At 43.6% G+C, this 72089-nt stretch overlaps 1 protein-coding gene and 5 pseudogenes across 1 annotated transcript; 5 read left to right on the top strand and 1 right to left on the bottom strand.

Moving 5' to 3' along the window:
* The window catches only part of LOC150042533 (vomeronasal type-2 receptor 116-like), a 15321-nt pseudogene extending 15155 nt beyond the window's left edge, over window positions 1-166 (bottom strand).
* A 49718-nt stretch (window positions 167-49884) lies between these two features.
* On the top strand, window positions 49885-51363 carry LOC150042532 (PRAME family member 12 pseudogene; annotated as a pseudogene).
* Window positions 51364-56824: 5461 nt separating this feature from the next.
* On the top strand, window positions 56825-58300 carry LOC150042531 (PRAME family member 7 pseudogene; annotated as a pseudogene).
* Window positions 58301-61334: 3034 nt separating this feature from the next.
* LOC150042530 (PRAME family member 12-like) lies at window positions 61335-62810 on the top strand. Its single transcript, XM_090324464.1, has one exon. The coding sequence runs from the start codon at window positions 61335-61337 to the stop codon at window positions 62808-62810; it is 1476 nt and encodes a 491-aa protein (XP_090180590.1).
* Window positions 62811-65864: 3054 nt separating this feature from the next.
* On the top strand, window positions 65865-67340 carry LOC150042529 (PRAME family member 12 pseudogene; annotated as a pseudogene).
* Window positions 67341-70406: 3066 nt separating this feature from the next.
* On the top strand, window positions 70407-71882 carry LOC150042528 (PRAME family member 12 pseudogene; annotated as a pseudogene).
* Window positions 71883-72089: the final 207 nt, after the last annotated feature.

The following is a 72089-nucleotide window of genomic DNA, read 5'->3' as shown; positions in this document are numbered from 1 at the left end:
CTATCCTGAAAGCAAAATTGTAAATGGAAATAAACCGATGAGTTACTTACTGCTTTTTCCCTTCATACCCGGAAGTATCGCTATTACTGTTATCTGTTCCCAAAGTGTACAGAGGGAAAAAACCAGCAATCACCACATCTCCATCCATGTGTGCTCGCTGTTTCATTGTTGAAAGGCAACTAGTGTATGCTAACGACCTGGCAAAGAAGAGAAACTCTAGAAGAAGGAATGTGAAATTCAAAGGGCACATCCCTGAAGCACCTGCCAAACTGCAATCCTGGCTGTGAGTGAGGCACACACTTTTATGTATATATAATCAGATATCTTTATGCAAGTGCATGTGTGTTTTTTCATTGCCAGAGATGTATACTGTTGCCTACCTTTCATGGAAAATTCTTGTGAATCCCCAGAAAGATTGTGTTAAACTCTCCCCTAGAACACTGCCTCTGAGGCTTTGCATCCAGGAGAAAAACATAGGTTGGAAAACATGTTTGCAGATGCTCCTTCTTAATCCCAGGTGATATGATTTCCTCCAGGACTGCTGATAGTGAGGCCTGAGGGATGAACTTCACTTTCATACATTTATTCCAAAATCTATGTCAAGAAACGATTTCCAGGAATCTATTTGCGGTGATGCAAATGTATTGCATCAGAGGGTGCCAAGTGAGGTATATGGTGAAATGGTCAGAAAAAAATATATGCTAGTGAGATATCAATCAAAGCTATTAGGGCACCATATCCAGTGGGTCAGGTCACAAACTCAATGGCCTTAAAAGCCCCAGAATCTTGCCAGTTGATCTAGGCAGTTTTCCTTAAAAAATCCATTGTACAGGTTTCCATAAATGCACTTACTCCCTATTCTCTGGGAAGTAATGATGCTTCTGAAACCATCAATATCTTATTAGGTTCTATGTAGGTAATTTGTGTCTAATGTCTTTTCAAAAATTCACTCATCAATGCATCATGAAAATATCCTTAATTGGATAGCCTCAATAAGTCATAATCAACACCAAAACTGAGTTTCACATTTTCATTCTGAACTTTCACCTTCACATAGGTAAGTTAGAGTAAACATGCTAACACATATCAAGAATTTTTTCTCATGATGTACTAGTATGAAAATATGTGAGAGAGGAAAGTCTTGCCTATTACAAGCCTTGGTCAATATAAAAACACACTCTGGTTTTTACTTGTGAAGGTATATTAAACTGAAATTCCATGTAGAAACCTCAAAAGCCCTGGAGAAACAAGCTACTTCAGGACAATAAACATATTCTGGACAAGGCTGCAGTCAGTGCTTGTTGCACTTTATGTTTCACATGCCCATAATCATTCACTGGGTATCTGAAAATGTACATCACAATATAAAGGAATTAGCATATGAACTTTAAGATATATGCATTACATTGTAAAGATTTATCAAATAAATTATTAGTAGTATATATTAGCTCTCTTTTTGTTCTCCTTGCATACATATGGATGAATGCATGCAATGGACCTAAACCTCACAAGTTAGTGACATTTGTCCATATCCTAATTTTATTTATAGTTTCTTGGGGAAACTTCATGCATTTCCACAGTGACTACATGAAATGAATTCCGAAGAATTGGAAGTTTCCCTTTCCCTTCATTCTAATTAGCACTTTCTGTTTGTGTTCTTAATGATAGACATTGCCACTGGAATGTAATAAAATTCAATAAAATTTGGCTTTGCATTTCCTTTATGGCAAGGATGTTGAGGATCTCTTTGTGTATTTTTATTGTCCGTTTATACTTCTGGATTTGAGAAGTATCCTTAACTTTATTTGCCAATGTGTTAATGAGATGTTGATTTCATAAGATCTTAGATTACTGAGCTTTCCATATATTCAAGTCATTAATCACTTTAGCTGGATGTATTTGTAGGACATATATTCACTGTAATGGTTGTTTAATGTGTAGTGCCAAAGGTTTTAATTACTGTATATGTTGCCCTTTTTGTACACATGTGGGGCCTGTGGAACCAGAGATCCTTACTGGCTCATATAAGTCCTCCTAAAGCCAGCACACCCAATTCTAAGAAAGTAAGTTTGCAAGGTGAATCATTTATCCATTTGGTGTTTTTGTTTGATTGTTTGTTTTTGTTTTTTATTTTTTTATTTTTTTATTTATTTGGGGGGGGGGTGGGTGATGGGGCTTGAACTCAGCCTGGGCGCTGTCCCTGAGCTCTTCAGCCCAAGGCTACCACCCTTCCCTTGAGCCATGCCTGACTTCCTGTTTTCTAGAGGTTAATTGGAGATAAGAGTCTCAGGTCTTTTTGTGTCCAGGCTGGCTTTGAACCTTGATCCTCAAATTTCAGCCTCCTGAGTACAGGAGTTATTACAGGTGTGAGCCACCATGCCCAGCTCCCATTTAGTGTTTATAAGAATTGACACTGTATTAAATGGAATCATAGTGTACAAATTATACATATACACTAATAGGAAGCCTATTGCATTTCTGATAACAAAGAGTAATGCAGGAAAGATTTACCTGTTATTTGAGTAACAAATGCAGCATCTCTATCTCCCTAGGATCATTGTATATATGCTTTCTCCTGCCTGATAACATTTTACTCATAGAGTAAATATTGCAATTGTAACTTAGGTACAGACGACTGTTTTACTGTGTTCTATCCTATGATTTCACTTGTTGGAGCTGGTGAAGTGGATTCTTCAAAATATTTAACCCATCATTCCTTTTTATCAGTACTCACCAGGCATTTAAATGACCCCAACTCCATGATAGCTGACTCTGTATAGACTATTTTCCCAAGAAATATTATTAATATTATAAAGGTGATGGACAGAGGAGTTAAAGATCCATAATTGAGGGTAAGGTTCTTAATGGTACAGACTAAAGTAGAGAAATAATTACCTCTCAGTAGCCATGAGCAATCATGCCTTAGGACAGAGTTGTAGCCAAACAACCACTCACCCTCATCTGGCAGGGGACTTCTCCACTCTCACAATTCATTGTGCTCCTGATATGTACTGGATCCCAGGGCAGAAAAAAGACTAGATGCTAGTGGTAGGAAATGAGTACATGGACAAGGAGAGAGACAAGTGGTCAATGGGGAAGGGCACAGATTTGACCCTACCCAAAAAAAGTCTACCAATCTCCCTATGTTAGAAAGGAGAATGCTAAATGAAAATCCTGCTGACCCTATCCTCTTTCCATTTTCATGTGTTTTACTCATGTGCTGGGTGTACTTTGTTGTCAGCCAGCCAGACCCTGAAAGGCACATAGGTTCCATTGCCCTCCTTACCTTCCTAAGCCTCATCCTCTATGCAGGGATCCAAACCTATGCCTGAAGACTATGCAGTAAAACAGGTTTAAGTGATGTCATACTTAGGGTCTTCTCTAAGAGCTATTCAAGAAAGACATACCCTGACACTTTTTGTTTTCCATCTGGTTCTATAGGCAAAAGGAGTACCTGGCACCCATTATCCACATCATCCTTACAGTTTTTTTTAATTTTATTGTCGGGATAATGGGTAGAGGGGTTACAGTTGCATCCACATCCATCAGGTAGTAGGTGCATTACTTCTCACAAATTGATACCCCTTCTCATGTTTTTGTCCCTGTTTCCCTGCCCCCTCACCCTCTCCGAATTATCAGTTTATCAGTGTGTTGCCCTATGTCATAATCACCTACTCTGTGGCACACAGCTCAAAAGACCTAGACAACAAAACACTGGATCAAGGTGGCCCTGATATGATACCAGTGACACTCAAAGTCTGTTCCTTCAGTCATCTCTACATTGAATAGAGAGATCTTGCATGTGGCTAGATATCTGAGTAGATCCCAGACCTTCCTGCTAAGGTCCATTTTTCCTGGCCATTTACAGGTTGGATGCTTGTTCTTTCCTTTCAATCAGACCTTGAATCAACGAAAATGTGCCTTGTTAGGCCTTTTTTCCATTCAACATGCTAGCTTTCTAGCATTCCTCTCATCAGAAGCACCTTCGACTGGTTAATTTTAGGAGGTGACAATTTCAACCAAGTTTTTAAATTTCTTTCCCCAGGATTGCAGATTCCTAAGGAATTTCTCCTCCTTTTTTACGCTGCTGGCTGGTTCCCATCTAACAACTGGTGAGGACATGGGAAGAGGTCTCCAGATTGATAGCTCTCTCCACATGAGTTGTGGGTGCAAAATATCTGACATTACTTTTATTAATCACTGATGCAAATTCCTTGGCAAAAGTTGATTTGTGGACACTCAGTGATGGCCCCTGCTTGAGATATCTTTGGCAGAACTAAGTTTCCGTTCTTCTTGAAACTGGGCTAATACAAATGTTTTCCACATTTTCTGTTGTAGCCTTAGAACTCTATTGAGTAAAAGTACAGTGAATAATGCAGTCGGTTTGTGTTATTCTAAGGTAAGAAATTGCTCCAGGTCCATGGGTCTTTAAGGACTCAATAAAATGACCAACAATGTTAGTAATAGGGATACAATGGAAATGAATACAAATCTTTTTTTTAAGACTTTTAGCATTTTTTTATTTTTTATTTTTTTGCTTTTTTATTGTAATTAGTAAAAGGGTTACATGATATTTGCCAGATAGAAGGTGCATTAATTCACATACACTGATACCCTTTCACATGTCTTGGTACCCATTACCCTCCCCCCCACACTCCACATCCGTCTTGGTTTTCCCCCCTTCCCTATCAAATTTCAAATAACCAAATACAAATAAATTCAATATATCAGATAACAAAGTGAGATACTATAACAATATGAGATAACCAAGGGACAGCAAAGGAGATGAGAGACAACATAGTACATTAAGGAAAACAATCATTCGTTATATGGCTTTTGTTTCAGTATCCTGGAGGTCCTTTCAATTAGCTTCATACTATATGGCCTTATATATCAATATTTTGCTCTATTGCAGATCTCTGCTAGTAGAGCCCAAGCTTTCTGCTGATTATGACGAATGAGGGAAACCATTGAGCCTAAGTTCCTTGGAGTCTGGCTTACTTCACTTAATACGATTTTTTCTGTCTTTCCATTTCCTAACAAATGGGGCGATGTCATTCTTTCTGACAGCAGCATAGAATTCCATTGTGTACAAATACCACAACTTGTTGATCCACTCATCAACTGAGGGACATCTAGGTTGGTTCCATGTCTTTGCTATGGTGAATAGTGCTGCAATGAACATTGTTGTGCTAGTGGATTTAGTATGCCCTTGTTTCTGGATGGTTGGGTAAATGCCAAGTAGTGGAATTGCTGGGTCATAGGGGAGTTCTATGTTTAGCCTTTTGAGGCACTGCCACACTGCTTTCCATAGTGGTTGAACGAGTTTGCACTCCCACCAATAATGCAATAGTGATCCCTCCTGGCCACATCCCCTCCAGCATCTGTTATTATTCGTTTTCCTGATCGTGGCCATTCTAATTGGAGTGAGGTGGAATCTTAGCGTTGTTTTGACTTGCATTTCTTTTATGACCAGAGATGTTGAGCATTTCTTCATGTGTCTATAGGCCATTTTTATTTCTTCTTCAGAGAAGACTCTCTTTAAGTTTTTGGCCCATCTTTTAATGTGATGGTTGTTACTTTGGAGATTAGTTTTGGAGTGATTCAATTTTTTGAGCTGTTGATATATTTTAGATAGGAGGCCTTTGTCTGTTGTTTGGTTGGTGAAGATCTTCTCCCACTCTGTAGGCTTCCTAATTTACTAGCTATGTCCTTTGCCATACAAAAGCTCCGCAGTTTAAAGCAGTCCCACTTACCCAGTCGTTCTCTGATTTGTTGTGATTCTTAGTCCTTATTAAGAAAGTTTCTACGTGTGCCAAGGAGGTGTAGTGTATCTCCTATTCCTTCCTGTAAAGTTTTCAGTGTGTCAGCTTTTACCTCCAGGTCTTTGATCCATTTGGAGTTAATTCTACTGCAAGGTGACAAAGAAGGATCCAACTTTAGTTTTCTGCAGGTGCTTAACCAGTTCTCCCAGCACAACGTGTTGAAGAGGCTCTCTTTCTTTCATTCTACTTTTTTGGCTCCCTTGTCAAAGATTAGGTGGCCATAGGTCTGTGGTTTAATATCTGGGTCCTCAGTTCTATTCCATTGGTCTTCAGTCCTGTTCCTGTGCCAGTACCAAGCTGTTTTGAGAATTATAGCTCTGTAATATAGTCTGAAGTTTGGAATTGAAATTCCTCCAGCGCTGTTCTTTCTGCTAAGAAGTGTTTTTGCTATATGGGGTCTTTTATTATTCCATATGAAATTTTGGATTGCCTCTTCTATTTCTTTAAACAATGCCATTGGGATATTGATGGGTATTGCGTTGAATTTGTAGATAGCCCTTGGCAAGACTGTCATTTTCACAATGTTGATTCTTCCAATCCAGGAGCATGGGAGGTTTTTCCATTTCCTTAGTTCTGCTTTAATTTCCTTTTTTTTAGGGTTTTAAAGTTTTGATCAAAAAGGTCCTTTACATTCTTAGTTAAGCTAATTCCTAGGTACTTTATTTTCTTTGAGGCTATTGTGAAAGGAGTTTCTTTCCTGATTATTGCCTCGTTCCTCTCACTGTTGGCGTAAAGGAAGGCAGTTGATTTTTGAGGGTTGATTTTATAGCCTGCTACTCTTCCAAAGTTTTGAATCAGCTCAAGGAGCTTGGAAGTAGAGTCTATAGGATTCTTTAAATACAGAATCATGTCATCTGCAAAGAGGGATAGTTTTATTTCCTCTTTCCCTACTTGGATCCCCTTTATGCTTGCTTCTTGCCTTATTGCACTGGCTAGGAATTGTAGTACTATGTTAAAAAGTAGTGGAGAGAGTGGGCATCCTTGTCTCGTTCCTGATTTTAGAGGGAATGGCTTTAGATTTTCACCATTAAGTGTAATACTAGCAGTGGGTTTCTCATACACAGCCTTTATTACACTGAAGAATGTTCCACGCATTCCTAGTTTCTCCAGAGCTTTTAACATAAAGGGTTGTTGGATCTTGTCAAATGCCTTTTCCACGTCTATTGAGACAATCATGTGATTTTTGTCCTTGCTCCTGTTGATGTGTTGAATTATATTAGTTGATTTGCATATGTTGAACCAGCTTTGCCTCCCTGTAATGAATCCAGTTTGATCAGAGTGTATAATTTTTTTGATGAGTTGGTGGACAGTATTTTGTTGAGAAGTTTTGCATCGATGTTCATCAAAGAAATACGTCTATAGTTCTCTTTCTTTGATGAATCTCTGTCTGGTTTGGGGATGAGGGTTATACTGGCTTCAGAGAAAGGGTTTGGTAAGGAACCTTCATTTTCAATTTCGTTGAAGAGCTTGAGGAGTATTGTTGTGAGCTCTGCTTTGAAGACCTTATAGAATTCAGCTGTGAATCCATCTGGCCCTGGGCTTTTCTTAGGTGGAAGTTCTCTAATTGCCATTTCTATTTCAGAGCTTGAGATAGGCCTGTTGAGTTGGGTTAGTTCTTCTTGGTTCAGTGTGTGTATGTTAATATTGGCTATGAATTCATCCATTTCATCTAGATTCTCAAATTTGTTGGTGTAAAGGTTTGAGAAGTATTCCCACATGATATTCTGAATCTTGGTAATTTCTGTCGTGATATTACCATTTTCATCTGCGATTTTGTTTATTTCGATATGCTCTCTTCTTTTTTTGGTAAGATTTGCTAAGGGCTTGTCAATTTTGTTAATTCTTTCAAAGAACCAACTCCTTCTTTTGTTGATTCTTTCTATAGTTTTTTTGGATTCCAAATCATTTAATTCTGCTTTGATTTTAATAATTTGCTTTCTTCTACTGGGATTAGGGTTGGGGTTTGTTGCTCTTTTTCCAGGAGCTTAAGGTGAGACATTAACTTGTTGGTTTGCAATTTTTCCAACTTGTTGTTGTAGGCACTCAACACTATAAATTTTCCTCTGAGTGTTGCCTTTGCTGTATCCCAAAGGAGTTGGTATTTTGTGTGCTCCTTACTGTTAAATTTCATAAACTGTTGGATTTCTGTTCTGATCTCTTCGATGACCCATTGGTGATTCAACAATGTGTTGTTCAGTCTCCATGAGTTACAGGGTTTTCGTTGGTGGAGATGTGTGCTCAGTTCCAATTTGATTCCTTCGTGGGCTGAGAGTGTGCATGGAATAATTTCAGTGTTTCTGAATCTGACCAGGTTTGTTTTATGGACTAAGATGTGATCTAGTTTGGAAAATGTTCCATGTGCTGCTGAGAAAAATGTATATTGTGTTGTTGCTGGGTGGAATATTCTGCAGATGTCTGTTAGATCTAGTTGGTCTATATAATTGTTCAGTTCTAAGGTTTCTCTGTTGAGTTTTTGTCTTGTTGATCTGTCCATAGGTGAGAGTGGTTTGTCAAAGTCACCGTCAATCACTGTATTTCGATCTATGTATGGTTTCAGTGTAAGTAAAGTTTGCTTGATGAAGTTCGGAGCTCCGGGATTGGGTGTGTAAATATTTAGGATCGTTATGTCTTCCTGGAGGAAAGATTCCTTTAGTAGTATGTAGTAACCTTCTTTGTCTTTTCTTACTAATTTTAGTTTGAAGTCTATTTTATCTGATATGAGGATGGCAACTCCAGCCTGTTTATGGGGGCCGTTAGCTTGTTAGAGTTTATTCCAACCTCTCACTTTCAAAAGATGATTGTTTTTTGGGGTGAGATGTGTCTCTTGAAGACAGCAGAACGATGGCTCTTGCTTTTTGATCCAACTAGACAGCCTATGCTGTTTAATTGGAGAGTTAAGTCCATTGATATTGAGAGTTAGGATTGAGAGATATTTATTAGGTCCTACCATTTTTAAAAAGCTTTTATTAGGGCCTGTGTCTTGACAGTTCTTGTAGTCCTTAGATGGTATGCTGTTTAGGTGCCATTTCTTTCCCTATATTGCATTTATTTTGGTATTATGTATAGAACATCTTTCAGAATTCTCTGTAGTGTTGGTTTTGTTGTGACATATTGTTGCAGCTTTTCCCTGGAATGGAATGTTTTTATTGTTCCCTCAGTTATGAATGAGAGCTTAGCTGGGTACAGTATTCTTGGTTGGTAGTTATTTGACTTAAGGGCATGACATACATGCTTCCAGACACTTCTTGCTTGCATGGTCTCTGATGAGAAATCTGGGGTGATTCTTATTGGTTTTCCTTTAAAGGTTACTGATCCCTTTTCCCTGGCTGCCTTTAGATCCTTTCTTTGGTTTCTATTGATCCAGTTCGGATTACGATGTGGCGGTGGGATGTTCTTTTCTGGTCAGGTCTGTTTGGAGTTCTAAAAGCTTCTTGTATCTGGATGGGCCTGCCCTTCTGGATATTTGGGAAATTCTCTGAGATGATTCCCTGAAGTATATTTCCAATACCATTGACCTCTTTCTCCACGCCCTCCTCCATACCAATTAGCCTTAAATTAGGCTTCCTAATTGTATGTTGGACCTCCTGAACGCTCTCTCATTTTTCCTAGATTTGGATTGACTCATTTTCTGTTCTTTCTCTATAATAACTAAATTATCTTCAGCCCCGGAAATTCTCTCCTCTGCATTGTCTAACCTGCTATCAAAGCTATCTACTTTATTCTTCATCTCCCTTGCTTCTAATTGCTCATTTTTGATGCCTTGCATCTCTTCTTTTAGATCATGTATGGATTTCTTTAGCTCCTTGATTTCCATTTGAGTGGTTAGCTCAGTAGCTTTATTTTCTTTGAACATTTGCTGGAGTTCGGTCACCTTTTTATTTGTGGATTCTATGAATTCATCCACTTTCTTTGAAAAACCTTTATTATGGCCTCCTTTATGGCTTCTTCTTTTTCATCTATCACCTTGTTTATGGTTTCCTTTTGTTCAGCTATGGCTTCCTCCCTTAACTCTTTCTTTATATTTTCACATTTTTCATTAATGATGTTTATCAATTGCATTTGTATAGGACTTGGAAGACTCTCCTCTAGTTTGCCAGTGACTGTTCCATTGTCTGTTTCCATTGGGTGGGGGATGTTGTTTCTTGATTTGACATTTTTCTTGAGTTTCTTGTTCTGCCCATTTGAAAATGGGAGCAAGATTAATACTAAACACGATTATAGTTTTTCAGATAAAACCAACCTAGACCTCTGTGGCTGGCAGACACTAGATGTTCACAAATTTTGATTGTGTTATCACTCTTTCTTTTTGTGTAGTTACAGACTAGTCTAATACATTCACTGATAAGCAATTTATACCCAAAACAATAAGCCTCTCAGTCCAATCTCTATTGTCTTTAAGTCCCTCTGAGCCTAGAGAATAATTAAACACCTAGATATACAGTATTGCTCAACAGCCATCAAGTGTAGATCCACGCAGTATAAGGGTTGAAAGATGAACAGAGGTCCAGAGATAGAAAAATAGAATGAGAGAGTTCAGCTAAGGTACAAGAGGATTAACGTAGGAGTGTAGGAATATTGTAGTAATGAAGAAAAGGTATAGCGTAAGGATAACTGACCTAAGTTGGTAAGTAGGTAGCATATTTGAGTAAAAAGTTTGGAAAGTATTAGACTAAAACTTATGTGTTGCTGCACGACTAGCTCTTAGCCCAACCAGTGGCCTCACAGTGGACCATGGGATGGATCTGCGAGCCTCTGTCTGAGCAGGGTTGGCAGACGTTTTCCTGTTCTGCTTCCAGGGGCGGCCCCAAGCCAAGGGTCTGGGGATTGAGAGTTTCAGGGGCTCTCAGCAGGACCAGCAGGAGACCCCTCTGTTCCCAGGGGCGGGGCCCAGCTGAGGACGTGGGCTCCAAGGGCGGAGCCACGACTTTCTGGTTCTCAGAAGGGGAGCTTGGCTGCTGGTGGGCCCTTCAGATCCCTGCTGTGTTTCCACTGCTTTGTCAGAGTCTGTGACTGTGGGGGCGGCCCTCGGTGGTGTCTTGCTCAGGGTTTCCAGCTGGAGGATGCCCCGCTCGAGAATTGAGGGGGGGCAGATGCTGGCTCCTATTTACCCGCACCCCCTACCCACTTTTGTAAGGCAGGGTCTCAAAGCCCTCCACTCTCCAGATCCAGTGGCCTGGGTGAGGAGCCTGGTGGGCGGGTGGGAGTTGGGACAGCTCAGCTTCCCCTGGTGGGGTGCTGAGTCTTAGGGTTCACCCACTTGTCAGTCTCCAGTCAGAGGGCTGGTGGTTGAGCCCATTGGGCAGGTGGAAGTTGGGACAGCCCCGCCTCCCTTGGTGGGGTGCTGGGTCTTAGGTAGCCCGCCTGTCAATCTCCAGTCAATGGCCTGAGGGAGGGGGCTGTTGAGGGAAGGGACAGGATTCTAAATTCCTTGCCCCCCTGCTCCCGCCAGCCTTTCTCGGGGGGGGGGGTGTTTGGGTGTGAGTTAAGTTCTATTGCTTGGCACCCGCTCTGCTTTCCCGATGTGTTTGGGATGCGCTGTATTACTCACGCCTCTGCGTCCGTCTGCGGGTGCTCCATGGTGGTCGGGAGTCTTTCACTCCCCTCGGGTCTCCGCCACCGCCTGTGTTCTGCGTCTGGGTTCCACTGCTTGCTGTTCTGGTTCCGCGTCTGGGTTCCGCTGCTTCCGCTGTTCACTGGCCTGGCCCGGTTCTGTGCTGGTTTCTGCAGCAGTTGGGCTCCTGCCCTGGTGCCCTCCACTGCCGCCGCTTTTCGTGGCTTGGGGCCGGTGCCTGCTGCCGCTTTTCCGGCGTGGAGCCAGCACTCGCAGCCGCTTTTCACGGCTTGGAGCCGGCGCCAGCTGCCGCTTTTTGTGGCTTTCTGCGGCTTTCGTGGCTTGGGGCGGAGAGAGGTGGGGGAGGTATCCTAGCGTTCCGAATTCTTTGAGAAAGTTGGATGTAAGCTTTATCTGGATTTCTTTTCCAGTTTGAGTCCTTCTCCGTTGCTTTTTGAGTTTGTTGTTGTGGATTTCTTAAGGTAGTTGGCTCTTGGGACTCCCTTGTTCTCTCTTTTTGTGAGAGAGAGCTAGGCCATGAATACAATTCTTGATGGACAAATCACCACTTCCTTTGCTTTCTCCATTTAACACTCCTCACCGTTTCTTTAAGCTGCAGTTGATTTTTTTCATAATGTATATTGATTAACATGACTGCATTTCTTCATCCTTCTTCCCTCCATTTCTGTCATCCTTCTTGCCCACCCAAGAAGACAATAAGAAAAAAATAAACAACATCCACAATAAAAGCAAAAATGATTCAATTTTCTGGAATTCATTTTGATTAATAATATTTTAGAATTTGAGAAGCATTAAGCGTTTGGGTTTCTTCCATAAGTGCATAATCCTTAATCAATTTCTTAGTATCTAAATGCACAGAACCCAGCATAATTTATCATCATATTTAGTTTTATTTTAGATATACCTTCCAAATGTTAGAGAAAATATGTGCCATTTGTTTCTATGAGCTTGATTTACTTGAATTAACATGATATTTTAGGTGCTTTTCTCTGAAACTGACATAATATTTTGTTTGTTTGTTTTCCATATATTTCATTGTAATTAATAGAAGGGTTACATTATATTCACCAGATAGAGTGTGCATTACTTCACATACCCTTTCTCATGTCAGGGTCCCCTTTCCTTCCCCCACCCCCGCTCATCTTGATTTCCCCCATTCCCTATCCAATTTCAAATAACTTATTAGGTATATATAAAATATATCAGATAAGAAACTGAAATATTGTAGCAATATACGCTAACCAAGGGACAGCAAAAGAGATGACATAACATAGCACATTAAGCCCAACAATCACTCATTATATGGATTTTGTTTCTATATCCTGGAAGTCCTTACATTTAGCATCATACTATATGGCCTTTTGTATCTAGATTTTGTTCTATTGTAAATCTCTACTAGGAGAGCCCAAGGTTTCTACTGATTATGATAAATGAGGGAAATCATTGAGCCTATGTTCCTTTGAGTTTGGCTTACTTCACTTAATATGATTTTTTCTAAGTCTTTCCATTTCCTTACAAATGGGGCAATGTCATTTTTTCTGACAGCAGCATAGAATTCCATTGTGTATAAATACCACATCTTGTTGATCCACTCAACTGAGGGGCATCTGGGTTGGTTCCATATCATTGCTATGGTAAATAGTGCTGCAATGAACATTGTTGTTCTAGTGGATTTAGTATGTCTTTGTTTCTGGACCTTGGGTAAATGCCAGTAGTGGAATTGCTGGGTCATAGGGGAGTTCTGTTTCGTCTTTTGAGGAACTGCCATACTACTTTCCATAGTGGTTGAATGAGTTTGCACTCCCAACAACAGTGCAGTAGTGGTCCCTCCTGGCCACATCTCCTTCAGCATCTGTTGTTAGATTTCTTGATCCTGGCCATTGTAACTGGAGTGAGGTGGAATCTTAAAGTTGTTTTGATTTGCATTTCTTTTATGACCAGAGATGTTGAGCATTTCTTCATATGTCTGTAGGCCATTCTTATTTCTTCTTCTTTAGAGAAGACTCTCTTTGGCCCATCTTTAAATAGGATGATTGTTTCTTTGGAGATTAGTTTTGGAGTGATTCAATTTTTTGAGCTGTTGATATATTTTAGATATTAGGCCTTTGTCCATTATATGGTTAGTGAAGATCTTCTCCCACTCTGTTGACTTTCTAGTTAATTTGCTACCTATGTCCTGTGCCATTATGTTTAGTCATTTGAGGAATGGCCATATGCTTTTCATAGAGGCTGAATGAGTTTACACTCCCACCAACAATGTAGTAGCGATACTACCTGGCCACATCCCCAGCAGCATCCTGTTTTATTAGATTTCTTGATCATGGCCATTCTAACTGGAGAGGAGGAATCTCAAAGATGTTTTGATTTGCATTACTTTTATGGCCAGAGATGTCGAGCATTTCTTCATGTGTCTATAAGCCATTCTTATTTCTTCAGAGAAGTCTCTCTTTTAGTCTTTAGCCCACCTTTTCATGGGATGGTTGATTCTTTGAGCATTTGTTTTGAGAGATTCAATTTTTTGAGCTATAGGTATTTTTTAGATATGAGGGCTCTTGTATGTTATATGGTTATTGAAGAACTTCTCCCACTCTGTGGGCTATTTAACTTGCTAGCTATGTCCTTTGCCACACAGATGCTCAGCAGTTTAATGACATCTCATTTGTCCAAACTTTCTTTAAATTTTTCTGTTTCTGGCTATTTATTTAGAAAATTTCGACCTTGGCCAAGGGGTCCTAGTGTATCTCCTATTCCTGCTAGTAAAGTTTTCAAGTTATCTGCTTTTATCTCAAGGCCTTTGATCCTTTTGGAATTAATCCTGACATAGAAGGTTCCAACTTTAGTTTTCTACAAATGTTTATCCAATTCTGCCAGCTCCATTTGTTGAAGAGGCTGTCTTTCTTCCATCATATTTTTCCTTCCCTTATCAAGGATTAAGTGGCCATTGGTCTGGGGGTTGATTTCTGTGTCTTTGATTTTTTTAATTGGTCCTCAGGCCTGTTCTTGTGCCAGTATCAAGCTGTTTTTGGTTACTATAGCTCTGTAATAGAGTCTAAAGGTTGGTATTGATGTTCCTCCAGTGCTGTTCTTTCTGCTAAGGATGGTTTTTACTACACAGGGTCTTTTATTATTCCATATGACTTTCTAAATTGCTTCCTCTTTTTCATTAAAGAATGACATTGGGATATTGATGGGCAATAGATTTTTAAATATAGAAACATGTCAACTGAAAAGATGAAAAGAGTGAAGATAACTGTGACCTCAGGTAATAGAAAGTTATGAATAAAAAAATTTAAAAAATAAAAAGAATACATAAAAGTATATAAAAGACATCAATGATAAAAAAAACACCACACAATTATGAGTACTTAAACAACAAATGCTAAGATTAAAAATCAAAAGATTAAAAAACAGGGTACTGAGTCAATTAAAATATAATCTGAAACAAGTATGAACATAATGAAGGAGGACTACTACTAATTGCTGTTATTGTGCCCAGAAACTTGAAGCCCCCCTGATAGCCAGAGACCAAAGAGCAATGCAAATTGCAATGAGTCGTTTATTGACGAGCTCGAGCACAGGTCTCTGCGCACTGATAGTTGAGTGCAGACCAGAGGCCCTGAGCACAAGATTAAAATACTTTTTATACATTTTTGGTAGGGGGAAGATTCCAGCAACAAATCAATACACCACGCGGGAGATTTCATACTATAACTCCATTAAATGATGGGTGCAACACAAAGCAGGAAAGGGGTCGTGACTAATCATTGGTCAGTCTAACTGGCTGTCATTTTAGCAGGATGGTTTTAGGCCAGATATGAGTCTAGGGGAATCTCCATGGTAACGGGCTTGTGATTGGTTGACATCTGCCCTAGTTTGCTGGCCCTCACAAGTCCAACCTTGCAGGTACCAGATAGCTACTATCTCTAGCTCCCGGCTTGGAATGTGTATACTCCTTACTTCAGCGTAGCTCAGTCTGGAAACCAAGGACAAATGGATGGTTGTAGATTAGCCACAAGGACAGCAGTTGCATTTCTCAGGGTATTAGCAAGCAGATATACAGAAGCAGAAAGGCAAGTTAAAATCATATGGAAAAATATAAGAATATAAATGATGGTTAACATAGGTTTATAAAAATATATGTGTAAATATTTTCTACGCTCCTCACTGTCACTATGTTTCTAGGAATGAACAGATCCACAATGAAAATAAAAACAAAAGGGGAAAAATGATGGAGAAAAAATGGCAAAAAAGCAACAAGTAAAAATGAAAATTAGAAAAGTAAAATTTTAAAAATTATGACTACAAAGAAAATTCTTCAGTTTCTTGGGGGGAAACTTGTGTCTCACTGAATTTGGGATACAATCTCTTTATGAAGTCTCTTACCTCCTGTGATGTTGGATTTTCCTTTGGCTTGGTTGGTTTTTCTATTCAGTTTGCTTGAGTGTGCAGAAAAATTCTGCCTTACAGATTTGGGCCCTTTGTGACTGCCCCCCCCAGGTTAGTTTACTGGCAAGGAGATGAGCTTTATGTGTCCTGCAGGAGAAAGTTGGCTGTTTTCTGTATGTTGAATGTGAATGGAGTTTCACTGTATCTGGAGTCAGTAGACACCTTCAGGACTCACTCTGTTCCAGCCTGGAGCCACTATTGTTTTTGTCAATGCAGTTGACAATGGCCTAGGGATGGGGCCACTTCTGGCTTTGTTTACTGGGAGAAGTAAGCCACTCCACCCAGGGATGAATTGCTCCCTTCTGGGCAGAGAAATGATTGCCTGACCAAGCTGACACTGGTCAGATCCTTTTGCCCTTTTGAAAAATGGAGCTGCAGATACCACTTCTCAGGGTCCAGTTATCAGCTACTTGGTCTGGCAGAGTCTTTGCCAGTAGAAAAGAAGTTGCTGCTCTCAGCTGGTAGGGGAGGTGTTATCTACCTAGTTTTGTTCTCTGAGGAGTGAGAATATTTTTAGTGAGAAACTCATACTTCCCCTTGTTTGTCTACATCTGTCTCAGGCTCCAGTGCCTTTGTTTTGACACAGCTGCTCTGGGGAGCAATAGCTGCTACCTGCATGGCCACCACCTCCACTGCTGCTTGTGTGGGCTCAAAACTGTCTTCTTAAGCAGGCTGCCTAACTTTTTCTTTTCTGACTGGGATCTCTGTGCTACTACAACAACTTACTCAGCGTAATTCTTTTTGTGTTTGTATGGATCATGGGGCTTGATCTTGGCCTGGGTGCTGTCGCCGAGCCCTTCAGCTCAAAGCTACCACCCTATCCTTGAGCCAAGCCCACTTCCCAATTTCTAGAGGTTAATTGGAGACAAGAGTTTAAGGACCTTTTGTTCCCAGGCTGGCTTTGAATTTTGACCTTCAGATCTCAGCCTCCTGAGTAGCCAGGAATACAGGTGTGAGCCACTGTGCCTGGCTTTCTTGATGTCTTTCTTACTCACAGAATTTCAGTTGCTTTCTCCATGGACCCTAAGGCCAGTTCTCCATGGTGAAAGTTTCACTAGAAGGATTCAAGTTTCTTAAGCTAGCCATTCGTATGGAAGGTGATTGGAAATATTGGCTTATAGCTGGCAAACCGTTGTTTCCAGCAAAGTGAAGTATTCCCAGATAATTGTGTTTGTCCTTCTGAGCTAGGACAGACATACCAAATTTCCATGCCTTCATGCCTTTTAAGGAAGATCATGGTTTTTCATACCAAGTGGGTTTTGGCACCAGTGGAAATATCTGCTTCTAAACACTGAATGGTGCTGATACAAGCTTGAACTCTCACATCAACTTAAAGTTGCGGGAGCTGACTACTTTCCACCCAAAAGCGTATAAGGGGCTTCAAGCCTGGAGAAGAATATTTAGGAAATTTTTACCCAGGAGGCCTCAGAACACTGACAGGACATATCACCCTCTGCATGCTCAAAGGTTTCAAGTAGTCCTTTGATCTCTTTCTTACTCACAGGATTTCAGTTGCTTTATCTGTGGAACATAAGCCATTCTCCATGTTAAAGATTTCACTAGGATTCAAGTTTCTTAGGTTAGACATGCACATGGAAGGTGATTGGAAATATCTACAAACTTTCCACTACAATGCTAAAATTGATATGTTGGCGTGAGCTCAGAAAGACTCACCATGAACCTTCACCATCCTCTCAGAATACTCTCTATTTGTTTTTCTTTACAGCCAGGAAAAAATATAAATTAAAAAATATTTAATGAGGTCATTATGAGTATTTATGAGTAGCCAGTACTTCCCAGCTTCGAAATGACACAAGAAAACATATAACACAAAAACAAAAATGAAGGAGCAAAAACAGATGAGCTTCGTATTCGTTGATCAAGATTGTTATCCTAGTTCCTCAGGAGACTGATATCTGTGGATCTTAATGAAAGACAGAACCACAAGGGAGTCAAGGATATATCTGTGAATCTTATCATTGTAATTTTCTTCTTTGTGTTTTTTTAATAATTTCTGTATTTATTTATTTATTGTTGTGGGATTAGAACTCTGGGCCTGGCCTCTATCCCTGAGCTATTCAGCTCAAGGCCAGCACTCTACCACTTTGATATACGGCACCACTTCCAGTTCTCTGGTGCTTAATTGGAGATAAGAGTTTTACGGACTTCCATGCTCAGGTTGGCTTCGAACTTTGATCTTCAGGTCTCAGTCCGAGTAGCTAGGATTATATGCATGATCAACTGGCACCTGCCTCTTTGAGATCTTCATACTTCAATATTATCCTGGGAAAAAGAGTATGATAAAAACATCATAAAGGCCTTGTTATTTGATGAAAACAATTTTGTTACGTACAAAATAAGGCAACTAGAATTAAACAACTTAATAAAGATTTAGTTTCAAGGTAATGTAGAATATTGTTTTCTTATAGACTATCAGTAGTCAAATACATACGTAGATATAGATATGAAAAAGAACATTATAGGATTACACCTATACTCCTAGTAACTGAGTTCAAAGGCACCCTGGGGAGAAAAGTTCATGAGATTTCTCAATCATCAACAAGCTGGAAGTGGACCTACTAAAGTAATAGAATGTTGCCCTTGAGCATAAAAGTTCAAGGACAGTTCCTAACACCATAATTCAAGTCTCAGCATTGGCATACATGTGCATAACACACACACACACACGCACACACACACACACACACACACACACACACACACCACAAGCAACCTAACAAAAGAAGTATAAAATTGTTTTGAGTAAATGCTGCTCTAAACCAACAATCAAAATTCTGACTTGCCTGATATCTTAGGAGAGGATCACAAGAGCACAATAATGTGCATAGCATCATCTAACATGATGCTTATGCAAATAAATTCCAAGAAATGGAAACAATAAATTTTTATTTCACTGTTTGTAATTCTATTCTTCCCCATTGATTTATTCCCTTTTGTCACTTTTTTTAAATTTTGGTTTCTTTGATTTTATTTGATAGCTTATCTGATAAGGGAGAGTAATAAGGAAGCACAAAAAAAAGAGATGGGAACCCGCTGCACCCCGCGGCCGCGCCCTACCCCGAGTCCTGACCCGAGGTCATCTTGGTGGATGACAACAGCAACGAAGAGGAGCTCAAAGGCCCCTAGAGGAATACGTCCACAAACGCTACCCCGGGCTGGTGAAGGTGTTGCGGAACCAGAAGCGAGATGGCCTGATCCAGACCCGCATCGATGGCTAGAAGGCAGCCACAGGCCAGGTCACAGGCTTCTATGATGCAGGTGGAGTTCACGGCTGGCTAGGCGCAGCCTGTCCTCTCCCTCATCCAGGAAAACCAGAAGCGCATGATCCTGCCGTCCATCCACAACATCGAACAGGACACATTCGAAGTCCATCGCTACGAGAACTTGGCCCACAGCTACAGCTGGGAGCTGTGGCGCATGGACATCAGCCCCTCCGAAAGACTGGTGGGACGCTGGGGACCACTCCCTGCCCATCAGGACGCCCGCCATTATCGGCTGCTCCTTTGTGGTCAACAGGAGATTCTTCGGTGACATCGGGCTCCTGGACCCCGGCATCCCGTGTACAGAGGAGAGAACATCGAGCTGGGAATCGAGGTCAGAGCTCCCACTGACCTGCGTTCAAAGCAGGTATTCGATGTCCGCATTGTAAATATCTTCCACTCTGGTCCTTTTGGGCATTCGGCCACGGCCGTGGCACGCCAGTGGACACAGAGGCTGGCGCCCCGACATCCCACCCTGTGCTCTGGTCAGAGCCACGGCCGTACCCACGCACCACCCATCTCTCGTCGGGATGGACGCCGGTGCCAGAGTGGCTCGTGTCCAGGGCGCTGTGGGCTCCAGGTCACGGCTGGGCTTCTAACAATGGCAGCTCTCACGTGACGCCGTGTGGGGTGCACAGCGTGTGTACATCGATGTTATAGACGACACTGCTCCTCACTGGGTCTGGTGCCAGTGCCCACCCTCCTGGCCACAGGAGGCAGTGATCAGTAGGGTGCGGGTTCCATACCCGCCTAGGCATGCAGTTCCTGAGAGACCCCGCCCCAGAACGTGATGTCTGGGCTGGGTAGTGAGGGGCATATGTAAAAAGCTTGGCAGTTCAAGGCCAGAGGCCCTATCCAAAAGGGTAACTGAAGCTAGAAGGGCTGGAGGCGTGGCTCAAGTGGTAGAGCGCCAGCCTGGAAGGCTCAGGGCTCTGTGTTCCGTCCCCAGTACCACTCCAGAAAGACTGCATTGGATTTCGTGCTGTTTGGTATTTTTTCCAGCACCAGCTACACAGATGGCAAATTCAGTGTTCAGACTCTGTCTTTCACTGTCCCCACACGCATCATCTCTGTGCTGTGGATGCCGACGTGCTGGCTTTCGTGGAGCACAAGTGGCTTGCCAGGAGGCGCCCGGCTCACGCCGTGGGGGTGGTGACGTGCGGCTCCACAGATGCCCTGGCTGTTTGCTTGCCGATCTATTTTGCCGAGAGATAGACAGCTATTTGTTATATTTCTAGCTGCTCCATGACGTGTTTTACTTCTGGCTTCCGTCCTTGCTCAGTTAAGATGTGTCTTGCGTAGGAAGACTTTCTGTGTTTCAAGGGAAAAAGACCCTGCCAGATGGCTCCAGGGTGCCCTGGCACGGCAAGCAGCTGCGCTGGCCAGAGCGATGGATAGAATGGAGGCGTGGAAAAGCCCGGGGGACCCAAGAAGCAGATGGAGAGAAATGGAAAGTTGCTCTTGCCCCGCGGAAGGCTGGTCAGAAGAGCTGATCAAGGCCAAGGCGAGGGAGAGAAACCGCTCAATGTCAGCGGAAAAGCAGTTCTCCAAGGGAGAGGAGAGAGATGCTTGCTGGTGACTCGGAACGTTCCGTGGGCTCAGGAGAAGGGGTCGCCTCATCTCGGTGCTCTTGGGCCCCACTACTTGTGAAGGAGGTGTGGAGAGTGAGGTATGGAGAGGCACATTGTGAGCCTGTGTGAACCTAAGTGGAACTCCTCTACAAATAATAGACAAAACAACAAAAGAGAAAAAAAGAACGGCCCAGCCAGGCCCGGCGGCTCTTGCCTGTCATCTGAGCCACTCAGGAGGCTGGGATCTAAGGATCACGGTTCAAAGCCAACTCGGGCACTAAAGACCGTGAGACCTTTATCTCCAGTTAACCACCAGAAAACCGTAAGTAGCGCTGTGGCTCCAGGGGTAGGGTGGTAGCCTTAAGGACAGCACCCAGGCCCAGAGTTCAAGCCCTTCGACCGAGCAAAAAAAAAAAGACCATCCCACCCACATTACATAGCCCAAACCGCAGATGCTAGCACACACCAGCTGCTCTTCCTCTCGCAGCCTTTCCAGCAGCCAGCCCGGGCAGGATGGCAGCATGGCAGATCCGCCGAGGTGTGTGTAAACTTCAGGACCATGGGCTCCTCTGGGCTGGGACTCTCCCTGTGGTGAGGGCTTGGAGAGGATTTGTTTCTTTGTGTCCCCTCTAAACATATTAGGAAAGGAAGAACTCCGTCAGCCCGTTCTCCCTCAATTCCTTGAAACTCTTCATGTTGTTATGGAAGATTTTACACACGCACGAAAATAGACTCTTATAACGAACCCAATGTAGTAATCACTGAAGCTCAACGAATGTCAACATTTTGCCTTGTTTCTTCTTTTTTCTTTTTCTTTTTGACTGCTTCTTGGATTTTAAAAGGCAAATCCCACCCTTCATGTCATTTGGGTTCATTGCTAACACATGCAGACTTTTTAAACCATCCTGACAGATCTATACGTTCAGCAGAATTTAATATTCAAGTTGTGGGTTCTCAGAAATGTCCCCAGATTCTGTCATGTTTTCTTGAAGAAATCTGTATGCTTTTCGCAGTCAAAACGAAAAAGAAAAAAGAAGAAACAAGGCAAAATGTTGACATTTCTTGCGTGGATGCAGTAGGAAGTGTGCTTGCGGTCCTCATGAGGACGCATGGACAGACAGGGCCCAGGCCTGTCTGCAGAACTCACACCATGTGCCAGCTCGCAGAGGAGCTGTTGTTATACAATAAACAGAAAAACGTTTTTGCAGCACCATGAAATTGGATTTCCTCATCCATGAATTGTGTTATATTTATGCCTAAGTTATAGTTCAAGGAAGCACAGAGCAATGCTGATATTTTTATAAATGGTGTCTAATGTATTTCTATTAAGGGATGATATATTTGCTGTATCAAAATGTGTTATCGTAATAGCCAAACCATTTACTCTCACACTGGAAAACAAATGGTGGGAAAATGGAAAACAAACTCAGGATATGTAGAATCTATAATGATATATTATATTATAATTATTTAGAATATATATGGAATATATGTCTATATTAGAAAGAATTGCATTTTTCAGTATATACAATGTAATATATGAGATTACATATGTAATTGAAAGAACTACAACTTCTAATTTTAGATCTATATTAAAATCAACAAAAGTATGGGCCGGGAGTTGGGCCTAGTGGTAGAGTGCTTGCCTAGCATGCACGAAGACCCGGGTTCGATTCCTTGGTACCACATTCTTAGAAAAAGCCAGAAGTGGTGCTGAGGCTCAAGTGGTAAGTTCTAGCCTTGAGAAAAATCCAAGGACAGTCCTCAGGCCCTGAGCTCAAGCCCAGGACTGGCAAAAAAAAATCCAAAAACCAAAACAACAACAAAAACAAAAGTAGAAATTGGTAGAATACTCAAATCAAGAAAACACATTATTATTCTTTTCTCAAGTCAACTTTTACATGAATTCATGGTGAAATTTTTACCATCAGTGCAAGTATATTTCAAATGATGCTCATTTTTTGACACTTAAAAAGGATATCACATACAGACAGTGTAACATGTGGTTCTGGGATTTATTTTTTTGAAACTGGTTATTGCACATTGTCTGGTGGCAAGCATTCAATGTGAATATTTCATGCTTGCTGTCCTCTCATCATGATGAAGAAAAGATGCATGTGTTGCCTTTTATTCCAACTGTCACTTAGAACAAGATCATTCACATTTGTCTACAGGTGGGACATTTTTAGGCTCCTGACTTAAGTCCTTAGAAATGGGAAATCTGAGCTGCTGCTGTGGAGGTATATTTACACAGAGTTTCTCAATACTGCTTTTACAAATGGGATTGCTCAATGTTACTGAATCTATATTCCTCACCATTTTTTAAATTCTGCAACTGTCTTTACTTATTTATAAATGTGTTAAAAATTCAATTGAATTAATCTTTATTATAGATTCTGCTATGCAAGTGATTTTCAAAATATTTTCCTAATTTAAAATAATATCATTTTTCTAATGTAGTTTTTGTAAACATCTCAGAAGAGAAAAGATAAGTGGGAATACACCTTCACTGCCTTCATCAGATGAGGAGACTTATGATACTTAATAGAACAGAATTGAAGTACTGCAGAAGGAATACAATGACTAGTTTATCATAAAGGCCAAAAGGGGCACAATGATTTTTATGGTGACTACCAGCACAAACAAAAGGAAAAGTAAACATTGTAATTGAAACAGAAATTATGCATTATCATCTTCTTGATATAGATGTCCAAATAGTGAATGATATACAGGGAAATCCAGAAATTTTAGGTGGGTTTTAGGGTACAGTGACGGAGAACTGATAACTTAATCCTTATTAGAGGGAGCAGAGTAAGTGATCACAGGTAGTGTCCAGTGGACACGGGATGATAGAAGGAAAACAGCTTAGGGAGCCCTCAGTGAGCGGTTTGTATGAGTTAGCTATCTAGGCAGTAACCATTTATCTGTAAGGGAGATCAACTTCGGCCCATAGTCCAGAAGCACCTAATAGGCGTAAAATGTACTGAGCCCCTGCTCAGTGAGGAGGACAGAAGAAATATACTTGTTCTCAGCTGACCTTGTCACCTGGCTTAGTCTTTGATCAGTAATCTGCAAATAGTTGTTCACCTTGTTCTAAGGATCAGTTCCATAGGATACAAGGTCTCTATTAATTAGTTTTGACTACTCAACAGAGCAGTTAAAAAGAAAAGTATATTCTTGGGACAAATATCAAGTGGCTATTGGTGCAGTATGTTCTAACTCTGTGCCATCTTGAGTCCCAAGTAGAAAACTGGTCACAAGTGAGGTCACCCCTCATCACGATGGCTCCCTGTAGGCCTTTGATAATGACAAAGTGTGGAGAGAGGATTATTCTAATTGTGCTCTTTCTCATGTTCTTTAAAGAAAGTTTCTACAAGAACCTGTCCTAGTTTTGTTTGGGAATTGAAATGTTGAATCAGTAAAAATAGATTCATGGGGATGAGAGTTTGGCCTACCGGTAGAGTACTTGCCTGGCATGCACAAAAACCCAGGTTCAATTCCTTGGTACCACGTACATACAAAAAATCCGGAAGTGGTGCTGAGGCTCAAGTGGTAGAGCTCTAGCCTTGAGAAAGTCCAAGGACAGTGCTCAGGCCCTGAGCTCAAGTCCAGGACTTGTAAAAAAACAAAATAGATTCATGATTTGAATCTTTCCTGCCTTAGATTATCTCCAAGAGCATCAGGCTTCCTAGGAACATTTTGTTGCAGAAAGATGTAAGAAAGGAATTAAGACTTCCTCTGGCTCTGGATTCCATGATACCAGAACTGAGGGGGCTCTTTCTACATCTACAGCACACAACTCCATTCTTTCCTTTCCTTTTTCTTTTTCTTTCTTTTTTTTTAATTTTTGTTGTTGGTGGTTACAGGACTTGAAATCTGGGCCTCGATTTGTCCCTGAGTTTTTCAGCTCAAGGCTACTGCCCTACCCCTTGAGCAACAGTGCCACTTCAGGTTTTCTGGTAGTTTGTTGTAGATAAGAGTCCCAGGGACTTTAGTGCCTGGGCTGTCTTTGAACTATGATCCTCAGACCTCAGTCTCCTCCCTAGCTAGGATTACAGATGTAAGCCACCATGTGCAGAAAATTCCATTCTTTTCTAATTACCATTAGTCAGGAGTGCTGGGAATTTCAGGAAGTGTAAAAAAAATCTCTGTCAATTTTTCCTCTGCCTTTCCCTCAGGGCTGGATTGAGTTTACAGAACAAATTCTTTACTCACATAAAGGAAGTAGATTCACTTTTCTTTACACATGCAGAGCCAATTGGAATAACATAGGCAGGGGTAATATTTCCACAACTCCAAACATGGAACTTTAATCTACACATTGTTTAGATTCCATATCTGATTTGATTCCAAGACATCAGGCAGCCACCCTGTGATTTCTACCACTCATCTTGTTTTCCCCCTTTCGTTATCCTATTTCAAATAACCAAATAAGCATATAAAAATACATCAGATAAGCAGGTGAAATACTGTAACAATATAAGATAACCAAGGGACAGCAAAAGAGATAAGAGATAACATAGCACATTAAGGACAACAAGCACTCATTATATGTCTTTTGTTTCTATATTCTGGAGGTCCTTTCATTTAGCATCATTCTATATGACCTCATATATCTAGGTTTTGTTCTATTGTAAATCTCTGCTAGGAGAGCCCAAGGTTTCTACTGATTATAACAAATGAGGGAAACCATTGAGCCTATGTTCCTTTGAGTCTGGCTTAATATGATTTTCTCTAAGTCTTTCCATTTCCTTACAAATGGGGCGATGTCATTTTTTCTGACAGCAGCATAGAATTCCACATCTCGTTGATTGCCCCGGCCTGCAGAGTAGTCAACTAGAGCTCAAGGAGGAGTAGACCTGAATGAGAGACAAACCAGACATGAAAAAGGAGACCAAGACAGTATTCTGATCAAGGTCGCAATCTTTATTTTTGCACAGCAGAATGTATATGTTTAGCAGAAAGGTGATTGATGGAAGCAGGTTGCCTAGTAATATTGCTTAGTAACCATCTCTATACAACATGTACCTGAAACAAACCTGGGGGGGGGGGTGGTCAGGAGGTGGTCAAACTGTTTTTGCCAAACAGGATACATAAATCAAGTTCTTTTTGCTTACAGAATATTGCAGTTGGGTCATTATGGAAGGGGTAGTAGAAACAATAAGCAATTCTTTCAAGTTACAGACAGAGTCTTATACTTACTAAGCTCTTTTAATTTTTTACTAAGTTCTTTCAGCTTACAGAAACTTATAGTTTCTGGATGTCATAGCAACAGCTGTTTGGTTCCCAGCAGTTGATCAACTGAGGGGCATCTGGGTTGGTTCCATATCTTTGCTATGGTAAATAGTGCTGCAATGAACATTGTTGTGCTAGTGGATTTAGTATGTCTTTGTTTCTGGACGATTGGGTAAATGCCAACTAGTGGAATTGCTGGGTAATAGGGGAGCTCTATGTTTAGTCTTTTGAGGAACTGCCATACTGCTTTCCATAGTGGTTGAATGAGTTTGCACTCTCACCAACAGTGTAGTAGTGATCCCTCCTGGGCACATCCCCTCCAGCATCTATTGTTATTAGATTTCTTGATCCTGGCCATTGTAACTGGAGTGAGGTGGAATCTTAGAGTTGTTTTGATTTGCATTTCTTTTATGGCTAGAGATGTAGAGCATTTCTTCATGTGTCTATAGGCCATTCTTATTTCTTCTTCAGAGAAGACTCTCTTTGGCACAGTCTTTTGATGGGATGGTTGTTTCTTTGGAGATTAGTTTTGGAGTGATTCAATTTTTGAGCTGTTGATGTATTTTAGATATGAGGCCTTTGTACATTGTATGGTTATGGAAGAACATCTCCCACTCTGTAGGCTTTCTAGTTAATTTGCTAGCTATGTCCTTTGTCATACAGAATCTCTGGAGTCTATTGCAGTCCCACTTACCCTGACTTTCTCTGATTTGTTGTGCTTCTTGGTCCTTATTAAGGAAGTTTCGACCTGTGCCAAGGAGACCTCGTGTATCTCCTGTTCCTTTTTGTAAATTTGTCCGGTTATCTACTTTTACCTCGATGTCTTTGATTCATTTGGAGTTAATCCTGGTACAGGGTGACAAAGCATGATCCAACTTTAGTTTTTTGCTGGTGCTTAACCAGTTCTGCCAGTACCACTTGTTGAAGAAGCTGTCTTTCTTTCATTCCATTTTTTTTGCTCCCATATCAAAGACTAGGTGGCCATAGATCTGTGGGTTAATATGAGGTCCTCAGTTCTATTCTATTGGTCTTCAGGCCTCTTCTTGCATCATTACAAAGCTGTTTTGGTCACTGTAGCTCTGTAAAAGAGTCTAAAGTTTGGGATTGATATTCCTCCTGTGCTATTCTTTCTGCTTAGAGTTGTTTTTGCTATATGGGGTCTTTCATTATTCCATATGAAATTTTGGATTACCTCTTCTGTTTCTTTAAAAATGACATTGGGATATTGATGGATGTTGTGTTGAATTTGTAGATAGCCATTAGCAAGCTTTCCTTTTTCACGGTGTTAATTCTCCCCCCCAAGAGCCTGGGAGGTTTTTCCATTTCCTCAGTTCTGCTTTAATTTCCTTTTTCAGATTTATAAAATATCATCAATAAAGTCCTTTACATTCTTAGTTAAAGTAATTCCTAGGTACTTTATTTTGTTTGAGGCTATTGCAAAAGGAGTTGCTTTCCTTATTGTTGTCTCATTCCTCTCATTGTTGGCATAGAGGAAGGCAGTTGATTTTTGAGGGTTAATTTTATACCCTTCTCTCTTGCCAAAGTTTTGAATCAGGTTAAACACCTTGGGAGTGGAGTTTATAGGGTTCTTTAAATACAGAATCATGTCATCTTCAAAGAGGGAAAGTTTCACTTCCTCTTTCCCTATTTAGATCCATTTTATGCTTGCTTCATTGCCTATTGCTCTGGCTAGGAATTCTAATACTATGTTAAAGAGGAGTGGAGACAGTGGGCATCCTTTTCTCATTCATGGTTTTAAGGAAATGACCTTATTGTTCACTTCCATCTTTGTGTGAAACTGCTCAATATCTTTCTCTTCCTGTTATTTCACCTAATGCAATATTTTCCATGACTCTTTGATATTGCAAATGACAGCCTTATTCTCATTACAAACAAATATATGTATTCTGACTGTTGGACATGCAATTCATTCATGATGAATACCTGGAACAAAATATTGTTCTTGAAATTACTATATGTACCTTACTAGGCAATAGAAAGGAATGAGGATTACCTCTTTTAATAAGAAAATTTGGCAGAGTGGCAGCTTGATCAGAACGCTTGTCTTGCTGCCTTCTTCGTGTCTCCTGTCCCTTTCATTCCGCCCTCTAGGTTCTTGGCCCTAGTTGACATCCCGCCGGATGGGACAAATGGTGCCCAACGTGCGGCTTGAGTGCCCACGAGGCTGAGGAACGCTGTCTTCCAGGAAAACTTGGATCCAAGTGATTGTGTGACCAGCTCGGAGTGGCCCGCCCGAGACATCTCGGTCAATGCTGAGTGGAGACGGCGAAAGGTAAGTGACTGGCCATGGGACAGGCATCATCGTCACAGGAGTTGCTCATCTCAGATTTAAGAGAGGCTCTGAAGACACGAAGAACTTGGGTTAAAAAGAAAGATTCAAAGGCATTTTTCGATTACCTAGGAGAATTATGTCCTTAGCTCCCCAAGGAGGGAACGATTAACGAGTTTAAATGGCAAAGATTTGGGAACTGTTTAAATTTTCATGTAATTATTGCAATTGTGGTCAAATAAGGAAGATTTTCTGCTTGAAACTGTAAATAGTGCATGCTTGGCCATGTATGCTGTAAATAGCCTTTACCAAATGTGTTTGACAAGGAATTGTTTTTATGTAGATAAAAAATGATCATTGATCTTAAAGATTGGATTTTTACAATTTCCCTACACTCTGATATTTTGTTGGCAGCTCAGGACAGGTCAGATCTACAAAATCAACTGGTGCTCATAGCGTCCAGATTTAAAAGCAGAGGTATGGAGATTTCAGATCTCTGGGAGGCCTTAACGTGTGCCGTGTTAATGGTGGCCATTCTTTTCAATTGGGCCGCATGGGACCTCATGGAGCTCCTGGTGAGGAGGAAGGTTAACTTGGGAGAGGATCCTCCCCTCAGGGTCTATCTGACCTTGTCTGCCCTTAAGGCATCTAGGGCCAAGGAAACTTTAAGTAAAGAGTGCTCAGAGTTGTGGAGAGTTAGCCTTCCTGCTGCTCAGGTTTTAGAGCCTCGCCCTGAGGAGGGATTTTTGGGCCCCTTTGACTCTGGGATTGGGCCCCAGAGCCCTACAACAAATGCTTCTTCCCTGGAATTTGCAGCAGACAATTGGGGGGCAGAGCAGCCTCTGCCATTTTGCTCCCTTGCTTACCTCGTGTTAAACCGGAAGAGGACGTTAACCCGCCATATTGCAGCAACTCCTCCCCTGAGCGGAAAGGGCAGGTCAAGCCGCCATTTTACTCCTCCCCACCATGCTTGGTAAATGCTAACCCTGGGGAAAATAGACCCACCCTAAAAGAGCTTAAGAAAGCAGTCTTCAAAAATGCCCCTAATTTGCCCTGGGCCAAAACTGTCCTCCAAAGCCTGGCTCAGCAATTCTCTTAGGCCTTAAGCTCCCAGCAACTAGAAACTGCCACAGGCCCCAGCTCCTGAGTGTAGCAGCAATTGGCAAGCCCCTTGTCCTGGCCAGAGCCATCCAGCTGCTGCTCTTAAAGAGGACCTGCCCTATAATCTCTATGGAAAGACAAGATACGGATGTTGTAGCATTCTATGATGACTGCATTAGTTATGAAAAAATTAGCATAGAACTGCTCCCCCAATTCTAGAGGCCGCAGTCTAATCGCATAGGGAGCAGTGGCTTATTGGTGGGAAAAACAATTGGAGCTACTAAAATTAATAAGGATCAGGCAAACACAAGTTTCAAATACAGGTTTCTCCCTGCAGTAAATATGCTCATGGGAACCACCCAACCAGGGCTCCCAAGTCTTTCATCAATTCCTAATAATTTGTATATTTATGCTATTGAGGTAAAAGATTGCTTTTTTCTAGAAACGGTGGTTTTCCTTTAGCAACCTTTTTTGTAAAAGATGTCCAGGTGAAAAGCAAAGGCCTCTGGAGGTAAGTATCGGCCAACCCCCTCTCCGTTTTGTTTTGTTTTATTTTAAAAATAAATAAATAAATAAAAAGTGCACTGTGGGCCTGAAACAGAGGCCTGGGTGGTCAAGGGACACCTTGACCCCCCCTTCTGAGTTTCTTGTCGATAACAGGGCATACCTGAGAGTCCCACCAGCAAGACACGTCTAAATCTAAAAATAGCTGCTTGGTGAAAACATTCATCTGAGCTCATGTTTTTTGTGTTAAGTGTATCTGACTGAGTCCAATTTTCTTGTTATATGTCAACGTCTGATTTTGTTTCAGACTTAAATGTCTCTGTTCCTCTGTCTTGTTCGTGTTATTTTTCCTTGTCCAGTTTTGTCTTTAAAATTGGTACCAGTTCTAAATATGGATCCTTATGGTTTTTCTGCGTGTACTCAAGCACACATCCTTGTTATCTATTTGAATATTTCTGGGAAGTAACAAGTTTTGGCTCCACTCGGGCCTGGTATGGCCCCTCCCAATCCGCTGCAGCTGAGGTGAGCAGAGGCCAGACAAAGCAGCTGCAGGCTTCGTCCAGTTTCCTTTTTCCTACAACCTGCTGAAGTGACAGTCTAGAGACACTTGGTGCCAGGACACAGACTTGTCTTAGTTCTCCTAGGTTTAAGACTCCCACCCAACTTTCATCTGCAAAAAGTAATATGTCTGATATCAGAAACAAGCTCTGGAAGAATAAATTTCAGCTAAGTTGCCTTGTTAGAAAGCTTTGTTTAAAAACAAAAACAACAACAACAAAAAACCTGGTTGTCACCTCCAAGAATAAGCTTTGCAAAAACAACAACAACAACAAAAACAACAAACAACAACAACAAAAAACACCTGATGATACTAAAATTTCCAGAAAATGAACGGCCGATATTAATTTTGCGCGCTTTAAGATCTTTGGGTATGAATGTTTGTGCGAATGGGTGTGAGTGAACATGTTCAAGATTAAATTGTCAGCATGCTGTATAAAACAATGGTTGAGCTCATTTGAAACACAAAGGCAATTGGGTAAATCTAAGTTTAAACTTCATGGAAATTATTAGGTTTGAATGTTTTCTATGTCTCAAAGGATTATTGCATTGTTTTAAAGAAAAACTGGTAAAAAGTATTTTTCTAGATCCTGAAATCTGCATTTTAAAAATCTGGTATTGCAAGGCATACAGCTGTTTACATTGCAAATATTGTATCCTGTTTAGCACAGAGGTATTAGGGAATTTGGAATTTATTACTTTAAGTTAAAGTTTGGAGACATGTATTAGAGATTTAAATGTAAATTTGCTTATTAACGTCAAAAAAAGAAAATTTGGCAGAGCTTTATTAAGAAACAGACATTCATACACACAGAAAAACAACAAACACACTGGAGGGCAGGTGCACATTCCAATAGAATGTAGGGTGCTCTCATAGGGAGATGGAGAAGGACACAGAGAAACATACACACACCAAGGAAATCAGATTTGAGGTGTAGGCTTTTTAACCCCAAATCTTACCAGAGACATTGTTGATCAAACCTGCACATCATCCCAATTTTCCCACAAAAGGGATTCCAAACTAAGACTCCACCTTTATTCTCAGACCCCTTTCATCACTTTTATAATATAGGATGCATCCAGAATGGACCAGGGACTTCTGGGATTTTATCCTCCTCCCCGACAAAAGATTGCTTTCAGGGGAAAAACAAGAGCTAACTATGGACTGAAGATGAACCAGAATGGTAGTTTTAGATTAATCCCTCTTATTAAAGTAGTCGTGGGCATTAAATGAAATAATGGCCCTAGTGGATCACACCTGTTATTCCTAAGGATGCTGAAGCCTGAGGACTGGGGCTTAAATTTGGAGCCTGGGCCTTAACCTTGAGGTCATGGCTAGCGTTCTACCACTTGAGTCACAGCACCAACTTAAAACCATTATCTGAGTAATTTTTAGGGATGGCTTTGAACCCCATCTGATCTCAGCCTCCTGAGTAGCTAGGATTACAGGTGTTAGCCACCAATGCATTTTTGGCTTCTACCTTTCTGAAGTCACCTCCCCTCATTCTCTTTCTCACTCAAGACCAGCCACATACCACTTCTTCCTGGTCCTGAGTTCATTACAGCCCTCAGACTTTCATACTAGCTGTTGCCTCTGCCAGATATTTTCCCACATTGCCCCCAAAATGACTCCCTCACATTGCAGGTGTTAGCTTCAATGCCACCTCTTAACAGAGACACTTTTGGATGTGTGAATTCTGGGGTTTGAATAGATTGAATTCAGGATCTGGACACTGTTGGTTAGCCTTTTTTCTTTTTAACCTCAAGGCTAACATCCTATCACTTGAGCCACAGGACCACTTCTGGCTTATTGCTAGTAACTCAAAGATAAGAATTTCACACCTTTTTCCCAGGATGACTTCAAGCCATGATACTCAGATCTTCTGAATAGTTAGGATTATAAATTTGAACCACAAACACATAACTCAAAAAGATCCCTTTATCAAACACTCTCACTTGTAATTTTTTTTGATATGCTGTGCCTGGTTATTATCCGTGAGCTCTTCAGCTCAAGAATAGTACTTTACCACTTGAGCCACAGTGCTACTTACAGTTTTCTGGTGGTTAATTGGAGATAAGACTCTCTCAGTCTTTTGGGCCCAGGGGCTGGATTTGAACCATGATCCTCAAATCCCAGCCACCCGAGTAGCTAAGATTACAGGCTTGACCCACTGCCTCACTTAAAATGTTTATCTTACTATACTTGCTTCCTCTATTTGTTTATTTACTTGATTGTCACTGGGCTTCCCCAGAGAGATGAACAGCTGTGTCTTGGGAAGTCGCCTTAACTGTGTGTAGCCTACATTGTGGATCATTCATGCTTCATATGGACCTGATTAATGGTGAATCTCTCCTCCTTGTCCCCTGCTGCTTCCCTTTCTGTTACTTTTTTATGTGGTCCTGGGCCTTGAAATCAGGGTCTGAGAACTGCCCCTCATTTTTTTTTCACAAGTCTAGCACTCTAGCACTTGAGCCTCAGCTTAAGTCTTAGTGGTTAACTGAAGATAAGATTCTCACAGACCTCTGGTGTTGAAGACTCAAATGTAATCCTAGCTACACAGATATTGAGATAAGAGATTTCTGATTCAAAGCCAGCCAAGGCAAAAAAGTTCAAGAGACTCTTACCTCTAATTAATCACAGAAAAATCCTGAAGTAGAACTGTGGCTCAAGGACTAGAGCACTAGCCTTCATTTCCTTTCTTTCATTATTTTTAATCAATTTATTGTTGTTTGACAGATTATATAAAGCTGGATTACCTTTCCATGTGTCAGCCTTTTACATGGTATCTGCTCCCTCATTCTTTCCCACTCCATTCCCCCACCTCTGTCCACAGGTTGCGTAGTTAACTTTCTTCAATATCCAATGGGGCCAACTGGCTCTGCTGCTGCACTTTTTCACACATTTTCCTCTGATTTTGTGCCAACATCTCACCTTCCCTCAGGTGTGCAGGTATATACAATATGTATGGAGTAAAGAGTAGGGAGTAATCAGAAAATAACATTATTGTATCCTTTCTAATGGCTGTTTAAATTCTGTTTTATGTACATAGCCCATTTTTTGATTCATTCATCTATTGTGGGGCACCTGGGTTGTGTCCAAATCTTGGTTATTGTGAAGAGTGTGGCAATGAACAAGTTGTATTGGTGTTCTTGTCGTATCTTGGTTCATGATGCTCAGGGTAGATGCCAAGGATTAATATGGCTTGTTCATCAGGAAGGGTCTATGTTTGGTTTTCCTAAGGAACCTCCCTAATGCTTTCCAGAGTGGTTGAATTAGTTTACATTCCCAACAGCACTACAGTAGTGTTCCTATTTTCCACATCCCTGCCATCATTTTTTGTCAAATGAATTCAGAATATTGGCCAGTCTAACTGGACTAAAATGGTATCTCAGGGTTATTTTTATGTGCATTTCCTTTACTTCCAAGGATGATGAACTTTTCCTAATGCATTCTCTCTCAAATGTGAATGCTAGTTTTGCTGGATATATCAGTCTAGATTGGCAGTTGTTGGTCTTTAGGGCATGAATGATATTTTCCCAAACTTTTCTTGCATTTAGGTTTTGTGTGGAGAGGTCCTCAGGGATTGTAAATTTTTTTCTGATTGTAGTATAGCTCTTTCTTTGTTTTTGCAGAATTTAAGGTCATCTCTTTAGTATTCAAGTCAAATGGTTTTACTATGATGTGTCTGGAGGAGTTCTTTCTGGGATCCTGCTTGTTTGTGATTCTGAAGGCTTCTGTGATGGAAACAAAGACAAAAACAATTAAGTAGAAAAACATTGAAACTGAAAAAGAAAGAATTCTGTTTATTGAGGGAGGGGTCTTGGTCTCCGCAAGCCTAATGCTCAGTCTTGGAATGAAGAGTCTGATTTCCTTCTGATGATTCTGTGGCATGCTCTTGCGGGTGGAAATCTCCTTGGCTAAGGGAGAGCCTGTGGGCAGGAAAAGCTCACCGATGCTTTGGAGCTTCCCTGCTCTCAGGCCTGATGGCAGATTTGAAGGAGTTGGGATTTATGGTTTACTCTCAGAGCTTCAACATTTGATTTTCTGGTAGGGAGAGAATCTGAACCTGTGATCCCTTTGGTACAGGTTCCCTCCACTTTGGTGGGAGCTTTGTTCTAGTGAATTTGGGTTGCTAGAAATCTGGCTACCCCTGAGAAGGGTCCTGAATGGGTTACTCATGAAGTCTGCAGCTAGTGATTTGCTGGCTCTCTGAGACCAATTATCTGGTGTCTTGTTGTCTGTTGTGTTCTAGCAAGTGGCCAGCTCTCAGTGAAGGGTTCCGTTTGCTTGGTAGAGTCTGCCACACAATGGCAGTGGTCATTCTGCTGGGTCAGCAGCGCCTCAATGCCCTCGGGGTGGCTAGTAAGGTGGTGAAGATGTAGTTCACACAATGGGGCAGTACAGGTGGCAGAAACCTGCCTGGATACAGAATTCTCTGACACACTAGGTCACTTTGGGACCCAATATGTCTGAAGCTGCCTGCAGTCTGTCCAAGCTGCAATGGCAGGTGAGGGAAGAATTTGAGAAGCAGTGGGGATGGTGGCTACTGTAAGGTTCCTACACTCTAGGTGGGAGCAGCCAAGGGCCAATGGAGACCCTGTGTGGGACCCTGGTTTGGATGGAGTTCTTAGATTTTCTTGGCCAGACATAGGGCTCTACAACAGGGGTCCACATGCTGTTTTTCATCTTTTTTTTCTTTCATTAGCCATCCAAGGAGATAGATCTTAGTTGGCATAAGTCTTTATCAGCATAGAGGTCTGATGAAGTGAGATTCTTGGTAGAAGGTGTGCCCTTAGAACCTATATCAATACTTGGCCTGGGAGAGATAAGCGATTTACCTGTGATCGTGTTGCCATCTACCTTAGTAGTTTTGATTCTAGCCTATCACATAGAGAATATGTTCATGACTGAGGGAAAGGTGTGAGTCTGTACAAGGGTTTTTCCTCTGACTAGTCCTTTAACTGGGAGTTAATTCCTTGAATATTTAAAGTTAGATGTGAGACGTGTTTGGTAATTCCTGACATATCATCACTTTCTTAAGGGTTTTGACATGTCATTTCTTACTGCATGTATTTTGTTCTCTGGTAAAAAGCATTTCTCTGCCAGTATCAAGACAAATTTCCAATAAACTCCTCAGAAAACATCAGAAGTGGTGTTGTTTCTCAAGTGGTAGAACCCCAGCTTTGACAATATGAAGCTAAGATACAGAGTACAGGCTCGGAGTGAAAATTCTTAAGAGCCACACCCAAAAACTCAAAGATGGAAGTAAGAAGGAAGGAAAGAAGAAAGGAAGGAGTTAAGGAAGGGAGGGAGGGAGGGAGAGCGGGGAAGGAAACAAGGGTGAAAGGAAAGAAATTCAGACACAGACTTTCCAGAACTATTGTGGAAGTTTTAAAATTGGCCTGAATGCTCTTTTTGGGTTCTTTGCATGCTCAGGGAAGTGAAACTACTGTGCTATATCTGAAGAGATGAAGAAATAAGAGCGGTAATTCTTTTGGGTCCATTGTTTGACATTTCAAAGAAGCTGCTTGTTTGAAACACACCTTCAATCATTTCACTATTTGTTTAGAACCACAGTTTGTATAAATTTAAAGTGCAAGAGCTCCTGAAGGTACATTGGGTGTGACTTAGAAATCTGATCGTAAGGTACACGCTGATTTGTAGATATTCAAGGTTAAGGATGGGGTTGGGATATAAAGATGTCAACACTCCAGAGAATAGCAACACATTCCTCAAGCCTGCAGTCCTGTCTGTGCCCTGTTGGGATCCAGAGAGCACTGTAAACCTGGGCTACATCTGATTATCCAAGATGAGCATCAGGACCCAACCCTCACTCTAGTATTTCTCCATGCAGAGTCTGCTGAGCAACCAGTCCCTGGTCATCTCTGTTCTGAAAGATCTGCCCATGCTCTTTTTCCCTTCACTCTTTTTGGAGGCCTGGGCTGGGGGCCACACAGAAGTGCTGAAGGCTGTGGCACAGGCCTGACCATTCCCATTCCTTCCCTCACAAAATCTCCTGATCTGGAAACCTTCAAGGCTGTCCTGGATGGAATTGATCTACTACTTGCCAAGGAGGAACACCCTAGTCGGTGGAAACTGCAAGTTCTTGATCTTCAGAATGAGCACTCAGAAATCTGGACCCAGGGGTACCACTACATGGCCCAATTGTCTTATACAGAAATCCTGACTGACAGACCAACCAAGAGTCACTGTTCAAGGATGTCTGCCAAACAGCCCTTGGTGATCAGCATTAACATCAAATATGGCCCTAAGGATGATCTTCAAGCCTACCTTCTCCAGTAGGCCTGGGAAAGGAAAGAACAAATCCAAATTTTCTCAAGGAAGGTTCAGATTCTCTCTGATGCCATCTTTGAAATGGAGAAGGCTTTGCTTGTGGTGAGGCTGGACTCCATCCATGAACTGGTGGTGAGTAACTTCTGCCAACTAGAAACCTTGAATACATTGGCCCCTTACCTGGGCCAGATGAAGAACCTTCATTTCTTCAGCTTCTTGGACATATGTGCTCACTTAATTTATTCCAGCCCCAATAATTTCTGGAATTCCTGCAAATTCAGGGAATATCTGGGGCAGCTTCAACATCTCCAGGAACTTCATGTCCGTGACTGCTTCTTCTGTCATGGAGAGCTTTCCATCATTCTCAACAACCTGGTACCTTTGAGGACCTTGTCTCTGAATTGCACTTTGATAGAGGAATCTGACCAATGGTTTCTTTCCCAATGTATCTGCAGCAGTCAGCTCAACTACCTACGTTTGAGGACCTTGAACAATAACAGAATCCATGTTAAACCCCTGAAAGCCTTTTTTGGAGAAAGTGTCCAGCAATCTGGAGGCTCTGGCCCTGGAGGAATGTTTTATCACAAATGCCCAGATCTCAGCCATCCTGCCTGCCCTGAGCCAGTGCACCCAGCTCAGATTCTTCATTCTCTATGGAAACTGCATCTCCATGGCCACCCTGCAGAACCTACTGAGACACATGGCTAAACTGGGTCATTTGTGACAAGGAATCTGTCCTGCCCCTGTGGAGAGCTATGAACATGAAGACTTGTTCTTTGAAGTCATTGACCCTGAGAGGTTTCATGAGGTTTGCACAGGCTTGGCACAGGCAGTGAGAGACACGGGGGCAACCCAAAAGATCCAGATCTGTACCAATATTGCTAATAATCAGAACAAGTGCCAGTTCTATATTCTGGCCAATGACGTATCCTGGGTGGTCTCAGAAGAGTGTCTTTCTGCTGTACTTTCTGCTGTATCTGTGTATTCAAGACAATCTTTCCTCAATTCTCTTCTCAGCATCAGAAATGAAACACAGGACAGGAGTGGATCCTCTAATGTCCACAGACCACAACACTCCACGTGAATGGAAGGGACAATGTGTCTAGTCCTGAGCTTTTCAATCAATCATTCATATCTTTGGAGCTCCAGGACGTTCTGAGGGCTTTGGCGGCTATATGAATCCTGTCTATATGGCATCAAGGATCTGGAGTGAATTCCACCACAAGAAACTAGAACATAACCTTGTTTATTTTTCATTTGAATTTTCTCCCAGTCCTGGGCTTGGGCTCAGGGCATGATCATTGCCCTTGGGTTTCTCAAGGATAGAGCTCTACCACTTTAGCCACAGCACCACTTCTTACATTTTCCTACATATGTGGTACTGAGGAATCAAACCTGGGTCTTCATGTATGCTAGGCAAGCACTGTACCACTAGGCCAAAATCCCATCGCAATCTTGTTTATTTTTCAATGGTTGTAAACAAAACTGTAATCTGTGGGACAATCTCATACCATGTATAATTTTGTTCAATCCAAAATAAAAGGAAATAAAAGCATAAGTAGAAAGTTATCACTTCAATCTGGTGAATATAATGTAACTTCTATTAATTACAATAAAAATATATGAAAAAAAAGAAATTTATCATTTCAGCATTGTTTGTGACCAGGCACAGGGAGTAGATCGAAGAGATCAGAACAGAAATCCAACAGTTTATGAAATTTAACAATAAGGAGCACACAACATACCAACTCCTTTGGGACACAGCAAAGGAAGTACTCAGAGGAAAATTTATAGCGCTGAGTGCCTACAAGAACAAGTTAGAAAAATCGCAAACCAAAAAGTTAATGTCTCACCTTAAGCTCCTGGAAAAAGAGCAACAAACCAACCCTAAGCCCTAAGTAGAAGAAAGCAAACTATTAAAATCAAAGCAGAATTAAATGATATGGAATCCAAAAAAACTATAGAAAGAATCAACAAAACAAGGACTTGGTTCTTTGAAAGAATTAACAAAATTGACAAACGCTTAGCAAATCTTACCAAAAAAAGAAGAGAGTGTATCGAAATAAAATCGCAAATGAAAATGGTAATATCACAACAGAAATTACCAAGATCCAGAATATCATGAGGGAATACTTCTCAAACCTTTACGCCAACAAATTTGAGAATCTAGATGAAATGGATGAATTCCTAGCCAATATTAACATACCCACACTGAACCAAGAAGAACTAAGCCAACTCAACAGGCCTATTTCAAGCTCTGAAATAGAAATGGCAATTAGAGAACTTCCACCTAAGAAAAGCCCAGGACCAGATGGATTCAAAGCTGAATTCTATAAGGTCTTCAATGCAGAGCTCACACCAATACTCCTCAAGCTCTTCAACGAAACTGAAAATGAAGGTTCTTTACCAAACTCATTCTATGAAGCCAGTATAACCCTCATCCCCAAACCAGACAGAGATTCATCAAAGAAAGAGAACTATAGACCTGTTTCTTTGATCAACATCGATGCAAAACTTCTCAACGAAATACTGGCCAACCGTCTACAACAACTCATCAAAAAAATTATACACTATGATCAAACTGGATTCATCACAGGGAGGCAAAGCTGGTTCAACATACACAAATCAATTAATATAATTCAACACATCAACAGGAGCAAGGACTAAAATCACATGATTGTCTCAATAGATGCAGAAAAGGCATTTGACAAGATCCAACACCTCTTTATGTTAAAAACTCTGGAGAAACTAGAAATCAATGGAACATTCCTCAATATATTAAAGGCTGTGTATGAGAAACCCATTACATTTAATGGTGAAAATCTAAAGCCATTCCCTCTAAAATCAGGAACGAGACAAGGATGCCCACTCTCTCCACTACTCTTTAACATAGTACTACAATTCCTAGGCAGTGCAATAAGGCAAGAAGCAAGCATAAAGGGGATCCAAGTAGGGAAAGAGGAAATAAAACTATCCCTCTTTGCAGATGACATGATTCTGTATTTAAAGAATCCTATAGACTCTACTCCCAAGCTCCTTGAGCTGATTCAAAACTTTGGAAGAGTAGCAGGCTATAAAATCAACCCTCAAAAATCAACTGCCTCCCTTCACGCCAACAGTGAGAGGAACGAGGCAATAATCAGGAAAGAAACTCCTTTCACAATAGCCTCAAAGAAAATAAAGTGCCTAGGAATTAGCTTAACTAAGAATGTAAAGGACCTTTTTGATGAAAACTTTAAAACCCTAAAAAAGGAAATTAAAGCAGAACTAAGGAAATGGAAAAACCTCCCATGCTCCTGGATTGGAAGAATCAATATTGCGAAAATGACAATCTTGCCAAGGGCTATCTACAAATTCAACATAATACCCATCAATATCCCAATGGCATTGTTTAAAGAAATAGAAGAGGCAATCCAAAATTTCATATGGAATAATAAAAGACCCCATATAGCAAAAACACTTCTTAGCAGAAAGAACAGCGCTGGAGGAATTTCAATTCCAAACTTCAGACTCTATTACAGAGCTATAATTCTCAAAACAGCATGGTACTGGCACAAGAACAGGCCTGAAGACCAATGGAATAGAATTAAGGACCCAGATATTAAACCACAGACCTACGGCCACCTAATCTTTGACAAGGCAGCCAAAAAAGTAGAATGGAAGAAAGACAGCCTCTTCAACAAGTTGTGCTGGCAGAACTGGTTAAGCACCTGCAGAAAACTAAAGTTGGATCCTTCTTTGTCACCCTGCAGTAGAATTAACTCCAAATGGATCAAAGACCTGGAGGTAAAAGCTGACACACTGAAAACTTTAGAGGAAGAAACAGGAGATACACTAGGCCTCCTTGGCACAGGTAGAAACTTTCTTAATAAGGACCAAGAATCACATCAAATCAGAGAAAGGCTGGATAAGTGGGACTGCATTAAACTGCAGAGCTTTTGTATGCAAAGGACATAGCTAGAAAATTAATTAGGAAGCCTACAGAGTGGGAGAAGGTCTTCACCAATCGAACAATGGACAAAGGCCTCATATCTAAAATATATCAACAACTCAAAAAATTTAATCACTCCAAAACTGATCTCCAAAGTAACAACCATCCCATTAAAAAATGGGCCAAAGACTTAAAGAGAGTCTTCTCTGAAGAAGACACCCCCATGAAGCACCCAGGGCACTAGCTTGGGCCCCTATCATGTGGGATCAATCTGAGGGATGATGATAAGTCCGTGGTGACAGTGATATTTCCCTTGAAGATCCTTCCGATTTGACACGGGTCTGGGGTGGGGCAGGAGGGTGGAGGGAGAGGAGGGAGAGAGAAAGGGATAACTGGGATGAAAGAGGGTAATGGATATCAAACAAACCACAAGAAGACAAAAAAGATTGCATTCCTCAGAGCAGTTTCAACACTTCCAAAACAAGTAAGTTAGGGAAACCTCTCTAAATGTGCTGCCCTTAATTTGAGGTAGTAATGGAATGGGTTCCTTTCTGTTTTGCTTTCTGAAAGCTGGAATAATTTCTGCTGGGAGTTTCTTAATATCGCAACTTACACCTAAGGTAAAGTCAGTGTTCCTTCTACTTAAATGAAGTAATTTGTGGATTCCTACCACTGACTACTTGTGTATCCTATGACATTCCTCCAGTACTTATGGACATGCTTTCTAATGTGGAGCATGAGAATAACATGGGTGAGAAGATCTACCAGAAATCTTTGGGTTCTGAATAATGAAAATTAATATTCTCATTGATTCTGGCACTGCCTCAATGTTCTCTTTAAGAGGGAAACATCATGTAAAACATTTCCTGTATTGTGAGATGTATCTCTTGCTTATATTGGCTTAAAGGCATTGACCTACACTGATTGCATCAATATGAGTCCCCTACTTTCCTTTAGGTGTGTCATCTTTCTTTCCTTCTGTTCTTCATATAAGCACTGATGAAACCCAAGTGAAGCTCTTACAGAAATAATAGAATAAGAGGAAAATAAAATATCAGACCAAAAGGAGAATATGATGATGGCGTGGGGAAGGAATTAAAAAGAGAAGAAATTATAGACATTAGGAAAAACACTTGGTAGTCTTCAGGCTTGTAGAGATGGTTCCACAGTTCTGGGTTCAAGAGCTCTCTAATGACTCAAAAACTCTAATAAGAAGAAAGGACTGAGCTGTCTTGGAGACTTCTAAGCATGCAACTCATTTTCCCAGCTCAAACACTACTCACAACTGTGGTGGCATGAGATCTCAGCAGAAGATGGACACACAGAGAATTTCAGCATGCTTCATCTAATCTAAAAAAGGAAAGGAGTTGGATTTCACCAACGCCCCCTGTTAAACTTTTTATGTAATTTAATGCCCAGGTCCACACCAAACTAAGGTTACTGCCACCCAGGAAGCATCAACTCTGCGCTACAGAAAGTAGACCCAGGGGCCGGGAGTTTGACCTATCGGTAGAGTGCTTGCCTAGCATGCACGAAGGCCCCAGTTCGATTCTTCAGTACCACATACATGGAAAAACGCCAGAAGTGGTGCCGAGGCTCAAGTGGTAGAGCTCTAGTCTTGAGAAAGTCCAAGGACAGTGCTCAGGCCCTGAGTTCAAGTGCAGGACTGGCAAAAATAAAAAGGAAAGCAGACCCAGAGAGCTGTCCAGGGCATTGCATGGGTATGGTATGATCCAGTCTCCTAGGAGCAGCTGCAGCATTCTAGATGAGCCACTACTTAGTTTTCCCCATTGAATCTCCTTAAAAAGTTAACCAGTTTGGGGTTGGGAGTTTAGCCTAGTGGTAGAGTGCTTGCTTAGCATACACGAAGACCCAGGTTCAATTCCCCAGTAACCACGTATATAGAAAAAAGCTGCAAGTGGTGCTGTGGCTCAAGTGGTTGAGCGCTAGCCTTGCAGAAAGCCCAAGGACAGTGCTGAGGCCCTGAGTTCAAGCCCCAGCTAAGTTTTGTTGAAAGATGGACGGGGGAAATAATCAGGTGTCTATGCTCATACCTAAAATCCTAGCTACTTATGAGGCTGAGATCTGAAAATCACAGTTCTGAGTATCACTGGATCATGGTTCTAAGGCAGGAAAGTCCTTGAGACTCTTACCTCCAGTTAACCAGAGGGGAAATAAAAGTCAAAAATGGAACTGTGGCTCAAGTGTCAGAGGGCTAGCCTTTAGCACAAAAGCAAAGGGGCAGTATCCAGGCCCAGAGTTTAAGCTCCCAAACCGGCAAAAAATAAGTAACATTTAAATTTAAATTTAAAAAATAATGGGAATAGTTCATTTTGGCTGGAGTTAGAATGAGCATGCAAGTTTCTGAACACTATTGATTTGTGTGCTGGATACACAAGTGAATTAAGTTTATGAAAATTCACTGAGAAAAATGAGCAGAATTCTTTGTGTGTATATATACATATATATTGTAGTTCAGTTTTGATTAAAGATTTTCAATAAAAAAAACAAATTATGCAGCATGGCAGAGAGCCTATCATCCATGATATAACAATGGTCCAGAGAAAATTTTTCCAGAGTGCTGGCCAACAACACTTGCAGTGACTCAGCAGTGAAGGTGTCCATGAATTTGTTCTAAGACACAGGTTCTTGAGTTACTGAATGCAGGGACACTGGGACACAATCCAAAGGTCGGTTTTCTACATCCCATATGAACTCAGAGACAAGGTCTTCAATGTCGTCACACTCAAGAAGATGATGGAAAGATTTCTAGGGAAGAAGACAACATTGTGCACTTGAAGCTCCTGGACATGCTGCAGCTGAGCCAGATATTATCTGAATGTGCAATAAAACCAGCAGCGTCTGGAGGAAGTATAGAAGGTGGTACTCATCTTGGAGAAGTTAAGGATGTGAAAGTTCTTCATCTGGCCCAGGTAAGGAGCAAATATTTTCATAGTTTCTGGTGGCCAAAGTTCATGGATCAGCAGTACATGGATGGATTCCAGCGGCAACACAAACAGGCTTCTGGATTTCAGAGATCTACGCAGACAGAAACTACATCTTCTTTGAGCACAACTGGACTCATTCTTTCCTCTTGGTGGCCCACTGGAGAAGGTAAGCTTAGAGATTTCCTGGGTGCAGTCCTTGATGGTCAGGTTAATGGTGTTCATCAAGGGCTTCTCTCCAGTCATCTGTGAACCACAGCTCTCTGTTGGCTTGTGATTCAGTACCTTTAGATAAGAGATTTGGACAATGGAGTGGTACTTCCTCTTTCCCTATTTGGATCCCCTTTATGTTTGCTTCTTGCCTTGTTGCTCTAGCTAAGAAGTAACACACCAAGCCCTTCCAGGACAGCAATGAAGGTTTCCAGGTCTGACGAGTCAACCAAATCTCCCAGGAGGAGGCAGAGGTATGGCCAGGCCAGCACCATGGCCTTCACCACCTCTGTGTCTCCTATAGCACAGACCTACATAAAGAGGAAGTGGAACTGCAGCACCGGAAGATTCTTCAGGGCTAAAATGGCCAGGGACTGGTTGCTCATTAGGCTTGGCATTGCAAGATGCTGAAGCATGCGTGTAGGCCTGAGGCTCAACTTCTTGTATCAGAACTGGACCAGATGTGAACCAGGTGGGCAGGTCTCTCTGATTCCCAGAAGGGTCAGGCCCTGACTACAGACTCCAAGATTCCCTGCTCTTTTCCATCCGCTTGTTAACTTCATAAGCCAATTCCACCTTTACATTTGCATCTCTACCAAATGGAGAGCAGATTGTGATTGAATTTCTGAGCCACACCCATCAAACCTTAACTGGATCTCATCAAGTGCTCCTTTTCAAACAAAAAGTCTATCCAATATGATAGGATTTTTATAAGCATGACCAACATGACCTAGCTTCCTTTTTCAAAAGTATAACCAATTATAGAGACAAGATTAAACTTTGTTATGCTCATTCCTCGAGGCATTTTCACAGATATTTCACTGTTCTGAGCAGCAGATTTGAAGAATATCAGCTAGCCAAACTTTATAGTAATTTCAGATTACCTAATATAAATTGTAAATAAAGCCAGGAGCTGGCTGGCTAGCTCATATAACAGCTCTTCAATAGGCTGAGATGTAAAGATCAAAGTTAGAAATCAGCCTGTATAGGAAAGCCTGTGTGATTCTTTTCTCCAACAAACTGCCAAAAAGCTAAATGTGAAAGTGGGGCTTGAGTGGTAGAGGTCTAGTTTTGATTACAAAACCCAGGGACAGTGCTTAATCCTGATTTCAAACACAGAACAAGAACACACACACACACACACACACACACACACACACACACACACACACACACACACACACTTCGTTCTTTCCTTGCTTCTGTTTTTTTGGGAGCCTGTATGCTGTCTCTTAGCTTCTTATTGTCAAGGCTAGGACTCTACCACTTGAGGCACACCACAATTTCTGACTTTTTATTAGGAGTGTATTCGAGATTCATCTTTTCATGGCAGAAAAATGACTTCTTAGCAGTGAACCAAATAAATGTAGTCAGTGCATCTTTGTGCGTCTCCAAGAGGATATTTCCTCCAACTAGTCATTTAATTAGGAGTTAATTCTCTGAATATTGACAGAAGTGAGAAGTGTTTGGTAATTTCTGATACATCATCACTTTCCTAAGCGCTTTGGTTTGACATTCCTTACTATGTTTATTTGGTTCAGGACTCTGCTTCTGTTCTACATCTATTCTGTTTCTCTTGTACATTTGAACAATCCAGATAGTGTGGAAGAAAGAACCCACAGTTTTATACTTGTCCCAAAATAACTCTGCTCCCTTGACCTTAAAGAGAGCTGGTGGGATCCCTTGAGAGAAATCGGAGAGACAAAGCTTTGCTTTACCAAGGGTTTACCAGGATCACATGTACAACATTTATCATTTTCCAATATAGCCCTAAGGATTGGCATGCTGGTTTTACCTCAGTGTATTAGTCTTGACCTTATTTAAATCAGAACAACTTAGTTACTATCTGCTACATATCCAAGCCTTTTGGGGTTTGTGCTTTTTGAAGAAAACCATTTTTGTTTCCTCAACTCCTTTCCCAATTCCTTTTACTTTCTGTTTTTTTTCTTAATGTTTTGCTTTATCTAGATTTGTTGATTTTTTGGTTTGTTTTGCCAGTCCTGGGACTTGAACATAGGGCCTGATCACAGTCCTTGGGCTTTCACAAATCTACAACCCTACCACTTGAGACAGAACATCACTTCCAGCTTTTTTTTCTATATATGTGGCACAAGGAATGGAACCCCGGTCTTCATGCAGGATAGACAAGCACTGTACCACTAGGCCAAATTCCTAGCCCCTCATTTTTTGTTTTTGAATCGCTCTTACACACCTTTACTTCTTCCCAAATCTGATTGGCTTTGCATTTCAAACTGCCCAGGGATTTTCTTGGGCTTGGTCAGATAATGACCTCAAGGTAATCACCTGAGGCTCTGTGGTCCACTTCTTTTGCAGTTTGAGTTTTGAGACTGGAAAGATGTATTGGTTACATTTTTTTTCAAAATCAAGTAACTTTGAAATGATGATGACATGTTTGATAGACAGACAGACAGACAGACAGACAGGGACATTTTGTGCAAAAGTTTGAAGTTGCCTTTAGATTTTCTTAAAATAGTTCATGAAGTTTCCTGGAATTCCAGGGGCCAAATGATATTATTTGCCCCAATCATGGTTGTGTAAAACTTTGTCAGCAAACAAAATCTTTTCAGATTGTATGGTGAGAAAATGGAAAAGCCAGTTTCTGAGAAACAAATTCAGCTCCAATGGAGAGTTCAATTGGGACATGAGGGTGACCAGAAAATGGCCAGGGGTGCAGAGAGGACAGGTACACTAGGACACATGGCATGGCTTAATGGTGCTGGAGCTGCTCCAGGCCTGAAGAGACAGGGCAGGGCCATCTCGCAGCATCTTGACCTTTAAATTGAAAGTGAAGGTGGCGCAGACCTGTTCCCCATTACTGAATTTACTGGGAGCTTGAGTTTCCACAACCCACCCAGACTATTACATCCACAGTCTCTTATGAAATTTCTATGTATTTCCCTCCTTTTCTCCTTCCCTACCTTCCTCCTTCCCTTCTCCCCTCTTACTTCCTTCTTTCTTTCCATTCTTTGTTTTAAGTTTCTTCTTCCTTTCATTTTCTTGCTTCCTCTTTTCTTAGCATCCTAAGTCCTTCTCCACTTTCCCTTACTACTTTCTTTCCTTTTTTGTCTTTCTTTCTTTCTGTTTTCTTTTTTCATTCCTTCTTTCCTTTTCGTTCCTTCCTTCCTTCCTTCCTTCCTTTCATTCTTCTCTTCTTCCTTCTTTCCCACTTCCTCTCTTTCTTTCACTCTTTCTTCTTTCTTTCTCCATAAGTGGAGCTGTGGCTCAACTACTATAGTGCAGGCTTTGAGGACAAAAATCAGGGATGACACACAAGCTCTGAGTTCAAGCCTCAGAACTGGCATAAAAAAACCTTGATGACCAAGTTCAAACACACATTGATCAAATTTTGGAAATGCAGGGTGGAGAAAATGCAATATCATATTGCAAATGACCTCACAGGACAACAAGGAAACTATTTCTTTGCATATTTGGTCTAGAATTCTTAGTAGGGAAAGCCACAGTTGTTGAGATTTAATGAGACATGCACTAAGAATGCAGGAAACATTGTATTTGCTCTTCTATAGAAATATGAACCTCTTTGTCTACCAGAAACAGAAAAAAAGGAGGATGAAAGAAAGAAGGTCCAAATCTACCAATTTCTGTTACGTCTAGAATAAGTACCAGTTCTATAGTCTGATGCCTTTTGGTTCTTATGTAGTAACAGAAGTTCTTCTTGGCCTTTCTGCTCTGTCTGTGTCCTTGTGAGCCTTTCTTCTGCAATGTCTTCTCAGCAAAAGAAAAGAAACCAAGAACAAAAGTGTATCCTCTATGGGGCATATATTCCAATGTTCAGAGTAGTGGACAGTACAAGGCATTTGGTCCTGAGCTGTTCAGTTCAGTCAGAGCTCTGGAGCCTCATGAACTTCTGAGTGCTTTAGGGATACATGTGTCCTGTGCACATGCCATCAGAAATCTAGAGTCAATGCTTCTTGGAAAGAAATAAAACTCAATCTCTTTCCTAATGGTGTAAGCAAACTTCTCAGTTGTGAGACTATCCTTTATTATGTGGAATTTACTACATCAGTTAGATGGCCTGGTGTGGTGGCTTATGCCTGTAATCCTAGCTATTCTTGATGCTAAGATCTAAGGAATGAGGTTCTAAGCCAGCCCAGGCACCAAAGACTGTGAGACTTAGCTGGGCCTGGTGGCTCACACCTGTAATCCTAGCTACTCAGGAGACTGAGATATGAGGATTGAGATTCAAAACCACCCCAGGCACTAAAGGACCAGAGATTCTTATCTCCAATTAACCACTAGAAAATGGGAAGTGGGACAAGGCTCAAGGGTAGGGTGATAGCATTGAGCTTAAAAGCTCAGGGACAAGGACCAGGCCCAGGGATAGGGTGCTAGTCTTGAGCTGAAGAAATCAAGGACAATGTCCAGGACAAGTTCAAGGCTCATGACCTACAAAAAATAAGACTGTGAGACTCTTATCTCCAATTAACCACCAAGAAACTGGAAGTGGCACTATCTCCGAAGGGGTAGGGTGGTAGCACTCAGCTGAAGAGCTCAGGGAAAGGGCCCAAGCCCCAAGTTCAAGCCCACAACTGAATAATAATAATAATAGTAGGTAAATAAATAAAAATAAAAAGGAATGGAAAAGCATGAGTAGAAATATATCATTTCTCAAGGCCAAAGAATGAGTATATTGTTCCTGAGCTGAGTCTTAGTCAGCAAGTCTGAAATCTGAGGATCACAGTTCAAAGGTAACTTGGGAAAGTAAGTCCTTGAAACTCTCATCTCTAGTGAACATCCAAGGAATCTGGAAATGGAGCAATGGCTCAAGTAGTAGAGTGCTTACATTGAGCACCTATGTTCCAGAAAAGACACAAACAAACCCATGAGCAAGGACAAACTGACCATATCATATTCTAGGGAATTGGTTTGAAGGAAAATTCAACATCAAAAAACAATTGACATCCTATTAAAACCAAGAGAACACTTTCTACTTTTCCAATAAATTTGGGGATGAGAATTCGCAGTATGCAAAATTGTAGGGGTTGAGATTTGACCAAATGTACCTCCAAAATGCAAAGTACAGTTCCTCTGAATGTCTATTGGAAAGATTCACTTTCTGCCCACCCCGGCACACACACGAAAAAACAAAACAAAGCAAGAATAAAATATTCCAGGCTTCAGCATCTCATGCCTATTCAGGAGGATCTCACTTAGAAGCCAGTCAGGCAGGAATGTATGTGAAAGTATTATCTCCAATAAATTCCTCCCCCAAAATCCTGGATTTATAGAATCTTAGCTACTCAAGAAGTCTGAGTATCTAGAGTAGTATCTGAGGGTCACACTTAAAATCCCAAGTAGGCAAAATGCATATGAATTGTTAGGATTCCGTAATTAGTGTGGTTGCTCAAGGGGTAGAGCACTAGCCTTGACAAGTCAGGTCAGATCCACTCACAAATACTGAGTTCATGTCACAATTCAGCAAAAAAAAAAGGAGGAAAAAGGAAGGGAGGATGACAGTCAGGAAGGGAAGTAGGAAGAGAGAGGGAAGAAAGGAGGAAAAGAGGGAGAGAAGGAGGGAGGAAAAAGCAAGCAAGGAAGGAAGGAAAGAAGAAGGAAGGAAGGGAGAGAGGGAGGGAGGGATGGAAGGAGGGAAAGAAAGAATTTCCAGATATCTTACTGGATGCTTTAAGTTGGTTTGACTCTTCTTGGGTACTTTTTAGGCTCAGGGTTGCAACATTTGTTGCAGATGTCTTTCTCCCATCCTTTGTTTTTGGTTCCTGTATCAAATTTCATGTGGATAGAGTCTCTAGGTCCATTTACTTATCCTCTTGATCTCATCAGTGATCCAACACAAGATGGTATCTGTGGCTCAAGCTATTAATCCTGTCACTTTTTAATGTAAACTACTATTTGATTTAATCTCAAGTAGAACCTCTCAGGAAGGTATAATTGGTGTAGCCCAGAAATCCTTTTATAAGCTGCTCTCTGATTGGTAAATATGAACTCTTCAGGGTGGGATTGGGTTATAAAGATTCCAAGAGGCCAGAGAAGAGCAACTTGTTCCTGGAGCCTGTAGTTACTGCCTAACTCTGCCGTGATTCAGAGAGCACTTCACACCTCATCCACCTCTGATCCATCGAGATGAGCCTCAGGACCCCACACTCACTCCAGCATCTTGCCATGCAGCATCTTCTGAGCAACCAGTTCCTGGCCATCACTGCCCTGGAAGATCTTCCGAGGCTGCTCTTCCCTTCACTCTTGCTGGAGGCCTACTCTAGGGGCCACATACAGCTGCTAAAAGCCATGGTGCAGGACTGGCCATTCCCATGCCTCATCTTGGGGGACCTGGCAAAATCACCGGACCTGGATACCTTCAAGGCTGTTCTGGATGGGCTTGATCTACTTGTCAAGAAGGAACGCCCCAGTCGGTGGAAACTAAGAGTTCTCGATTTGCGGAATGAGCACCTGGAGATGTGGACAAGGGGATACCACAACATGGCCCAAAGCTCTTATCCAGACATCCTGATTGTTAGGACAACAGCAAATCACTATTCAGCAATAACTGAAGAGCAGCCCTTGATGATCATCGTTGACTTGACCATCAAAAATGGCACCCACGATGATTTCCAAATCTATCTGCTCCAATGGGCTAAGCAGAGGAAAGAAAGAATTCAGCTGTACTCGAAGAAACTTCAGATTATGCCTGACTCCATCTCTGAAATCAACAACACTCTGCATCTGCTGAAGCTGGATTTCATCCATGAACTTAAGGTGAGTCACTTCTGCCAACCAGAAACCTTGATAACATTTGCTCCTTACCTGGGCCAGATGAAGAACCTTCACATCCTCAACTTCTGCAACGTATGTGGTTCCTCATTCACTTCGATCCCTGATAATGTCTGCTATTCTTACCAATTGGGGGAACATCTAGGAAAGTTACAGCATCTCCAGGAGATTCATATGCACAAGGTCTTCTTCCATCGTGGACAGCTTCCCAACATCTTCAGGAACCTGGCACCTTTAAAGACCTTGTCTCTGACTTTGTGTGTGATGGAGGAAACAGACTTGTGGATTCTTTCCCAAAGTCCCTGCATCAGACAGCTCAAGAACCTGCAATTAAGGACTTTATTCATGGGCAGATTGAAGATTGAGCCCCTGAGGGCCATTCTGGAGCAAGTAGCCAGTAGCCTAGAGGCACTGGCCCTGGAGAAATTTTTCATCAGAGATGCACATGTGCCAGCTATCCTGCCTGCCTTGAGCCAGTGCACCCAGCTCAAATTCTTCAGTTTCTATGGAAACTGCATCTCCATTGACACTCTGCTGAACCTCCTGAGCCACATGGCCAGTCTAGGCCATTTGAGACAAGGCCTTTATCCTGCCCCAGTGGAAAGCTATCAGCAGGAAAATTGGCTTGTGGGAATCATCCATACTGAGAGATTTGCTCATGTTCTCACAGACTTGGCACAGGCATTGAGAGATATGGGGGCAACACAGAAAGTCCAGATCTGTACCAATATCACTTGTCTACATACCAACTTGGAATGCTATACTGTGGGCCCTGATGGTTCCTGGGTGGTCACAGAGGAGGTTCCTCCTGTCCTGTCAGCTCTTCCCATGTAGTCAACCACCTCTTTCCAGGAATCTCTCCTCATCATCACAAATTAAACCCAGGATAGAAGTGCATTTCTCCAGTGTCCAGAGACTCCATCATTCACTTTGTAAATCACACGTTTCCTGGTCCTGAGCTTTTCCATTAAATTATAGCTGTGGAGCCCTAGGACTATCAGAATGCTTTGGGGGTTATATGTGTCCTGTGCAGACACCATCAGGAATCTGCAGTCAAATAAGTCCTTTTGGAATATAATTTTGGTTTTCTTAATGGTTGTAAAAAAAACTGTAAGCTGTCGGGTAATCCTTTATTATGCATAGTTTACTGTATTAATCAACCAAAAATTAAAAAAAGATAAGCAGAAGTAGAAAGATATCATTCCAGCTTGTATGTAGGGAGGTATGCAGGCCTTTGCCTCAGAATGCATCTTAAGTAAGCAGCTTTAAGCAAGCTTGAGATAATCTGCAGTATCTGGGGAAGTGGAAATGCTGGTCCATCATATTTTCATGTGTGCTGACATCTGCTAGTGTTCAATTTTGTCTATCCTGTGGGAGGGTTCTAGGCTTTTGGGCACCAACTTTCTGGGTTTCCAGCTGCATTTTTCTGTGGCCTTTTCCACCACCACCGCCCCAGGCATCCTGAAATATCCTCCCTTTGCCTCCCTGCATTGACACCTGGATTTCAGGATTCCTTCTCTGCAAGTTTTCATTCATTTGGATTAGAATTCCTCCCACAGAGAGATTTCCACTTGGACACCTGTATCACTCCAGATTTTCCCACTTATGTTTCATTTCCCTCAGCTTGCAAAGGATCCAAAAATTGTGCCCACCAAAATTTATGACACTTAAAGTGACCACAAAATTGTGTTTTGCTGCCTTCCTACCCTTTTTGAACTTTAATCCTTCCTTCCCTCCTTCCTTCCTTCGTTCCTTCCTTCCTTCCTTCAGTATTTCCTTCCTTTCTTCCTTCCTTCATTTCTTCCTTCCCTCCTTCTTTCTTCCTCTGTGCTGGTCCTAGAATTTTCACTCTTACCTGGACAGTGTATTTTAGCTTCGTTTAGCCAAGGTTCCTGTTCTACCACTTGAGCTACAACAGTACCTCTCATTTTCTCTGAGGAGTTTATTAGTGATTAGAGTCTTGTTACTTGAAGAGAAATGGCTGGCTACCAGAGAATTTAAGAAATATAGTAAGAAGTGAAAGAGCACAGCACCTAAGAATGTGAATAATCTGATAGGAGTTACCAAATGCTCTCAGTCATCATTATCACTTTTAATTGACTTAACTGTCCAACTTTGTGTCAGATATTTGCTAGGAATATAAAAGAACAAAATCTATCCACCTGATGTCTTCAGAACACTCATGTTTGCCACCAGTAACAGACGCCACCAATTAAACAAGTTCCATTATGCCCAGATGGTTCAACAGGTGCCATCTTGGCATTATGGAAAATTTCCAAAATCTCTTGGATGTAGATACTCACCCACCCGTGGAGTAATGGGGCTTCTGTCCTTGGATTCCTTGTATACTCAGGTCAGTGGATATCTGTGTGAATGTCAGGAGGTAGTAAGTTACATGAATGGGAATTCTTCCTATCCAGATTTTTTTTCAGATCTGAAAGAGAAGCTGGAATTCATTTGCCATGCCTATAATCCTACTAGTTTTTTTTATTCAAACTTAAGAATTGTTCATCTGGAGGCTGACACCCTGTCCCGGTTCTGCTAAGTGTGGCTTAGAAATCTCATCAGAATGTGCTCTCTGATTTGTAGAGATGCATTGCTGAGGGTGGGATTAGGTTATAAAGATTCTCAGGAATCAGAGAACAGGAGCAGAACAAAAGCCAGTGTAGGGACCAGTTTTTAGCCTCAGTGATCATCTTAGCCTGAGTAACTCCATCTAATTTGAACAGCCATTCTGTTACGCATGTAAAAGTACACACTGACCTTCCCTGAGAAAGAAAAGCAAAACAAAATTTATTTAAGTTCAAACTGACCTGACCATTAAAAGACTAAAATTGCACTTCCAAAACCTTCTGAGTTTTCAATAACAAGGCCCAGTAACAAGGTTGGAACAGGCCAGGTGGAGATATCCAATCAACAAAAGCATATATGAAACTGTATTTTGTAATCAATCGGCCTGTAGCAGCTCCAAGTAACTTAGCTGGAAACCCCCTAACTTTGTAAACATATAAAAAAAAAACCATTCTGACTGGAAGGTGGGGCTCTCACTCCAGATCCACTGCATTGGTGATGGGTGACAGTCGACTCTTCAGCTTGCAATAAAACTCTCATATGCATTACATCAGTCAGATCCTTGGTGGTCTCTGGGAACTCAATTCTACAGCCTGGCACCTCATGGCTCCTAGGTGCTCACAAAGGAGGCACTTCCTGTCCTTTCACCTCTGCTTCTGTAGCAGCACAATCCACTTAGCAACACTCTGGGGAACTCCAGCAACAAATGTAAGGTCAGAAGTCAATGCTTCCGTGAACACCAGTGCTACTGTACAGTGTTGTTGAAAGGGAATGAGCCCCTGCTCTTGAAATTTTCGCTTCAGTGATGGCTTTGGAAACCCAAGAGTGTGTTTGGTGGTCGATGAGTCCTGTGCACTGTCCATCAGCATAGGGACAATTCAGCCTGGGAAGAACTGTTCCTACCTGACTGGAGGAAAACCTCCCACGCATGGACAATCCCTGTGTAAACATCATTTTACTGTTTCAACCCCTAAATAAAAAATAGAAAAAGGAAAAATTGTGTGGAAAGCTGTCATTTCTCATCACTGAAGAGGGACAGTCTTGTTCATGCCCAGAAACCCTGCTACTCGGATATTCTCAGATCTCAGCTGTCAGATCACCATCCAAGCCATCCTTTGCAGTAAAGACTCTTAGAGTCTCATCCATGGTAAACGTCCACAGATGACACAAATAAATCTGTAGCTCAGTAGGAGACAGTTGTCCTTGAGCATGAAGATTCAAGGACGGTGCAAATGATCCTATACTGGCAGCAACCAACACACACACACACACACACACACACACACACACACACGGAGAGAACGACAGACAGACAGACAGACAGACAGACAGACAGACAGACAGACAGACAGACAGACTCAGAGAGACAGAGATACAGTGAGAGGGACAGAGAGAGAGAGAGAGACAGAGTCATGAGGGAAAGACCATTAAACCCATGATCATTTTAAACAGGCACATAGCAAATCTTTGTGGGGGTGGGTGTTCAATGTCATGGAAAACTCAACATAGACTGCAGAAAGCAAGGAATGCTTTCCAATTTCCCCCATATACTTAGTGGTGAAAATCTGAGTGGCTGAAGGTGCCATGCTTGAGCTCTGAAACCATGCACCTTCTGCATTCAAATCACAGTTCTTTTGCAGTACTAGAAGAAATATTCCTTCACGAGCACCCAAACCCTCACACTCAAAATCCTGCACTGGGCAGGGAAGTCCAGGGCTCTCTAAGTGATGGCTCAAGTTCCACCTAGTAACAGGATGGCCTTGAATTGTGTCATTTGGGTTTGTTTGGTTTTCTTTGTGTGTTTCTTTGTTCTCCCAGTCCTTGGCCTTGAACTCATTGCCTGACTGCTGTCTTTGGGCCTTCACAATTCCACAACTCTACCACTTGAGACACAATAGCACTTCCAGCCTTTTTCTCTGTATGTGCTACTGAGAAAGCAAATGAAGTCTTGGTGCAGGGACGGCAAGCACTGTTCCAAGTAGCCAACATCCCACGCTCTAAGAATTCTTTTTGAATGTGCTCTTCCAAACCTTGACTTCTTCCCCCATCTGATTGGCTTTGCATTTAGAAGTGCCCAGGCATTTTCGTGGCCTTGGAGAGGGAATGGCATCTAGGTGATTGCCTGAGGCACTGCCCTTAATTTGTGGGGTCAATTTCATTCCATGTGAGTCATGAAAATGGAAAACTATGTGTATAACACCTTCAAAAGCAAGTAATTTAAAAGGTTTCACATGTTTGACAGGCAGAGAGACAGACAGACAGACAGACAGACAGACAGACAGACAGACAGACAAAGGTCATTTGGGGCAGAAGCTTGAGGTTGTCTTTCTTCAAATGGGCTATGAGGTTCCTGGAATTCTAGGGATGGGGTGATATCAGTGGGCCCTATCATGGTTGAACCATGTGGTGAGTTTGTAAACAAAACTAGGTGAGAAAACAAACTCTTCTTGGTAGAGTGTATGGTGAGAGAACAGAGAAGCCACTGGGTGAAAGTCAATTAATCTCCAAGGGAGAGTATCTTGGGGTCACAAGTGTGACCAGAAAAGGGCCAGGGGTACAGACAGGTGAGGAAGAGTGAGATGGGGGGGTGGCTTAATGGCCCCGAAGCTATTGGAGGCCTGAGGAGACAGGGCAGGTCAGGCTCACAGGGTGTGTCCATCTCCATTGAAACTAGAGTCAGTCCAGACCAGTTCCCAGGGACTGAACTCACAGGGAGCCGGGCTTTGTAGATACCCAGCTCAGTATGGAGGAATTTAAGCACCCCCATTACCTGATGGGTGGGTGGGTGACCACCTCCAGGAGGACTGGATGATTTTCCATGATTCCAAATGCAGCTGTTGAGCCACCTTGGCATCGTGGAAATTTGGAGTCTATCGCTGGTGTCTCTTACTGGATGCAAACATGAGGGTATGGCCGACATCAGAGGGCTAGATCTGGATCTTTGACACTCCTACTGAATCTATGTCACCTAAGTAAAGAGTAAAGTCAATTCCCAGTGAGAGTGTGGACTGAGAAGTGTTTGGGAAATCGTACCAGGCTATCTACATTCCTAGAGGCTGTGCCCATTCACTTCTTCCTCTCCTGATTAGGTTGTGTAAGAACCAGCATTTGTCTTCCACTAATAGACTCTCATCTCGAATAAACTCCTCGGAAAAAGTCAGAGATACTGTTGTGCCTCAAGAGGGAAAGCAGTAACCTTGGCTATCCAGAGCGAAGGTACACTTTCCAGATCCGACTGAAAGTTCAAGGACCAGCACAGAAAACAAAGGCTGGAAGACAGGGATACATGAAGTCATTGGGATGCTCTAAAGTTTGGCTGAAACTACTCTGCTGATCCTTTGCATGCTTAGAAAAAGGAAACATCCATGGGAATGTCTGGAGTGATGCAGGTGTCCCAGTGGGAAATGGATGTGTTGCAACGTGATTGACATTCCAAAGAGAAGGTGGAATGTTTGGGACACACCTTTAATCCCCGATCAGCTTTGGAGAAGAGAATAGTTGGAATTCACTGGGAGTGGCTATCCCACCAGGGTGTAATGGCTCAGAAATGCCACCCATTGCTCCTCTCTGATTGGTGGATATGCAATGGAGTGGAGGGGTTGGCTTAGGAAGATAGCAAAGTGCGCTCTAGAACAGAAGCTGAGTCCTGGAGCCTTCAGTCCATTCCCGAGCGGGCTTTGATTCAGACAGCCCTGCACAGCGGCTCCACAGCTCAGCCATCAGGATGAGCACCACGGCCCCGTGCTCCCTGCAACTTGTAGCCATGCAAAGTCTACTGAGCAACCAGTCCCTGGCCATCTCTGCCCTGGAGGATTTGCCGAGGCTTTCCTTCCCCGAGTTCTTCATGGAGGCCTATGCCCAGGGACACACAGAGGTAGTGAAGGCCATGGTGAAGTGCTGGCCATTCCCCTGCCTCCCCTTGGGTGACCTGACAAGGCCACCAGACCTGGGAACCATGAAAGCTGTCTTGGACGGCCTGGAAATGCTACTTGCCACGAAGGAGCGCCCCAGTCACTGGCAATTGCAAGTTGTGGAACTACGGAAGGTGTACCCCAACATCTGGACACGGGGCTACCACTCCATGGCCCGCATCTCTCACCCAGGGCTTCTGAATGCCAGGCCGACAGGCAGCGGCCATTCACAGAGCAGTGGAGAGCAGCCCTTGTGGATATTCATGGACCTGACCATCGACCGTTTCCAGAATGAATGGCAAGACTACCTGGTCCAGTGGGCCAGGAAGAGGAAACAACGTGTCCAGCTGTGCTCAAGGAAGCTGCAGATACTGACTGGCTCCGCCTCCACAGTTCAGAAAGCTCTGCTCCTGCTGAGGCTCGACTCCATCCAGGAACTGGGCTTGAGTAAGTTCTCGCGTGGAGGAACCGTGAAAACTTTGGCTCCTTACCTGGGCTACATGAAGAACCTACAGCTCCTCAGCTTGTCCAGGATGAGTGCCAGCTGCTACACGTGCAGCCCCAAGGATTCCTGCAAATTCGCGGCACATCTGGGGCAGCTGCACCATCTCCAGGAGCTTCATCTGCATGACGTGCTCTTCTCTTCTGAAAACATGCCTGCCATCCTCAGAAGCCTGAAGCCACTCAAGACCTTCTCTTTGAGTTTGTGTCTGCTCACAGAAGACAACCTAAGGTTTTTATCCCTGTGTTCTTGTACTAGCCAACTCAAGCACCTGCGCTTGAGGAGTTTGTTGATGCTCCACTTCAGTCCTGAGCCCCTGCAAGCCCTCCTGGAGAATGGCACCCACACCTTGGAGACCCTGGCCCTGGAGGACTGTGACATCACTGACTCCCAGCTCTCGGCTCTCCTGCCTACCCTGAGCCGTTGCTCTCTGCTCGGCTTCTTCAGTTTCTATGGAAACCGCCTCTCCGTGGCCAGCCTGCACAACCTGCTGAACCACACTGCCCAGCTCAGCCACTTGACTCGAGGGATCTATCCTGCCCCGCTGGAGAGCTACAGCGTTCTAGACTGGTGGCACCGACACATCCACGCTGACTCTTGGAGATTTGCCCAGGTGCGCACTGGCTTGTCACAGATGTTCAGAGAAATGGGGCCAAACCACAAGGTCCAGATCTGTACCCGTTTTGACCATCGCACAGACAGGGGCCAATTCTACAGCCTGGCACCTGATGGCTCCTGGGTGCTCACACAGGAGGCTCTTCCTGTCCTTTCACCTCTGCCTCTGTAGCAGCACAATCCACTTAGCAACAGTCTGGGGAACTCCAGCAACGAAAGTAAGGTCAGAAGTCAATGCTTCCGTGAACACCAGTGCTACTGTACAGTGTTGTTGAAAGGGAATGAGCCTCTGCTCTTGAAATTTTCACTTCAATGATGGCTTTGGAAGCCCAAGACTGTGTTTGGTGGTAGATGAGTCCTGTGCACTGTCCATCAGCATAGGGACAATTCAGCCTGGGAAGAACTGTTCCTACCTGACTGGAGGAAAACCTCCCACGCATGGACAATCCCTGTGTAAACATCATTTTACTGTTTCAACCCCTAAATAAAAAATAGAAAAAGGAAAAATTGTGTGGAAAGCTGTCATTTCTCATCACTGAAGAGGGACAGTCTTGTTCATGCCCAGAAACCCTGCTACTCGGATATTCTCAGATCTCAGCTGTCAGATCACCATCCAAGCCATCCTTTGCAGTAAAGACTCTTAGAGTCTCATCCATGGTAAACGTCCACAGATGACACAAATAAATCTGTAGCTCAGTAGGAGACAGTTGTCCTTGAGCATGAAGATTCAAGGACGGTGCAAATGATCCTATACTGGCAGCAACCAACACACACACACACACACACACACACACACACACACACATACACACACACACGGAGAGAAAGACAGACAGACAGACAGACAGACTCAGAGAGACAGAGATACAGTGAGAGGGACAGAGAGAGAGAGAGACAGATAGAGTCATGAGGGAAAGACCATTAAACCCATAATCATTTTCAAACAGGCACATAGCAAATCTTTGTGGGGGTGGGTGTTTAATGTCATGGAAAACTCAACATAGACTGCAGAAAGCAAGGAATGCTTTCCACTTTCCCCCATATACTTAGTGGTGAAAATCTGAGTGGCTGAAGGTGCCATGCTTGAGCTCTGAAACCATGCACCTTCTGCATTCAAATCACAGTTTTTTTGCAGTACTAGAAGAAATATTCCTTCACGAGCACCCAAAACCTCACACTCACAATCCTGCACTGGGCAGGGAAGTCCAGGGCTCTCTAAGTGATGGCTCAAGTTCCACCTAGTAACAGGATGGCCTTGAATTGTGTTGTTTGGGTTTGTTTGGTTTTCTTTGTGTGTTTCTTTGTTCTCCCAGTCCTTGGCCTTGAACTCATTGCCTGACTGCTGTCTTTGGGCCTTCACAATTCCACAACTCTACCACTTGAGACACAATAGCACTTCCAGCCTTTTTCTCTGTATGTGCTACTGAGAAAGCAAATGAAGTCTTGGTGCAGGGACGGCAAGCACTGTTCCAAGTAGCCAACATCCCACGCTCTAAGAATTCTTTTTGAATGTGCTCTTCCAAACCTTGACTTCTTCCCCCATCTGATTGGCTTTGCATTTAGAACTGCCCAGGCATTTTCGTGGCCTTGGAGAGAGAAGGGCATCTAGGTGATTGCCTGAGGCACTGCCCTTAATTTGTGGGGTCAATTTCATTGCATGTGAGTCATGAAACTGGAAAACTATGTGTATAACACCTTCAAAAGCAAGTAATTTAAAAGGTTTCACATGTTTGACAGGCAGACAGACAGACAGACAGACAGACAGACAGACAGACAAGGTCATTTGGGGCAGAAGTTTGAGGTTGTCTTTCTTCAAATGGGCTATGAGGTTCCTGGAATTCTAGGGATGGCGTGATATCAGTGGGCCCTATCATGGTTGAACCATGTGGTGAGTTTGTAAACAAAACTAGGTGAGAAAACAAACTCTTCTTGGTAGAGTGTATGGTGAGAGAACAGAGAAGCCACTGGGTGAAAGTCAATTAATCTGCAAGGGAGAGTTTCTTGGGGTCACAAGTGTGACCAGAAAAGGGCCAGGGGTACAGACAGGTGAGGAAGAGTGAGATGGGGGTGTGGCTTAATGGCCCCGGAGCTACTGCAGGCCTGAGGAGACAGGGCGGGTCAGGCTCACAGGGTGTGTCCATCTCCATTGAAACTGGAGTCGGTCCAGACCAGTTCCCAGGGACTGAACTCACAGGGAGCCGGGCTTTGTAGATACCCAGCTCAGTATGGAAGAATTTGAGCACCCCCATTACCTGATGGGTGGGTGGGTGACCAACTCCAGGAGGACTGGGTGATTTTCCATGATTCCAAATGCAGCTGTTGAGCCACCTTGGCATCGTGGAAATTTGGAGTCTATCGCTGGTGTCTCTTACTGGATGCAAACATGAGGGTATGGCCGACATCAGGGGGCTACATCTGGATCTTTGACACTCCTACTGAATCTATGTCACCTAAGTAAAGAGTAAAGTCAATTCCCAGTGAGAGTGTGGACTGAGAAGTGTTTGGGAAATCGTACCAGGCTATCCACATTTCTAGAGGCTGTGCCCATTCACTTCTTCCTCTACTGATTAGGTTGTGTAGGAACCAGCATTTGTCTTCCACTAATAGACTCTCATCTCGAATAAACTCCTCGGAAAAAGTGGGAGATACTGTTGTGCCTCAAGAGGGAAAGCAGTAACCTTGGCTATCCAGAGCGAAGGTACACTTTCCAGATCCGACTGAAAGTTCAAGGACCAGCACAGAAAACAAAGGCTGGAAGACAGGGATACATGAAGTCATTGGGATGCTCTAAAGTTTGGCTGAAACAACTCTGCTGATCCTTTGCATGCTTAGAAAAAGGAAACATCCATGGGAATGTCTGGAGTGATGCAGGTGTCCCAGTGGGAAATGGATGTGTTGCAACGTGATTGACATTCCAAAGAGAAGGTGGAATGTTTGGGACACACCTTTAATCCCCGATCAGCTTTGGAGAAGAGAATAGTTGGAATTCACTGGGAGTGGCTATCCCACCAGGGTGTAATGGCTCAGAAATGCCACCCATTGCTCCTCTCTGATTGGTGGATATGCAATGGAGTGGAGGGGTTGGCTTAGGAAGATAGCAAAGTGCGCTCTAGAACAGAAGCTGAGTCCTGGAGCCTTCAGTCCATTCCCGAGCGGGCTTTGATTCAGACAGCCCTGCACAGCGGCTCCACAGCTCAGCCATCAGGATGAGCACCACGGCCCCGTGCTCCCTGCAACTTGTAGCCATGCAAAGTCTACTGAGCAACCAGTCCCTGGCCAGCTCTGCCCTGGAGGATTTGCCGAGGCTTTCCTTCCCCGAGTTCTTCATGGAGGCCTATGCCCAGGGACACACAGAGGTAGTGAAGGCCATGGTGAAGTGCTGGCCATTCCCCTGCCTCCCCTTGGGTGACCTGACAAGGCCACCAGACTTGGGAACCATGAAAGCTGTCTTGGACGGCCTGGAAATGCTACTTGCCACGAAGGAGCGCCCCAGTCACTGGCAATTGCAAGTTGTGGAACTACGGAAGGTGTACCCCAACATCTGGACACGGGGCTACCACTCCATGGCCCGCATCTCTCACCCAGTGCTTCTGAATGCCAGGCCGACAGGCAGCGGCCGTTCACAGAGCAGTGGAGAGCAGCCCTTGTGGATATTCATGGACCTGACCATCGACCGTTTCCAGAATGAATGGCAAGACTACCTGGTCCAGTGGGCCAGGAAGAGGAAACAACGTGTCCAGCTGTGCTCAAGGAAGCTGCAGATACTGACTGGCTCCGCCTCCACAATTCAGAAAGCTCTGCTCCTGCTGAGGCTCGACTCCATCCAGGAACTGGGCTTGAGTAAGTTCTCGCGTGGAGGAACCGTGAAAACTTTGGCTCCTTACCTGGGCTACATGAAGAACCTACAGCTCCTCAGCTTGTCCAGGATGAGTGCCAGCTGCTACACGCGCAGCCCCAAGGATTCCTGCAAATTCGCGGCACATCTGGGGCAGCTGCACCATCTCCAGGAGCTTCATCTGCATGACGTGCTCTTCTCTTCTGAAAACATGCCTGCCATCCTCAGAAGCCTGAAGCCACTCAAGACCTTCTCTTTGAGTTCGTGTCTGCTCAGAGAAGACAACCTAAGGTTTTTATCCCTGTGTTCTTGTACTAGCCAACTCAAGCACCTGCGCTTGAGGAGTTTGTTGATGCTCCACTTCAGTCCTGAGCCCCTGCAAGCCCTCCTGGAGAATGGCACCCACACCTTGGAGACCCTGGCCCTGGAGGACTGTGACATCACTGACTCCCAGCTCTCGGCTCTCCTGCCTACCCTGAGCCGTTGCTCTCTGCTCGGCTTCTTCAGTTTCTATGGAAACCGCCTCTCCGTGGCCAGCCTGCACAACCTGCTGAACCACACTGCCCAGCTCAGCCACTTGACTCGAGGGATCTATCCTGCCCCGCTGGAGAGCTACAGCGTTCTAGACTGGTGGCACCGACACATCCACGCTGACTCTTGGAGATTTGCCCAGGTGCGCACTGGCTTGTCACAGATGTTCAGAGAAATGGGGCCAAACCACAAGGTCCAGATCTGTACCCGTTTTGACCATCGCACAGACAGGGGCCAATTCTACAGCCTGGCACCTGATGGCTCCTGGGTGCTCACACAGGAGGCTCTTCCTGTCCTTTCACCTCTGCCTCTGTAGCAGCACAATCCACTTAGCAACAGTCTGGGGAACTCCAGCAACGAAAGTAAGGTCAGAAGTCAATGCTTCCGTGAACACCAGTGCTACTGTACAGTGTTGTTGAAAGGGAATGAGCCTCTGCTCTTGAAATTTTCACTTCAATGATGGCTTTGGAAGCCCAAGACTGTGTTTGGTGGTCGATGAGTCCTGTGCACTGTCCATCAGCATAGGGACAATTCAGCCTGGGAAGAACTGTTCCTACCTGACTGGAGGAAAACCTCCCACGCATGGACAATCCCTGTGTAAACATCATTTTACTGTTTCAACCCCTAAATAAAAAATAGAAAAAGGAAAAATTGTGTGGAAAGCTGTCATTTCTCATCACTGAAGAGGGACAGTCTTGTTCATGCCCAGAAACCCTGCTACTCGGATATTCTCAGATCTCAGCTGTCAGATCACCATCCAAGCCATCCTTTGCAGTAAAGACTCTTAGAGTCTCATCCATGGTAAACGTCCACAGATGACACAAATAAATCTGTAGCTCAGTAGGAGACAGTTGTCCTTGAGCATGAAGATTCAAGGACGGTGCAAATGATCCTATACTGGCAGGAACCAACACACACACACACACACACACACACACACACACACACACACACACACACACGGAGAGAAAGACAGACAGACAGACAGACAGACAGACAGACAGACTCAGGGAGACAGAGATACAGTGAGAGGGACAGAGAGAGAGAGAGACAGATAGAGTCATGAGGGAAAGACCATTAAACCCATGATCATTTTCAAACAGGCACATAGCAAATCTTTGTGGGGGTGGGTGTTTAATGTCATGGAAAACTCAACATAGACTGCAGAAAGCAAAGAATGCTTTCCACTTTCCCCCATATACTTAGTGGTGAAAATCTGAGTGGCTGAAGGTGCCATGCTTGAGCTCTGAAACCATGCACCTTCTGCATTCAAATCACAGTTCTTTTGCAGTACTAGAAGAAATATTCCTTCACGAGCACCCAAAACCTCACACTCAAAATCCTGCACTGGGCAGGGAAGTCCAGGGCTCTCTAAGTGATGGCTCAAGTTCCACCTAGTAACAAGATGGCCTTGAATTGTGTTGTTTGGGTTTGTTTGGTTTTCTTTGTGTGTTTCTTTGTTCTCCCAGTCCTTGGCCTTGAACTCATTGCCTGACTGCTGTCTTTGGGCCTTCACAATTCCACAACTCTACCACTTGAGACACAATAGCACTTCCAGCCTTTTTCTCTGTATGTGCTACTGAGAAAGCAAATGAAGTCTTGGTGCAGGGACGGCAAGCACTGTTCCAAGTAGCCAACATCCCACGCTCTAAGAATTCTTTTTGAATGTGCTCTTCCAAACCTTGACTTCTTCCCCCATCTGATTGGCTTTGCATTTAGAACTGCCCAGGCATTTTCGTGGCCTTGGAGAGAGAAGGGCATCTAGGTGATTGCCTGAGGCACTGCCCTTAATTTGTGGGGTCAATTTCATTGCATGTGAGTCATGAAACTGGAAAACTATGTGTATAACACCTTCAAAAGCAAGTAATTTAAAAGGTTTCACATGTTTGACAGGCAGACAGACAGACAGACAGACAGACAGACAGACAGACCGACAGACAAGGTCATTTGGGGCAGAAGTTTGAGGTTGTCTTTCTTCAAATGGGCTATGAGGTTCCTGGAATTCTAGGGATGGCGTGATATCAGTGGGCCCTATCATGGTTGAACCATGTGGTGAGTTTGTAAACAAAACTAGGTGAGAAAACAAACTCTTCTTGGTAGAGTGTATGGTGAGAGAACAGAGAAGCCACTGGGTGAAAGTCAATTAATCTGCAAGGGAGAGTTTCTTGGGGTCACAAGTGTGACCAGAAAAGGGCCAGGGGTACAGACAGGTGAGGAAGAGTGAGATGGGGGTGTGGCTTAATGGCCCCGGAGCTACTGCAGGCCTGAGGAGACAGGGCGGGTCAGGCTCACAGGGTGTGTCCATCTCCATTGAAACTGGAGTCGGTCCAGACCAGTTCCCAGGGACTGAACTCACAGGGAGCCGGGCTTTGTAGATACCCAGCTCAGTATGGAAGAATTTGAGCACCCCCATTACCTGATGGGTGGGTGGGTGACCAACTCCAGGAGGACTGGGTGATTTTCCATGATTCCAAATGCAGCTGTTGAGCCACCTTGGCATCGTGGAAATTTGGAGTCTATCGCTGGTGTCTCTTACTGGATGCAAACATGAGGGTATGGCCGACATCAGGGGGCTACATCTGGATCTTTGACACTCCTACTGAATCTATGTCACCTAAGTAAAGAGTAAAGTCAATTCCCAGTGAGAGTGTGGACTGAGAAGTGTTTGGGAAATCGTACCAGGCTATCCACATTTCTAGAGGCTGTGCCCATTCACTTCTTCCTCTACTGATTAGGTTGTGTAGGAACCAGCATTTGTCTTCCACTAATAGACTCTCATCTCGAATAAACTCCTCGGAAAAAGTGGGAGATACTGTTGTGCCTCAAGAGGGAAAGCAGTAACCTTGGCTATCCAGAGCGAAGGTACACTTTCCAGATCCGACTGAAAGTTCAAGGACCAGCACAGAAAACAAAGGCTGGAAGACAGGGATACATGAAGTCATTGGGATGCTCTAAAGTTTGGCTGAAACAACTCTGCTGATCCTTTGCATGCTTAGAAAAAGGAAACATCCATGGGAATGTCTGGAGTGATGCAGGTGTCCCAGTGGGAAATGGATGTGTTGCAACGTGATTGACATTCCAAAGAGAAGGTGGAATGTTTGGGACACACCTTTAATCCCCGATCAGCTTTGGAGAAGAGAATAGTTGGAATTCACTGGGAGTGGCTATCCCACCAGGGTGTAATGGCTCAGAAATGCCACCCATTGCTCCTCTCTGATTGGTGGATATGCAATGGAGTGGAGGGGTTGGCTTAGGAAGATAGCAAAGTGCGCTCTAGAACAGAAGCTGAGTCCTGGAGCCTTCAGTCCATTCCCGAGCGGGCTTTGATTCAGACAGCCCTGCACAGCGGCTCCACAGCTCAGCCATCAGGATGAGCACCACGGCCCCGTGCTCCCTGCAACTTGTAGCCATGCAAAGTCTACTGAGCAACCAGTCCCTGGCCATCTCTGCCCTGGAGGATTTGCCGAGGCTTTCCTTCCCCGAGTTCTTCATGGAGGCCTATGCCCAGGGACACACAGAGGTAGTGAAGGCCATGGTGAAGTGCTGGCCATTCCCCTGCCTCCCCTTGGGTGACCTGACAAGGCCACCAGACCTGGGAACCATGAAAGCTGTCTTGGACGGCCTGGAAATGCTACTTGCCACGAAGGAGCGCCCCAGTCACTGGCAATTGCAAGTTGTGGAACTACGGAAGGTGTACCCCAACATCTGGACACGGGGCTACCACTCCATGGCCCGCATCTCTCACCCAGGGCTTCTGAATGCCAGGCCGACAGGCAGCGGCCGTTCACAGAGCAGTGGAGAGCAGCCCTTGTGGATATTCATGGACCTGACCATCGACCGTTTCCAGAATGAATGGCAAGACTACCTGGTCCAGTGGGCCAGGAAGAGGAAACAACGTGTCCAGCTGTGCTCAAGGAAGCTGCAGATACTGACTGGCTCCGCCTCCACAATTCAGAAAGCTCTGCTTCTGCTGAGGCTCGACTCCATCCAGGAACTGGGCTTGAGTAAGTTCTCGCGTGGAGGAACCGTGAAAACTTTGGCTCCTTACCTGGGCTACATGAAGAACCTACAGCTCCTCAGCTTGTCCAGGATGAGTGCCAGCTGCTACACGCGCAGCCCCAAGGATTCCTGCAAATTCGCGGCACATCTGGGGCAGCTGCACCATCTCCAGGAGCTTCATCTGCATGACGTGCTCTTCTCTTCTGAAAACATGCCTGCCATCCTCAGAAGCCTGAAGCCACTCAAGACCTTCTCTTTGAGTTCGTGTCTGCTCACAGAAGACAACCTAAGGTTTTTATCCCTGTGTTCTTGTACTAGCCAACTCAAGCACCTGCGCTTGAGGAGTTTGTTGATGCTCCACTTCAGTCCTGAGCCCCTGCAAGCCCTCCTGGAGAATGGCACCCACACCTTGGAGACCCTGGCCCTGGAGGACTGTGACATCACTGACTCCCAGCTCTCGGCTCTCCTGCCTACCCTGAGCCGTTGCTCTCTGCTCGGCTTCTTCAGTTTCTATGGAAACCGCCTCTCCGTGGCCAGCCTGCACAACCTGCTGAACCACACTGCCTGGCTCAGCCACTTGACTCGAGGGATCTATCCTGCCCCGCTGGAGAGCTACAGCGTTCTAGACTGGTGGCACCGACACATCCACGCTGACTCTTGGAGATTTGCCCAGGTGCGCACTGGCTTGTCACAGATGTTCAGAGAAATGGGGCCAAACCACAAGGTCCAGATCTGTACCCGTTTTGACCATCGCACAGACAGGGGCCAATTCTACAGCCTGGCACCTGATGGCTCCTGGGTGCTCACACAGGAGGCTCTTCCTGTCCTTTCACCTCTGCCTCTGTAGCAGCACAATCCACTTAGCAACAGTCTGGGGAACTCCAGCAACGAAAGTAAGGTCAGAAGTCAATGCTTCCGTGAACACCAGTGCTACTGTACAGTGTTGTTGAAAGGGAATGAGCCTCTGCTCTTGAAATTTTCACTTCAATGATGGCTTTGGAAGCCCAAGACTGTGTTTGGTGGTCGATGAGTCCTGTGCACTGTCCATCAGCATAGGGACAATTCAGCCTGGGAAGAACTGTTCCTACCTGACTGGAGGAAAACCTCCCACGCATGGACAATCCCTGTGTAAACATCATTTTACTGTTTCAACCCCTAAATAAAAAATAGAAAAAGGAAAAATTGTGTGGAAAGCTGTCATTTCTCATCACTGAAGAGGGCCGGTCTTGTTCATGCCCGGAAACCCTGCTACTCGGATATTCTCAGATCTCAGCTGTCAGATCACCATCCAAGCCATCCTTTGCAGTAAAGACTCTTAGAGTCTCATCCATGGTAAATGTCCACAGATGACACAAATAAATCTGTAGCTCAGTAGGAGACAGTTGTCCTTGAGCATGAAGATTCAAGGACGGTGCAAATGATCCTATACTGGCAGGAACCAACACACACACACACACACACACACACACACACACACACACACACACACACACACACGGAGAGAAAGACAGACAGACAGACAGACAGACAGACAGACAGACAGACAGACTCAGGGAGACAGAGATACAGTGAGAGGGACAGAGAGAGAGAGAGACAGATAGAGTCATGAGGGAAAGACCATTAAACCCATGATCATTTTCAAACAGGCACATAGCAAATCTTTGTGGGGGTGGGTGTTTAATGTCATGGAAAACTCAACATAGACTGCAGAAAGCAAAGAATGCTTTCCACTTTCCCCCATATACTTAGTGGTGAAAATCTGAGTGGCTGAAGGTGCCATGCTTGAGCTCTGAAACCATGCACCTTCTGCATTCAAATCACAGTTCTTTTGCAGTACTAGAAGAAATATTCCTTCACGAGCACCCAAAACCTCACACTCAAAATCCTGCACTGGGCAGGGAAGTCCAGGGCTCTCTAAGTGATGGCTCAAGTTCCACCTAGTAACAGGATGGCCTTGAATTGTGTTGTTTGGGTTTGTTTGGTTTTCTTTGTGTGTTTCTTTGTTCTCCCAGTCCTTGGCCTTGAACTCATTGCCTGACTGCTGTCTTTGGGCCTTCACAATTCCACAACTCTACCACTTGAGACACAATAGCACTTCCAGCCTTTTTCTCTGTATGTGCTACTGAGAAAGCAAATGAAGTCTTGGTGCAGGGACGGCAAGCACTGTTCCAAGTAGCCAACATCCCACGCTCTAAGAATTCTTTTTGAATGCGCTCTTCCAAACCTTGACTTCTTCCCCCATCTGATTGGCTTTGCATTTAGAACTGCCCAGGCATTTTCGTGGCCTTGGAGAGAGAAGGGCATCTAGGTGATTGCCTGAGGCACTGCCCTTAATTTGTGGGGTCAATTTCATTGCATGTGAGTCATGAAACTGGAAAACTATGTGTATAACACCTTCAAAAGCAAGTAATTTAAAAGGTTTCACATGTTTGACAGGCAGACAGACAGACAGACAGACAGACAGACAGACAGACAGACAGACAAGGTCATTTGGGGCAGAAGTTTGAGGTTGTCTTTCTTCAAATGGGCTATGAGGTTCCTGGAATTCTAGGGATGGCGTGATATCAGTGGGCCCTATCATGGTTGAACCATGTGGTGAGTTTGTAAACAAAACTAGGTGAGAAAACAAACTCTTCTTGGTAGAGTGTATGGTGAGAGAACAGAGAAGCCACTGGGTGAAAGTCAATTAATCTGCAAGGGAGAGTTTCTTGGGGTCACAAGTGTGACCAGAAAAGGGCCAGGGGTACAGACAGGTGAGGAAGAGTGAGATGGGGGGGTGGCTTAATGGCCCCGGAGCTACTGCAGGCCTGAGGAGACAGGGCGGGTCAGGCTCACAGGGTGTGTCCATCTCCATTGAAACTGGAGTCGGTCCAGACCAGTTCCCAGGGACTGAACTCACAGGGAGCCGGGCTTTGTAGATACCCAGCTCAGTATGGAAGAATTTGAGCACCCCCATTACCTGATGGGTGGGTGGGTGACCAACTCCAGGAGGACTGGGTGATTTTCCATGATTCCAAATGCAGCTGTTGAGCCACCTTGGCATCGTGGAAATTTGGAGTCTATCGCTGGTGTCTCTTACTGGATGCAAACATGAGGGTATGGCCGACATCAGGGGGCTACATCTGGATCTTTGACACTCCTACTGAATCTATGTCACCTAAGTAAAGAGTAAAGTCAATTCCCAGTGAGAGTGTGGACTGAGAAGTGTTTGGGAAATCGTACCAGGCTATCCACATTTCTAGAGGCTGTGCCCATTCACTTCTTCCTCTACTGATTAGGTTGTGTAGGAACCAGCATTTGTCTTCCACTAATAGACTCTCATCTCGAATAAACTCCTCGGAAAAAGTCAGAGATACTGTTGTGCCTCAAGAGGGAAAGCAGTAACCTTGGCTATCCAGAGCGAAGGTACACTTTCCAGATCCGACTGAAAGTTCAAGGACCAGCACAGAAAACAAAGGCTGGAAGACAGGGATACATGAAGTCATTGGGATGCTCTAAAGTTTGGCTGAAACAACTCTGCTGATCCTTTGCATGCTTAGAAAAAGGAAACATCCATGGGAATGTCTGGAGTGATGCAGGTGTCCCAGTGGGAAATGGATGTGTTGCAACGTGATTGACATTCCAAAGAGAAGGTGGAATGTTTGGGACACACCTTTAATCCCCGATCAGCTTTGGAGAAGAGAATAGTTGGAATTCACTGGGAGTGGCTATCCCACCAGGGTGTAATGGCTCAGAAATGCCACCCATTGCTCCTCTCTGATTGGTGGATATGCAATGGAGTGGAGGGGTTGGCTTAGGAAGATAGCAAAGTGCGCTCTAGAACAGAAGCTGAGTCCTGGAGCCTTCAGTCCATTCCCGAGCGGGCTTTGATTCAGACAGCCCTGCACAGCGGCTCCACAGCTCAGCCATCAGGATGAGCACCACGGCCCCGTGCTCCCTGCAACTTGTAGCCATGCAAAGTCTACTGAGCAACCAGTCCCTGGCCATCTCTGCCCTGGAGGATTTGCCGAGGCTTTCCTTCCCCGAGTTCTTCATGGAGGCCTATGCCCAGGGACACACAGAGGTAGTGAAGGCCATGGTGAAGTGCTGGCCATTCCCCTGCCTCCCCTTGGGTGACCTGACAAGGCCACCAGACCTGGGAACCATGAAAGCTGTCTTGGACGGCCTGGAAATGCTACTTGCCACGAAGGAGCGCCCCAGTCACTGGCAATTGCAAGTTGTGGAACTACGGAAGGTGTACCCCAACATCTGGACACGGGGCTACCACTCCATGGCCCGCATCTCTCACCCAGGGCTTCTGAATGCCAGGCCGACAGGCAGCGGCCGTTCACAGAGCAGTGGAGAGCAGCCCTTGTGGATATTCATGGACCTGACCATCGACCGTTTCCAGAATGAATGGCAAGACTACCTGGTCCAGTGGGCCAGGAAGAGGAAACAACGTGTCCAGCTGTGCTCAAGGAAGCTGCAGATACTGACTGGCTCCGCCTCCACAATTCAGAAAGCTCTGCTTCTGCTGAGGCTCGACTCCATCCAGGAACTGGGCTTGAGTAAGTTCTCGCGTGGAGGAACCGTGAAAACTTTGGCTCCTTACCTGGGCTACATGAAGAACCTACAGCTCCTCAGCTTGTCCAGGATGAGTGCCAGCTGCTACACGCGCAGCCCCAAGGATTCCTGCAAATTCGCGGCACATCTGGGGCAGCTGCACCATCTCCAGGAGCTTCATCTGCATGACGTGCTCTTCTCTTCTGAAAACATGCCTGCCATCCTCAGAAGCCTGAAGCCACTCAAGACCTTCTCTTTGAGTTCGTGTCTGCTCACAGAAGACAACCTAAGGTTTTTATCCCTGTGTTCTTGTACTAGCCAACTCAAGCACCTGCGCTTGAGGAGTTTGTTGATGCTCCACTTCAGTCCTGAGCCCCTGCAAGCCCTCCTGGAGAATGGCACCCACACCTTGGAGACCCTGGCCCTGGAGGACTGTGACATCACTGACTCCCAGCTCTCGGCTCTCCTGCCTACCCTGAGCCGTTGCTCTCTGCTCGGCTTCTTCAGTTTCTATGGAAACCGCCTCTCCGTGGCCAGCCTGCACAACCTGCTGAACCACACTGCCCGGCTCAGCCACTTGACTCGAGGGATCTATCCTGCCCCGCTGGAGAGCTACAGCGTTCTAGACTGGTGGCACCGACACATCCACGCTGACTCTTGGAGATTTGCCCAGGTGCGCACTGGCTTGTCACAGATGTTCAGAGAAATGGGGCCAAACCACAAGGTCCAGATCTGTACCCGTTTTGACCATCGCACAGACAGGGGCCAATTCTACAGCCTGGCACCTGATGGCTCCTGGGTGCTCACACAGGAGGCTCTTCCTGTCCTTTCACCTCTGCCTCTGTAGCAGCACAATCCACTTAGCAACAGTCTGGGGAACTCCAGCAACGAAAGTAAGGTCAGAAGTCAATGCTTCCGTGAACACCAGTGCTACTGTACAGTGTTGTTGAAAGGGAATGAGCCTCTGCTCTTGAAATTTTCACTTCAATGATGGCTTTGGAAGCCCAAGAGTGTGTTTGGTGGTCGATGAGTCCTGTGCACTGTCCATCAGCAT

This window comes from Megascapheus bottae, chromosome 35 (assembly GCF_031878675.1).
Source record: "Megascapheus bottae isolate mThoBot1 chromosome 35, mThoBot2.hap1, whole genome shotgun sequence".
NCBI classification, from domain to species: Eukaryota; Metazoa; Chordata; class Mammalia; order Rodentia; family Geomyidae; genus Megascapheus; species Megascapheus bottae.
Note: the sequence above shows the minus strand (reverse complement) of the source record. Positions and strands in the feature narration are given on the sequence as shown.

Excerpts from the sequence above, each read along its gene's own strand:
- LOC150042530 (XM_090324464.1), top strand. The coding sequence starts at position 61,335 with ATGAGCACCACGGCCCCGTGCTCCCTGCAACTTGTAGCCATGCAAAGT.